At 38.1% G+C, this 63,522-nt stretch overlaps 3 protein-coding genes across 7 annotated transcripts; all 3 read right to left on the bottom strand.

Moving 5' to 3' along the window:
* Nucleotides 1–12,069: 12,069 nt before the first annotated feature.
* zgc:162952 (PKc_LIMK_like_unk domain-containing protein) lies at nucleotides 12,070–27,998 on the bottom strand. 2 transcript variants are annotated; one of them, XM_043240637.1, is made up of 10 exons: nucleotides 27,679–27,998; nucleotides 27,197–27,297; nucleotides 21,426–21,619; nucleotides 18,671–18,792; nucleotides 17,611–17,659; nucleotides 16,720–16,869; nucleotides 14,120–14,287; nucleotides 13,951–14,034; nucleotides 13,734–13,820; nucleotides 12,070–13,607 (listed from the first exon to the last, which is right to left on the bottom strand). In XM_043240637.1, exons 2-10 carry the CDS (start codon nucleotides 27,225–27,227, stop codon nucleotides 13,506–13,508), a joined length of 987 nt encoding a protein of 328 aa, XP_043096572.1. In that variant the 5' UTR covers nucleotides 27,228–27,297; nucleotides 27,679–27,998; the 3' UTR covers nucleotides 12,070–13,505. The 2 variants fall into 2 exon arrangements, with proteins under 2 accessions (XP_043096572.1, XP_043096573.1); XM_043240638.1 differs by lacking the exon at nucleotides 27,197–27,297 and having other exon boundaries at nucleotides 27,679–27,997.
* A 744-nt stretch (nucleotides 27,999–28,742) lies between these two features.
* On the bottom strand, nucleotides 28,743–30,447 carry b3galt8 (beta-1,3-galactosyltransferase 8). Its single transcript, XM_043238680.1, has one exon. It carries the CDS (start codon nucleotides 30,405–30,407, stop codon nucleotides 29,427–29,429), a length of 981 nt encoding a protein of 326 aa, XP_043094615.1. The 5' UTR covers nucleotides 30,408–30,447; the 3' UTR covers nucleotides 28,743–29,426.
* Nucleotides 30,448–31,080: 633 nt separating this feature from the next.
* Nucleotides 31,081–63,167, bottom strand: tncb (tenascin Cb). 4 transcript variants are annotated; one of them, XM_043240196.1, is made up of 23 exons: nucleotides 62,859–63,167; nucleotides 53,975–54,526; nucleotides 51,596–53,188; nucleotides 50,808–51,071; nucleotides 50,604–50,719; nucleotides 49,766–49,919; nucleotides 47,944–48,210; nucleotides 47,583–47,768; nucleotides 46,268–46,357; nucleotides 45,274–45,537; nucleotides 42,166–42,441; nucleotides 38,722–38,994; nucleotides 37,798–37,920; nucleotides 36,780–36,923; nucleotides 35,984–36,103; nucleotides 35,730–35,873; nucleotides 34,792–34,922; nucleotides 34,543–34,675; nucleotides 34,302–34,453; nucleotides 34,059–34,155; nucleotides 33,775–33,936; nucleotides 32,552–32,715; nucleotides 31,081–32,461 (listed from the first exon to the last, which is right to left on the bottom strand). In XM_043240196.1, the coding sequence occupies exons 2-23, from the start codon at nucleotides 54,447–54,449 to the stop codon at nucleotides 32,351–32,353; spliced, it is 5,439 nt and encodes a 1,812-aa protein (XP_043096131.1). In that variant the 5' UTR covers nucleotides 54,450–54,526; nucleotides 62,859–63,167; the 3' UTR covers nucleotides 31,081–32,350. The 4 variants fall into 4 exon arrangements, with proteins under 4 accessions (XP_043096131.1, XP_043096130.1, XP_043096132.1 ...); XM_043240195.1 differs by having other exon boundaries at nucleotides 51,596–53,191; nucleotides 62,859–63,166; XM_043240197.1 differs by lacking the exons at nucleotides 38,722–38,994; nucleotides 42,166–42,441 and having other exon boundaries at nucleotides 51,596–53,191; nucleotides 62,859–63,166.
* Between the last annotated feature and the right edge of the window lie 355 nt (nucleotides 63,168–63,522).

Below are 63,522 nucleotides of genomic sequence, written 5' to 3'. Positions count from 1 at the left end.
GCATTTATTGATCATGATGGAAAAGGAGTCTGAAAGTGTTTTTGAAATTAAAAAATGTCTGTGGCAATGCTTCTTTAAGTGCCTCAGATGTTATGCAAAACAAGTGAAAGCAAGGTCAAGTCAATACCAATCAACCTCTATTTATTCCACTCCAAGGGAATAATTTTGTAATTATTTTATATTCATTTTTCTTTTTTTTCGGTTTCCATTATATTAGTTTCCTCTGACTTAATCAAAATGCAGCAGACAGAAATTTCTAGAAACACACACTCAATCATAATAGTGACTCATGGGTAGAAAAAAAGTCAGCATTATACTTGGTTCAAACCAAAGTGCTGCTGTAATTTCCAAGTTAATCCCCCCAAATTTCCTTGGGTTCTCTAAAACCCTAGATCTCTATAATTATCAGAGTAAATGTTTAAAAATACCGTCTTTAGGTCTACAGGGCAAAGACAATATGTAAAGAAAATGAGTCGGCAACATTAGATTAATGAAGCATTCTGCTCTTAGTCTTATGTCCCTCTTAATATAACTCCCGCAGGCTATGAGCTATCCATTTCCAGCTCTGGCTCTGCAAGTGCAGTCCTCTGATGCTTAGATTAACCTTTCCTTGTCTGAATTTTCCCACACCCCATGCCTGCATTCATAAGGGTTCACTGAAAGTCTCAGCCGAAGGTTAATTGGATTGAACTGGATGAATTGATCACCCAGGCTCAGGCAGCAGCAGATGCAAGCAGAGCATTTGGGTGTACATGGAGGGCAGCTATGGGTTTTGTTGGGGTATGGCATTGACATGCTGCGGTGCAATGGAGTGTAACCTAATGCGCCAACGGCTGCAATAATAAAGTGACCGAATCCAAGCTGAGGAAAGCAAAGCTTCGTGACTTTTTTTTGCTGCATACTGCTTGACACTCACTCACAGAAGGGAGAGGCAACATTGCATCATCTATTTCTAGTTGGGTTATTAGGCGTGACTGGCTGGAGCATCTTGGTGTCTGAAGTGATTAGGGGAATGTGTGCTGATGGGAGAAGGGAGCTATCAGGTGCATTGCCCCAGTGCATCCATCATGATTATGCGGAACTAGAGAACGCTAGACCCCGCTCTGCTTCACTGAGTGATAATAATAATGCCGTGATGCCACAGGTGATCGAGGAGGCTGCTGTGTAGATAGAAGAGCTCCACTGAGATTTTTTTTATGTACTGCTGTTATGTAACATTTTGGTTCACATTTTATGACCATGGGGATGCTTGTGATGTCTGTGCACATTGATAATGAACCAATCTGATGCAGTTTTCAGGAAGAATCGCTCTCTGATTGTAGCTTTAATTTTAGAGAGAAATACGATTAATGGCTAGAACAAAGAATAAAATCTAGTGAAATTTACTGAATTTGGAAAAGAGGCATTTAAAGACTATTGATATTTACGTTCTTTTCACTTTAACATCCTGTCTAGATCGCATAATCTGCTTGTCTACTTTTCAGTGATTCTTTATGCCGTTTTGTTACACCAGTAGGTTGGCATCATTATATAATTAAATTCATCCAATTTATTTAAAAAATATCTGTCAACTGCATGTCATCAAGGCATCAAAGCAACTCTGATTCGTTCAGGAACGAAACAAGTCGCTCTTTGAATCATTCACCCGACTGATTTGTTCACGTTGTTGCTTGAGGATGCTATTTAAAGCTGAATTATCTTCGGAACACAAATCAAGTTATTTGTGATAAAATCCAAAAGATTTGGATCCTACGTAGACACCAACACAACTACCACGTTCAAGGCCCAGAAAGGTAGTAAAACACATTGTAAAAATAGTTTATGTGACATAAGTGGGTCAACCTTAAATTTATAAATATATGAGAATACTTTTTGTTGACACTGGCAAATGCTAAAAAGTAGGTTGACTTTACATTCTCTTTTCCCCAGACATATCTTCTTTTTGGACCTAAAAATTTCCATAATTTGGCTTTTGCCTTCTACAGTCGTATTTAATTTTCATCCTTGAGCAGGACTGTTTTCTTAAATCACACTCCCGATACATTTCTGACCATTACCGCCTGCTCAAGCAAACATTCTAATATTGAATATAATTTTCGTGCATCAGGGAGCCTCTATGAATATATTTCAAAATCAGTATTTAAATCACTTTGGATGCCGCTCGTGTTGGATGCAGGGTTGTCAAATCAGTTTTTTTTCTTGTGGGTTAAAGATTTAAAATATTGCATAAATTGCACTTGTCTGAAATGTTTGTATTAAAACATTTTGCGTTCTCCCTAAAATAAAACTGTAGTAGATGTTAAGTTTTGTGAAGGATGGCGACTGGTAGAAAACCTTTTAGCTGTGTTTAAAATTAGTCTGCAAAACGTTGACTGTAAAATATTTATTTTAATTATGAAAATTATGCATATTTAGTTTTGATATTGGATATAGGCATTACCCTACTTTGGGGGTTACTTCAACCCTAAGCTGTAAAATGACTTTGTTTTCAATCACGTCAGATGAAATAGGCCAGTCTATGAATTATACAAGTTTACCAAAAATTATTTACAGTCGTACCTCGGTTTAACTAGAGGGAAATGCACTCGCAATTGTATTATACAGCATGGAGCAATATTTGCACTGCAGTCTTCCTTTGAAAGTAAATCATTTGAAATGTTCATTGAAAGCGGTGTAAATGATTTGGCTCCTATAGTGGCAGCAAAAGAAATCGCAAAACCTTTTCCCACGGGCTACCCCAAACGTATACAGTCTTTTTTGACTGACAATCGCACGTAGGCTGCTGTCAGATTCTTTTATGCTGTTTACAGACTCAGGAGCTTCTGGCTGTCACTGAGACAGAGTGTTATTTCTCAGGACATCTGTGTCAATGATATTTGTCAGGCTGTAGTGACATTTTATGCACGATATTCCAAAATAATCACAGCTTCAGTTTAGTCCCAAACACCATTTGTGTTAAGATGTCTGCGTAGACAATTGTTTTGCTGTTTTCTTAATAATATGGATTACACAACAGTTATTAATCTAGTTCATTTGCAAGTCAGACTTCTATTTTACTCTTCCTCCTAGAGTTTGGTGGCTTATCCATGATGCGCTTCTTTTTCGTCATCAACCGATGCTATCATGCTACTGATTGGGCTAATTTAGCTAATCAGACTACAGTAATTGCTCTCAATTTGAAGAGGCTGTCTTCTCATTTATCTATGAATGGCGTCTCAACATCAAAGTGTCCTCAGCACGTAGATTTTCTCGGAGCATTTCAAATGTAGGTCTACAAACTCCATGAAAAAAGTGTTTTCAAGGCCTGCCGATTACTAGAGGTGAAAATACGTGCTGATGGCAACTATAGGAGTGAAGCATTAATGGATGAAAACTGCTGAACAGAAGCACACCTGTGGCATCAGCACGGTATGTTACATAAGTGGTATTTGAACTAAATAACATTGCTTGTACTATTTTGTTTTCCCGCAGCGCATGCACTTGTTTTTAAAACGGTTATTCGGCTCGTTCAGTAACACGTGTTTTGACGTGGCCTCGTGCTAAAACACGTGTATCAGCCTGAGAGAGAACACTGGAACTCTAGGTTTAACCAGCAGGGACGTCAGGTTTATTGTCATCGCTTTACACTCCTGCGTTTGCTCAGTGGGAGAGCCACGTCTCTCCGCATCAGGCCCTGAGCGAGTGTGAGCGACCCTGGAGGAGCAAATGCTGAGAGCGTTTTATTGTACAGCAGTTTTAACGCTGAGAATGGCTGTTATGTCAGTAGCTGACTGTCCAAAGATTAAAGTTTACTGAAACTCTTTTTAGTAAAAAAGAGTGTCGGGCAGCTTTTAGTAAAATGCTGAATATCTATTATTTAGACGTGGACATGTTCCAAGAAAACGCCATTATTTAAGCTTAGTTAGCTTTGCTTATTCAGGAATAAAAAACAGTCTTGTTATTTCGAAACACTTTACCGTAGCCACTTAGAGACTGTATTGTTTGGCATGTAATGATTTGCATGAAATAACAATTAAAGATCCAAATCTAAAGGTGTATATAAATATATATATATATATAAACAAAATGTTTTTAGGTACAGTATTTATAAAAAAAAACATTTTATGAAAAAAGCCTGTGTTCAGGAAGCTTTTTTAATGAAAACAGGTACAACAATAAAAGATTTTTCGTTCGAACTTTCTATTCATCAAAAAGTCCTGAAAAAAATAATAAGCAAGACTGTTTTCTGCAGTGATACTTAAAAAGACATTTTTCTTGGCATATTAGAGTGAATTGAATACAACAGATGATGGAAAGTCAGATTTGTCATCACGGGAATAAATTAAAATTTGAAACACTAACACGGAAAACTTGTATTTAAAATACTAATAATATTTCACAATGTTGCTCTTTTTTTAAGCTTGAGCATAAGGGGCTTGTTTCAAAAGCATGAAAAATATCTTACCACCCCGAACCTTTGAACAGTAAGATACAATATTAAACAAATGGGCATTTTCTTTCAAAAAATGCTTTACTACTGGCATCCTTTGTTCATAAAATGATTAATAGTCCTAAAAGGTAAGAATTCAAAACGGTGTGTATTATAATTACAGCTCAGCCGATCCACGTGATATTATACACTTTGCTTTTATGTCTAAAAGTGTAGCTGAACTGGTCTCAGTTGTGATTGCTAGTGGCAGGAGTTCCTCTGAATGTCAGGATGAGAGAGGCCTGGAGATCTGACCCAGACATGCCCTGTCAAAAAGGGTGAAAGCCTGCGCCTGTCTGTTCCAATACAAGTCCAATATTCACTCAGACGCCTTGCCCTTTCTCAAAAGGTAGCTCTACTCTTCCTATCTCTTTCTATCTCTCTATAGTTTCTCGTGCCTTTTTCAACATAATCTGCGCAGCTGACCTCTGTGGTGTTGATAAGACTTTTAAGCAATTAGAAGAGGATCCATATTTTTGTCAAAGCTGTCCAGCGGTAACGAATACTTGTTTTATTAGCGCATCAGATGTTTTTTTTTTCTCATAATATGATGAGTAAACTGATATCGGGCTCAAATTGCTTCAGATTTGAATTTACATTAAATGGGTTGTGACGTAGATGACCTCATTTTCATTTTTTACAGTCTCCTCGTACTAATTTGAGTCCTCAAGGAGCACGGCGTCAGGGGAGAAGACACAGCTTGCGCTCACATCTGTAGCAGCAGATTTCTTTTTTTTTTGCCACAGGTGACTGCAACGTCTACTCGAGCTGGATTGTCAAACTTTACGCTTTAATTAGCAGATATGAAGATGAGGGGCTTGGTGCTGACATAAAATCTGCAGTGTTCTATAGTGGTTCTATATAGTAGGGCTCTATTTTTTTTGATTATATTGGGACATTAATAAAGCATGACAGTGGCAGTAGTTATTTCAAAGATAATAGGACCCCAAGACAAAAACTCTCACGCATTTCTGCTGCGAAAGGTCACGGCACAGCATCGTAAAGACATTATGAAAAGGATGTCTGCACTTTATTTGCCGGCTGAGCTTCATGAGTCATTCGGTTTGTGACACATTGTTTCATTCCTTGGAGTGCTGCGAGCTTTTGGTGGCAGCTGGTATTTTATTTCAGAGATTTCATTTGAAGTGTAATGGAGCTGTGGGTAATCCCACACCGATTTCAGGGTTGCTTTCTCATGACGTAGTTCACTGAAGCTGTTTATTAGAGCACATGTATTCTTCACGGATGTGTGTCTTCTAATATACTCCATTCTCAGATTCCTCATTCTGTCCCATCTCTTTTGATATTGCTCTGTATTTTTTAACCTTTCTTTAAAGCAACTGTATGTAGCTTTGTCTATTTTTGCTACTTTGGAGCCCTCTATAGCTAAATGGGTGCAATTCACTGTCATAAAAATATCACCGGCGCAATTACAGTGAAAAGCACCTGCCCTTTTGGCCGTGCTGTAAAACTGCCATTTTTGTGAAGTAATATACCCGCTTTCCAAAATGCTATTTCTCATTTTATTTTATTTAGATTTTTTTCATTTGTTTTACATCTTTTTATTATTTTTATTTTTTTACTTATTTAATTTTATATAATTTTTTTTTTTTTTTCAGGGGCTACCAACCATAATATTCCCTCGTCTTCATTTTCTTTTGGCCTCCGTTTCTGTGTTGTTGCTTATGTTTTATAACTCGTGGCTGATAAAAAAGGCTCTCATATCTGTTCTGCTCGTTTATCTCTGAACACACACATCCACTCCAGCAAATACGGCCACTATTTATTCCACCTCCCTTTCTCTATCCACCTCATTACCCATCAATCTGTGTGCATGAGAGCTGAACGTATATCTCATGTTTCCTCAATCTTGTCTCTAATTTATCATCTTTGCATTGTTCTCATCTTCTCACATTTACTCCCTTGGTCATCCTTCACTTCATTTCTCACCCTCTTCCTGATCATAATCTTCTGCCCTGAGGTTGAATTTTTCCATCATCGCTTTTGTCGTTTACACCACTCCCTTCTATTTTCATTATCCATCCTCTCGCTTTCTTCTCACCGAGCAACAAAATTACCCACAAGCACACAGTATATAGTTACAGTTCTCAGCATACATCGCCATATTAGAATTCTTTATGCAGCTGGTTTAATTGCCTACGTTATTTTTCTTTTGATTACCCATTAGTTTCCTTTTTTTTTTTTTTTTGCGATAACAGTAGCAAAATATGAAAAATAACAGTATTTATAATGGGAAGGTGCATAAGTGCAAAACGCTGCAACTGACACATGAAAAATACTTTTCATTTTTGGTGAACATTAAGAATTTGGCATTAAACAGATCACCGAGCATTACATGTTATCAAGATTATGCTAAACTACATTAACAGAACATTAATATATTATGTAACATTAACATTAACATTAATATATATATCAATATTATTGTGTTACTATATTTTCAAACAACTTTCAAAATCATTGTAAAAATTGACCGCACAGTTAAATGGTAACGTTATATATAATGTATATTAAATGTATTAAAATTGCATGAATTTTCATTTTTGGGTGTACTATCCTTTTAAGAAGGAAAGAGAACTTACTAAAACTCATAGGTTTTGTAATCCAAAAAATAAATGTCACTCTTTAAATAGATTTCGGTGTTAGAAGCGTGACTGCGACAATGTTAGCCTTATCAGCGTTCTCCTGTGAGGCTTAGACTATCAATGCTAAAACAGATTACTGTCCCACTCTCTCTGGAGGGCAGCGCTTATTTTAGCACCAGCCTTGGCCTAATGTATCATCACCCTATAAACAAGAGCATGCAGTCAAAGAGTCTTGATTCTGTGTCGATCCATTTCTGCGTCCTTCATCTTGACCTGGCAGGTTTCTCCTCGTAAATGCCAGGGCTCCGCTCCGTTCCTGCGTCTCCGTCCATTTCCTTATCATTGACCCAGATTCCTGCTCTCTCTCTCACACTGCCGGATTAGTATCGATCACAGGGCTACAAATAACTGCCCCCAACTTGTTCAAAGCTTTTCTGGGACAAGATTGCGTTGCATAATCGGTGTTCGCGCATGTCGGGATGTCATTAAAAAGATGTATTTGATATGTAATTGGTGCTGTGTGTATCATTCTGAAATACACACCTGCTTATGTTTATTTCGAACCCTTTTGAGTCCGGTTACCTGTAGCCATCAGATCACCAACGGCTTTATCATTGAGACCAGCGTATTATCCCGTGACAGGCCAGCTTTCATCCAGCTATTGGCAAATCTATAAATTGTCTGTCATTTTAGCACTTCAGTTGCAGAAAACAACAATAATGCAGAGCCCCATTTACACCCACACGAAGCGCCAACCCTTTCCCGGAAAACAAATTACTGTTCACTGAGGTCCAGTGATGCACAGAGACCTTCACTTTATGTGGTCAGCAAATTAGAGGTCAGTTTTAAGTGAACAAATTAATCTTTTCCCATGGGCCTGAGAATACAAATTGCACAATTTAGGGATGATGCTTTCCGAACAGAAGACCATTGGAAAGCGAAACGTATTCCTAATGGAAACGGAAACTGGGTTATACTGATGCTGGCCTCGCTCGCCAGGATTCTGACTACAGAACGAGACCTCATCCATATGCAGCTTGTTCTGGCCAGCGTTGGCCCTCTTAGAGAGGATCTGATGTCACGTCGCCAAACTATTCTTTAATTTTGTTATCGTTTTACATATTTAAAATAAACCTGTTCCGAACATACTACATATGTGTCTCATAATAAACATGAAATAATTAAAATAATTATTATATTAACTAATATAAATGTGAGATGTTGCGGCGTTAACAGTTCTTCGGAAAAAATAACACAAATTAAATAAAAAATCTGAACATTGCTTTTTTGGTGAAATATGCGTTGTAATATGTGTATCACACCCTGGAGCACACAAACAGTCTTACGTCGCTGGGTATATTTGTAGCATTAGTCACTGTATGGGTCGAAATTATCGATTTTTCTTTTATGCCAAAAATCATTAGGATATTAGTAAAAAAAATCATGATCCATGAAGATATTTTGTTGATTTTCTACTGTAAATATATTATAAAAATATGTAACTTTTTTCTCTCAGTTTCGTAGATTCGTAGTTTCGTGTCTCAGCCAGATATTGTTCTGCTGTAACGAACCGTACCTCAACGCAAAGCTTATTTATTCGTGTTTCAGATGACGTATAAATCAGAATTTCCAAAAATTGACCCTTTTGACTGGCTTTGTGCTCCACGGTCGCATATGTAGTGAACAGTAATGCTGATCAATGATTTAATGTTTACTACACTTTATAGCTGCGGTAAACATGTCTCATAATGAAAAAAAATGGATTGCAAAATCCATAGGCTTATTAGCCTGATGGATTATACTTACTCATTTTTATTTGAATGTTTATATCTGAAGACATGTTTGGAAGGCCCAACTCCTCAAAGTTGTTGTTTCTTTGTGACCCGTCCTTTACTCACTTCCCTGTCCTAAATTTCACACTCCATTAACCATATAAATTCGTTTTATTCTGCTGAGAATATGCAGCTGCACCTTACTGAACAGTGATGCAATGGCACATGAAACCACTTCCGAGCACAATAAACCTTTTAACGGTAGGATATTAAAGTGTGTATTACTCATAACCCACAAACTATTCTCTGTGGTGCCTTAAAAAAAACATTTATACCATATGTTTGTGCGTTAGCGTGCTATGTTATGTTGCCTTATGCATGGTATGGCAGGAGCTCTGACATTTGAATGGTCTGCATCGATCATAACTCTCATAACAGGCTGTGGGAAGCAAGTGAACCCTACTGAGTATCCAGTGTCCTGTAGATGTGTTTGTTTAGGTGGGGGGTTGTAAGAAGGTCAGAGGCAGCAGGGCTGAACGAACATCAGACTGCTATCACTCCAGGTGGACACGCAACATTAAACTCATAGCAGATGAGCAGGGGAAGATGTCTCATAAAATGCTTGATTATTGCCTTCTGTTCTTCAAGGTCTTATGACATTTCTGAGTGTGTCCCATCTGAAAGATTTGTAGTTGCTGGAGCGCTGAGATTCATTAAGCCTTCTACTTGCGTGTAATATAGCTTAACGGTAACTCTGTTATTGGTAACTATATTAACTTTGCAGTGTACTAATTTTATAGAATTTTTTTTTTTGCAAAATATTTTAAAATGAAATCCGTGTGTCTAAATAAGATATGTTGCAAATTTGAAGTTGATGTAAAAAAATAGGTTTCTATAAAAAAATTTTTTCAGGGGCCAGTCAAACTGCATTTAATTTTCTTCATGCATTTTTCTGTCATAAATATAACATTTTCTATCACAAAATGACCAACAAAAATAGAATCCTGAGAATTTTTCTAACGTTACGTATTTTGTCAGGATTCTAAAAATTTGATTCTAAAAGACATTTTGTAATATGACATTGGACTCCGCCCACTAAGGGCAAAACATTTTAAAGTACCATTTCCACGGTAACACAATGTCCCATTTAAAAATGGTTTTCACACCTGTTAAGCTTTCAAATGATGAGTTCATGACGCTTAGGGGCACAGGCGGGTAAGTGAAACTTGAGGAGCCAAATATTTAGGCATATTTTATTTTTAATTTTAAATTTGTTTCTCATCAAAACCTGCAATATTATAAGAGATGTGATTTTACATTTGTTGCACCCCTACTCTCTTGATTTGTTATTTAAAGAAAAAAATACAGTCACTTTTCAGCCATGCTGCTTTGTCCACTGTGAAGTTCAGGCCATATTTTTTATTCGGGCTAATTCAATTCATTTTGGAAAGGTTAATAGGGATTTTGAAATCTTGCGAGCACTGATGCACAAACTGTTATTATTAAGAATAGTTGAATCGGTGCTAGATCTGTGCTGTTAACACTGTTTTCTCAGGTAAAGGTGACCCAGTAACCAGAGCGTTACACTGATCATACTCCTGCTTCTAGCATATTTAGCCCCCCAGGGACCCTACTGGAAGTGAATGCACTGTATGTGGAACAAAAAGATCTGCTACACCAGGCGTTTTCAAATTTTCTATTTCTATTTTACAGTAAGAAAATCATATAGTAATAAAAACAGCAAATGGAGCAAGGGTATAATACTCTGAACCATGTACACTACCTATCAAAACACACACACACACACACACACACACACATATTTAATATATTTATTTCAGCAGCCATTCTTTAGTGTCACATGATTGTTCAGAAAACATTTTTAATGCTATTTCAATATTGCAACTGAAACGAGTTTTAACACTGTAATACAAAGGTAACCTGTAACTGTGAATCATACGAGACACTGCCATCTAATGGACAATTTGCGTCACTGCTGTTTTCGGCAAAATGGTTTCAAAGCCCGATTCATAAATATGTATGCCGTTTTGAACAAATTTAGTGTTTTTTTTAAACTCTCTTTCTTCGTTTTTATGTATGATTCTGAACACTTTACAAAGGTCGTCTAATTACGCGCTGCACAAATAGTGCTTCAGTAGCTTAGATATTTTCCCCAGAGCTTGTTGCAGTGCATTATGGGATTGTGTTCTGCGTAAAAGGAACAGCATGTAGCTCTTTATCTGGACTCAGAGTTTTCTGGATGATGTTAAAGATGGTTCTGTGTGTAACGGTCACACAGTACTAGATTCAGCCAACAGAAACGGACACAAATGAACATGAGCTTGGCAGAAAAACCTGGCCCAGTTATGTAAGCATGACGGACATCCAAAGAACAACAACAACAATCATCCAAATATGATCTTGTATTGTTAATATTAATATTCCAGTTCCCTGTGACCACGCGCTGTGTTAAAAACATTAAATGGTGGACTTTTGCTCTCTAATTGCTAAAAAGCTTGATAAAAAAAAAAATGAAGCTAATAATACATCAGCCGCTCAACAAGTGGCTTTGATCTGTACAGCAACAGACTTGCTTTGCTTTATCAAAGCTCACCGCCAGAAACCAGCAGAAAAGCTAGTGTTTAATTATTCATTCACGTCTATTCAGTGTTTTGGTACAGCTGGAAACAAACAGGCTAAGAGCACCAGTTAAATGGTTCCATTTTGTTTTAAGGTCAAGCAAGGACAAAACAAATGTGTATAAAACTGACCCCTGAGAGAAAACAGGCGGTCATGTAACATTAAAACAGTGGTTTCTAAAGGAACTTAAGATGTGCAGAGACATTTGCATTATAAAGGCCGTTCAAACTTTACGTGATATAGGTAAGTACACTACAATTTTAAGATTCACTTTTCCACCGAGTTATTAATTCAGTAGCCCAGGATCACATAAAGAGAATAATCCCATAATACACTGATTGTCATTCATTATTATTCAAATCATTTGCATTGAGTGGTTTGATAACAGGCGCCGCAAAGAAGCCTGATTAGCAGTAGAAATCTTAAGAGTCCAGAGTAGACAAAGTTGCCAGGTAACCAGACATGAAAGTAAGCGCATTTTCACAAGATAGTTACATAAATAATTCTTATCATACGTCAACTATCTAGAGTTTATAAAATACTGATGTTAAAAGTGCTGTATTTTTTTCTAATACAACATTAGTAGATTTTTGATGGCTTTATTTGAAAAATACACAGCATTCACATACACTCCTTTTTCTTTTTTATACCGTATTACAAAAACACTACAAAACACGGGAAGATTCAGACTATACAGACATCAGGCTTGTTTCAGAGATATGAGGTTAGCAGGACATGGTTCTCACCAAAAGATCCCCAAGCTTCCTCTTTGAGGCACAGAATGTAGATTTTGTTAAAGTTAATTCGAACGATGTTCAACAGGCAATTCACTAGAGCGCGATGATTAAAAACCGAAATAACATCCAAGCAGAACTTATACAAATATTAAAAACAAATCAATAGTGACAAGTTACGCATTTGAAATTAGAAAAGAATATTGATTTCAGTTTTAATGAGAAGAGAGCACAGGTTTTCAGAATACTGCAGCAAGTAGCATGGTCGTGAAAATAATTTAGCATTTTTGATTCCATTACAGCCAATATCCAAACAAATAGTTTGGTGTCGCTGTTTATTGGAATAAGACTGATGCACATCTCACGCTTCTGATAAATACTGTATGTGTGAGTACTGAAAATCACAACCCGTGGCAAAACAAGTCGACTAAAATGGACAGAAAGTGTTAAAACATAAAACATTTAAGCTTCGAATGCTAAAAAGAAAAAACTGCTTTCACAAACACTCGGCACAATGCACAATGAAAACGCTGCAGCAGTAGCGCAGAGGCCCTGCAGGCAGGAAATGGGCCTCATCCTGCTGAGTCGTGTGGAGAAAGTCCAGAGATCAGCAGCTCAGCTCAGTGGAGGAAAAACGACAAGCGATGAGTTGAGTGCTTGCTCCTGTATAAATTGCTTTCCAAATAATGAAAAGTGCACTCGTTTTTCAAATATTTTTCTCAAAAAAAGTCAGCAATACAAATGCGCCGTTTTCCTATTTGGGCAGTTGGTACCAAAATAAATTACTTTCTTAAATCTAATCAAGTATCGATACACTGAAGCCTATGAAAATATTATTTGATTATTCAAAACTCGTTAGTGCTTTTATCGATGGGTTATCTAAAGCCTCAAAATCTATTTTAGGGTAGTTTTTCAATATAAAATGATTCATATACAAAACAAGAATAACAATAGGTTTGAAAATCTGTAGCTTTGAGAGAATGACAACAGCTAAACACTTTAGTCGGAACCCGATGCAATATTTCTCTTGGTATAGTATTATTATATATTGCACAGTATATATTATGTACAGCTGTGCGGAGTTGAACAGTAGGCCATATAGTTACTTGTAGAACGTTCATAATAAATAGCGACCTTTTCCTTGATTTGCTCTTTCAATGCAAACAGCCCAGAGAGAAATCTGCAGTTCTGCTGCATTCGTCACTGTGCTTTAGTCTATGTACAGAACTCCAGCTGCTTGTGTCCGTTCGCAGGGCTGATGGGAGACCAGAGGACGTGCCGCAGATCAGCCTGTGGTGAGATCATTGTGAGGAGCCTCCAAAGTCTCAGCGATTTCACCCAACTCGTCCTGAAGCTCTGTGAAAGAAGGTCTTCGGAAAGCCTCTATCTGCACGAGAACAGTCGATGGTGACACCTTATTTCCTTTTCCAGAGAGCTTGCAGGTTTTTAGGCATAACTGACAAAGGAAGCGAGTGTCCATCTGATATACACAAAAGGTAACAAGGTCACTTACCAGACAGCAGCTGGCTGCCAGCTCTAAAAGACGTTGAGGGCACTCAATGACCATTTTCCCAAATGCTGATACATCCAGGCCGTAATCCTGCGACACACACAATCATAAATGCATATGAGGACAGTAGGGGTTTTTTGTGTGCGTATTAAAAAAAATTATACTGGATGTTTTATTTTCTGGCATTTATAAGAGCGTCAATAATTCTATTTACAATCACCTGCGTTCTTGGAAGGATTTCTGGGTCTGCTGGGATCCTAGCCAGAATTTCACACAAAACAATTCCAAAAGAGAACACATCCACCTTACAGAAAGCGAAATCAGTTGGTGAGAACTAGAAAGTGCCAACATTTCTCATCTTGCTCCGGCATTTTTTTTTTAAGCATTACCTTGCGGTCGTAGGGCTCCCCGCGCAGCATCTCGGGGGCCATCCAGAAAGCAGAGCCCACAAGTGAAAGCTTTCTGTCTTTTGCAGGAAGTTCAACCACCTCTCGAGCCAAACCAAAATCAGTAACCAGAGCTTCTCTGCCTCTCGCCGTCACCCTTATTAGACAATTCTTCAGGAGATACAAACAAACACAAAAATGTTTTGATGAAAAATTATTATTTTTAGTCTCTTCGTACTATTACTAGTGGTTTATTCTGACTGTAAAATATGATATGAAGTAAATACAGTAATATTATTACAGCCATTCCTCGGTGTCACATGTCCTTTCAAAAAAATCGTTTCAATATTTGCAGATGAAGAAATATTTCTTAGTAGTAAAATGTTTTTGAGAAAACTATGATTTTTTTTTCAAGGGATTTAAAAATAATAATAAATGTCTTTACTGTAACATTTTAGCAAGTGAATCCCCCTTAGTAAATAAAATAATTAGGTTTCTTCAAAAATCTAATTGACCTCAAACTGTATATACACTTCATTTTCACTAATAAATATTTGCATGTTATGAATTATTCTTTTAAACATACCAGATACAGACATGCAAAACATGACTTTTTTTCACATTACGTTTCTTGGGTGACAAAATTGTTACAAGAATGTGCCATTCTTCTCTGCCAAAAGATGGCGCCAAAAACCAGCAGAAAGTTTCTAAACTCACTACAACTCCCACAAAAACCCTTACATAGCGTTTCCGAAATCTGAACATGTCTAGTACTAAATAACACCTCTATATGGCAGACATTTACATTACAGTTTCCAAATGAACAAACTTTTGAAGTTTGAAGCTGTGCTGACAACTGTTTGTGCACTTTTTGTGTGAATATAAATTATTAAGCATCTAAATGCAATAAGGAAAAAAGGCAAATACAATGCAAGCATAAACAAGAAGCGTGACTGCAATTTTGTGGTTTAGCATCTGCAGCATATTCTTCTACAGCAATGTGCTTTGCCGCTGAAGCAGAACTCCCAGGCTCAAATGAAAGCCGTTTCTCTTCATCACCATGTCCTTTTGATGAATTATTCAGCTGACCCTGTACCTCGCCAAAGGGTCTGGACCGCCTACAATTCCTCTCCTCCATCTCTATCACTCCAGGGGTACCGATATGCAATGTTATACCTCGCTTTCAGTTAGAATGGTCTCTAGCGACAATGTGTCACGGCTAGAAACATTACTGTGTAGTCTGAAAACTCAGTTTAAAGCCCAATGATTGAGAGCGTAATAAAAAATGGCCTGTTATTTTACAAGAAAGGCAAATGAGAAAACATTGAGGCTGACCAGAGCAGGGCCGATCCAGGTACAACCGAGACGTTACATAAGACCAGTGGGACTCTTGGAGAAGAAAGTGCTGATGGATACAACAGCGAGGTCTGCATCTGGGCTGAATTAGAAACCTCAGCTAAGCCTCCATCCCGAAAACTGACCTATGATTATAGGACTAAGAAAACTCCAAGCACAGCCCCGAGTCTAGAAGTCTCCAAATTTAGAACAGTAACTCATGCATATGCCAAGTGTTGCAACACCCTCTGGCTATGCTGCTAATGGGTAGGTTTAAAGAGAAGCACTGAGGTTGATTCAACAACAAAAATCAACGGGAAAAATTTATAATGATTTATGATCATTTAATTGCAGTAATTACTATAAAAAGGAAATAATGCAAAAAAAAAAAAAAAAAAATAATAATAATAATAATATATATATATATATATATATATATATATATATATATATATATATATATATATATATATATACAATATTGCTATATGTTTATCATTTTAACTATTACGGTATCTCAGCATCACTAAAATAATACAGTTATAAACATACCAGTGTGTATATTATATATGTATATACACACATTAAAAGTTTTATTTAGATTTTTAATTCTGTAATCCCCTTTACCCCCTTTCAATAAGTGTTTGAAATGCAAGTACTTCTATTTTAATAGCTTCTATTTTCTGACACAACTTCCCAGTCATACCCACTTCTGGCAACTTCCAGCGCAGTGGAAACCAATCGATGGTCCTACTAATCAGCGCGCCAGACGTCACGATTGTGTAAACTGTGTGGCTGGCATTTTTGTTTGCTCATTGTTCATCCGAATGGCCGACAAATAGGCAGTCGAGGCCTGGCTAAACACGAAAAAGGGGGAGGTATGGGATCTGCGAGCCTATACGCTGTTCGTGCATTTTGCATTTTCTAATGAGACGGGAACAGTTAGGGAGAGAGCGTGTATGTGTCGGCGAGAGAAAGACAGAGTGGCAGAGTTAATTACCATCACAATGGACTAGCCTTGTTGCCTCGTCCCTCACCGCGGGTTTGGTGAGTGCTTGTGTGAATCCTGGCAACCAATGACACTCCCACGCAAACATCTATGGCTGTATTTCTCAGGAGAGATTTCCATGTAAAGACTAGACAGGCATTCTCTAATATCTGATGATGATTACTCAGAGGAACTGTATATAAACCATTTCACGCTGCACTTCTCAATGCATTACTCAGCTGGTCCCTAAAGACGAGTGTTATTAAGAGTGCCGCTGTACCTTAGAGTTCAGATCTCTGTGGTAGATGTTCTTGTAGTGGAGGTAAATCATCCCTCTGGTGATATCAGAAGCCAGGTCTACTTTCTCTCTCCAGCATAGAGGCACATCTTTCCTGGCCAACAGTTCCTCTAAACATCCTCCACTAACATACTGTACAGACAAACAGTCCGTAAGGGAATGAAACACTTATACACTTTCACATTTATTTCTATTGTTATGTGCAGGGCTGAGCAATATGTCCAAAGAATAAGATATGAAACGCTTTAAAGTAAGCACCCACTTGTTAACATTAACAAAGATGAATAAATTTAATATATATCAATGCATTTGCTAATGTTACTGAACATCTGCTAGATCAAGTTAGTTCGCAGTGTATTAACTAATGTTAACTATAACTTTTGATTTTGGCTAAAATAAATTCTATAAAAGTATTATTTATTGTTAGATCATGTTAACTAAAGTTAACAAATGTAAACGTACTGTAAAATAAAATAAAATAAAACTGTATAGGAACATAAATGTTTACGCAGATGAAACAGAGCCGTTGCTGGCATCATTTTTAAATGTATTACTCATGTCTGCTACTGATTTTATGCAGCTGATTTCTTATATAATGTTGTGTTATGTAAATAATCATTTAATTCTGTATATCTATATAAAATATGCATTATAGGTAGTAAATATTTTATCTAAATATATATAATATATCTAAATATTTCTGAGACATAACAACATAAACTTTTATGCTTTTCTTTTACATTTTTTTGAGTCCATCAAGTGTATAGTTTCAAAGCTTGACATCTATGTGATATTTAAATAGTACAAAATAGCACAACCGAAGCATAAAATAAACACAAACTTTTTTTGATTTTGAAACTGCGGAAATCTCACCTCCAGAATTGGGTACAACTTGTCCTCTTTGACACAAATACCCAGATACCTGGAAAAAGAGGTGTGGGAGGTTATGCCTTGCTAAGTTTTGCCTAAATAGAGTCCAAAGCCCCTGTCATTTGTCGAAGGATTTAGCAGAAATTGAAAATTGTGTAAATTCGATGTTAATATGACGTTCAGGTTTTCACTTGTTTTGAGCAACATATTGGAGAACCATGAATTAGATAAGCAGCTAATGTAATAGGTCAGTGTGTCACCTCATGCGGTTTCTGCCATATTCAGCAGTTCTGTTAATGGGTTAACAGTGACTGTCATCCGTACCGGAAAGCTGTGATAATTTAACTCTGCACAGACACTTTTGAATATGGCTTTGCCTTCGCGCAACGCACTCTGGAAAAAGCCATTCTGAGATTGCTAAGACAAACACATGTCATAATGCAAGATTAACAGCAGTTTAAGAGCACTGTGCTGGGCAGAGATTAGTGAACTGTGACATTCTTGTATGCATCTAATATGTAGTTCTCTACAGGTGTTTTTAAACGCATTCTATTCATTCTTCGTTATTACTGTTTGCGTGTTTTACAATACTATCAAGGGCAGGAACCTCTGAAATAACACAAATGGAAGTTTTGAAATGACAAAAAAAAAAAAAAACTATCTTTTTAGGTTCTTCAAAGAAGCCTCTATTTGTTTAGATTGCAGCGCTGCACACTCTTCATGAGCTTCATCAGGTGCATCCTGGGATATATTTTAAACACTAGCAGACAATTCAGTGATCAAATTTATTCATTTGATCAAAACAAAACAAAAAATGCTAATTGCAACCCTTAAAGCAAAATGCCTTAGATAAGATGGAGTCAGTTGGGTGACGTAGCAACGCAGCATAAATATGAACCTTTACAAGAATGGAAAATATAAATAAGAGGCCTGTACATCTATTAGGCATTCATATAAGGGAGTTACATTAAAAACTGCAAATAATAATAATAATATATACGATACATAAAAAATTAGTTACAGTTTATGACAAGTTATTAATTAGCATTAATAAGTGACTTACCTCACTATGTTGGGGTGTGAGAGTTTTTGCAGAAGGCTGATTTCTCGTACAATGCTGTCTTGATCAACGTCATTCTTATAGATCTTTACTACCATCACCTTCCGTGTGGTATTGTGGATTACCTGAAAAGAAATAAGATCAAATTAAAAAAAAACAAACAAATCATATTGTGGTAATAAAACCTTTGTATTCACACTCGATTTTAAGGTTCAGTCTTCACTATTAACAAACCATTAACGTTCCCTCAGGCTCTCAATTTGCTGCTTATTAATAGCTGGTACGGTGGTTGTTAGGTTTATGTATTGAGTGGGATTAGGAATGTAGAATATGATCATGCAGAATGTTTTTTCTAAGTACTAATAAGCAGCCAATATGTTAATAACGGGCATGCTAATAACCAACTAGTTAATAGCGAGAATTGGTCCCTATGCTAAAGTGTTACCAAACATTCCTTTCTCTCTCAAGTACAACCACAGAGAAACACTTCCATGTTAATATACAGAAAGGGACAGAAATGCAGGGATGGCTGAGCTGTGCAATCTTTGGTTATGTAATTTACACAGCAGGGACTCATCAGGAACCCGTTAATGGGTGTAGTTGTACTCCAGCACGGGGGCACCTCAAACTGGGCTTAGCTCTAAAATATTTCCTAATTAGTAGGACTACAATACCGCACTGTATGAGTGGCATTAAGATACACACACACACACACACAACACACAATGGGAGACCTGCAGTACAATAGGATGAAGAAAGGCCATTTCCATTTAGACAGCATTTATCATTCTGCTTTGTTTTTTGCTATATGATGATTTCACTATAAACTTTTACGATATGTGTCCCTGGACCACAAAACCAGTCATAAAGGGTTAATTTGTTGAAATTGAGATGCATATATACATTACAAACCATTTGAATATCTGGAATCTGAGGTTGCAAAAAAATAATAAAAATCTGAAAGGATGAAAAAAAATAGGGGTGTGAATCAGCCTTGGTTTCACGATTCAGTTTGATTCAATTTATCATGTCAACGATTCCATTCGATATTCAATATTTATTTTGAGAATTTTTATTAAATTAAAAGGCTACTTTTTAAAATAGTAATGGTAAATTTATTATTATTATTATTGTTATTATTTTATTAATATATAATTAATTATTGTTAAGAATTCAAAAGTAGGCCTAAATATAGCTTCAAAACATACAAACTAATATAAATGTAATAAGGGTGTTACAAGTGACAAAGAGAAAGCACTTTCATTATCTGGGAGTGCTAAGTATCAAACGTCACAGCTATGGGTTTTTAATCAGCATTATTGCCATTTGATTACTACAAATGAGATCATAGACAGTGGCAGCTTTAATAGACTGCACAGTCAATGTACAGATCTATTTACTCATATCAGATGTTTTGTCCTATTCTGTTTCCACTAGGTAAAAATAGCTTTTTTTTTTTATTTTTCTGGGCTACTTTTTAATAGTTAAATTAAATGTTATATTTTCAGCCTTAGAATTTGTTAGCAATAAAACATATGTTAGCATGTTTAATTATTTGAACACATAAAAACAAATTTGATTTATTCTTACAATATCTCCCTCAGGAATTCTGTGTTGTGTATTTATTTTTAGGGCATAAAACATATTTTTGGAAAATAAATGTAACTTAATATTACACTTAAAATATTAAAGCAATGCTGTATGCTTATTCCTTAAAAATAATATTTTTTGTAGTAGTCTATTATGTACATTCTACTGAAAAATATTAATATATTTCTGTCGCAATGTCAAGTTAAACCGAACTTTTATTTTGACGGGTTGCCGTAAATACAGTTCTGTGTGTACATGATACGAAGGATAGATTTACTCAAATGAAAATTTGTTAAATGCTCATGAAGTATGCTCACGGAGCAGTTCTGGAGATGTTATTCATGTACGGTATTTATGTCCTCATTTATCGAGACAGCAGACGTTAATATTACCGTAAGGGCGTCTCGCGCTTCAGTATGAGTAGTAAACAAAACCGCGCGTTTGCACCATACACTAACACAGAGACGCGCAGTGTTCATATTTACATAGCCGTTTGAGTTTTAAAATGGAAAAATACTAGAGGGAGCGGGAGCGTGCGCGCACGTTTGTGTGTGTGTACGCGCGCATTGGGGCGGAACTGCGCTGCTGCGCGATACAGAGAGAGCCATGTAGACAAAAGTCGTAAATTAAATAAATAACTATTATAAAGGCTATTTAGTTTATTTAATAAAAAAGTTTGTTTAATGAAACAACGGGACGAATAACGGGGCTATAAAAGCGATGCAACGATTAATTTTGACACCCCTAGAAGAAAAAAAAAAACATTTAAAATTGTCCAAATAAAGTTCTTAGCAGTGCATATTACTAATCAAAACTTATGTTTTTATATATATTTACAGCAGAAAATTTACTTTATCTTTACTTAATATCTTAATGATTTTTGGCATGAAAGAAACATCAATAATTTTGGCGCATATAATGTATTTTTGGCTATTGCTACAAATATATGGTTTTGTAGTCCAGGGTATAATTATGCAACATATTATTTGATAAAATAAATGCACATATGAAGTCAACATTTTACACTGCTTTATTTCTTGCGAGAACATTTCTCAAAAAAAAAAAAAAAAAAAATCACACAAAATCCTTAGAATTTGCTGTACATCTGTTATCTACAGCAGATTTAAATATCATCATGTACAGACTTCAAGATATGTTTAACCGTTACCTTGTAAACCTTTGAGAAGAAGCCACTGCCGATCAGCTCGTGTGTGAAGTTCTCCCAGAATTCTAGCTTGCGGACGGCAGTGCGTAGTTTCTGCCAGCGGTCCACATGGCAGTACGTATCAGAAGACTCTGTGTACAGCGTCGGGCTGCTGGGCTCAGACGAAACATCCACCTCGCACATCCTGGAGATCTCCGCTGAGAACACAACACACAAACACAGTGTTGAGAAATACACAAAATTATTTGTCAAGCACAAAGCTTTAAAAATCAGCAGCTTAACAGCGTTTATAGATGAAAGTGAAGCTCCGGTTTGAAGCTCACAAGTACTCGATTAGCTCAATGAGTAGGAAGCTCTCATCTGCCACGGCAGGGTATAAAAGATGTCTTAAAATAGTCGTGGACAGCATGCAGAGGAAGACACATTCAACTGTTCTTGATCGAAACACAAATGAGACATCAACAACTTTTAAACCATTAAGACAAAGATGAAGACTGCAGTTTACTGTTGGGTTTAATGAGGAACACTGTATAGATGTAATTAAAAAGTTAAGTTGTCAAGTTATTAAGTAAATGAATTTATCGTTTACCTTGATTTCACTCCAAACACATGACTTTCTTTTTTTCAGTGGGGCAGGAAAGGAAACATTTTTAAGAATACAAAGTCTGATCTTTTCCACAGAGTAAAAGTGTATACCACAGACAAATGGGATCTATTTATATGGTGTTATGTAATTTTTTGAGTTTAATAGCTTATGGACATTTGCTATGAAAGGTCATTGTTACTGTTAAACTTATCATGTATATGTAATAAATTGATCAAAGGTTAAATACATAATATGTATTTTTCAAATTAAATGCTTTGGGTTTTCTATTCTTCACAAAATCCTGAAAAATGTACCACAAATATATGTTCCTTGTTATATATTCATATTTAAATATTGAGCACTCTTTATGTAAATATTTATGTTAATCTTATCCAATATGTGATATCAGTAGTATTCTCCAGGAATATGAATGTTCTACTCACATGTAATATGGGGCTGGAAAATATATCCTTTACTGGTGTTTTTTGGACATCTTTCAACTACTAAAGTTTCTCTAAATTAATCAGTAACGCTACTAGATGTTCTTTTCCAGAAACTGTTTTTGTACTTCAATATATGATATTTCAAAGTGCTTGTTTTGCTGTATTTGTTCTAAAGGTGAACACCACACCTACTTAACTACAACATTTGACTGGTCACCATGACCTAGCCTGATCTGCCCTATAGTCGTTACAACAACATATGATATAATGAATAAGTCTCTTTGAAACAAAAACCACATATACATATATGTTTTGTGTGTGAATCTTTCAATGATGTTTCCCTCTCTTTGCATTCTTACTTTTTTTGGCATTTTCTTCTGATAAATCACTATTTTATCCCTTATAATAATTTTGGAATGATTTGGTATGGATCTCAGTTTTGACATCACAATTCGGTATGAATTCGGTAGAGCAGATTTGAGTATTTAGTACTTCACAAAATGCTCTTCTCTTAATTTCTGTAGTGATCTAATGAGCTGAGGATACTGGATGACTTGCCTAAAGTAAATTAAATAAAAGTGAAGTGCTTTATCTGTTAAGTACCGAATCTAAAGTTTCAGTACGGATACATGTATTGTTTAGAGTTACATTTTTTTATTGTACAAATGCTTTTAATTTAATTAATGTGCTATTGCTTCTAAAATTAATCTCTTACATAATATTTTACTTGAATGCCTGGATCTCATTTCCACCAATGAATTATGAATTATCAGTAATGAATTCGGAAGTGTCTTGTGACACCAAGTAAATTACATTCTAAAATATATTCTAAAAGGTTATTTTAAATTGTAATATTTCACAATATGGAATTTTTACAATATTGTATTATATGCTGTATTTTTGAACAAACGAGCATGAGACTTCTTTCAAAAAGATTTAAAAAGATCTCACCAACGAATAACGTTTCAACAGTAGTGGACTTGTGTATAAGGTGGGTGTCTGACATCTAAACCCACACAGGATATTTGCAACATGGAATCAACATTATGACACATCCCTGTGGTTTTCTTGTGAGGCTGAGCCGCAAGTTGAAAAACTGCATAAGTTCAGCCTCTGGAAACCCCCCCCCCAAAAAAAAAAAAAAAAAACAGACCTACATAGATAATAAAACTGCAATCTTTAACTTTATGGGCTCTGTGTCATCACGGTGTAATATCTGATTACAAACTATCTATTGTGTATATAGAGTTTACACTTGCAGGATTTGCAGTCTAGACCTGTGTTCGCAATAAATTGCATCAGTATTTCCATGTCGGGGAGACACTGAGAATAAAGCAGGGCGTTGAAGTCAATGGGGACTGTCTTCACAGGCCACTGATGCTGCCGGGGAACAGCACAGAGTGGCACGCTTACACAACCCACGGGAACCATCTAGCAGTATTCATCATGGGTAGAGCGCACACATGTGGTCTTTGTGTTCTCAGCAGCAGATGCACAATCACAGCCCTTTCAGTTTTACAACCTCACTAAAAACAAAAATGCTTAGAGTGCAATCAGGCGGCCTTCACGCAAAGTCTTTTTCATCTGGTGTTTTCTGCTCATTTACAGAACCGAGAGAGAGTTTTTGTGCACGATTACATAACTTTCAAAACAACATTTCACCTCTGGCATGTTCCCGTTATTGCACCAAGGTGCAAAAAGGGCCACCGTCCTAAGACATGCTGATTTATGAGGAAAACAATACACGCTACAGATCAAGCATGCAAGCTGATTTAGTTTTACACAAAACCACAAGTTAACGCTGTAGTGTTAAAATTCACCAAAGTGGATTCAACCTCCTGGCTCTCTTAGTGGCAGCTGACGTCTGGCATGGTGGAGGAGACTCAGGGTTTGTGAAATATGCGGGTCAAAGGTAGACGATGGCTAAAGTTGACACAGTGCACAGCACGTCAGAGGATGCCGTCACAACCCGACTTCACATGCACACTAGAGGAAATTAACCCTCACTTTTTACAGGAAGACTGATGCTTCATCGTGGACAACTAAGTTAAGTAGAAGCTATTTACTTTAATTACAGTAAAACTGACTATGCTACACATAAATTATTTTTTGGTAAAACATTTAACAACCAAAAAAACCCAACAACATTAACCTAGTTAATAAATCGCAATATCACAGCTTCGGGTCTTGTCTAAGCACAAATCTGATAATAATTTTTTTTACCTAAAATGAATGATAATGCAGCAGGCGGCTACAGAGAGTTCATTAGCATTATTTATTAGTCTAATGACTCTCCTCCGCAAGGGTCACAGATCTGCTCTTCGCATCACGTAAACACTACATAGTTGATATGATTCGCTGATTAACACCAGAACAGGAAGCGTGTGGCATGTTTACAGCCTTCAAAGGGCAGAAAAGTCCAGATTTCGATATTTTTAAATACAATATCTTACGCAAAATGATAAGAGAAACATTTTTGGTATATAGAGTAGGTTCAGATCCAGCAGAGCACTATATTATCACATTTCCAGTATAACTGTATGTCGGTATGACTGTACCATATTATATTTACATTAAACAACCGAGTAGGATTGTAACAGCAAAAGATATTCTTCCTTAGGAGACAGTAGCGAGAGGAATCTGTGTTGGACTTTTTCAAGTCTAGGCCAGAACGGAGATGAGATACTGACTGCATTTTCAAGTCATGAAACCACTTGCACTATAATAAGCATCTATGCATGCCTTGCATTTGGGTTTTTTTGCATTCTTTTTATCCACATCATGACAAGTTCTCTCTTTCTCTCTCCACACACGGTTTCTCATGTGGCTGATGGGATTGGTGTGAACTGCAGGGGCAGAAGCTGTAATATGTTCCAGGCTGGTTCTGTTGGAGAAGAGAGAGCTTTGGCATCGCTCCAGAGATCTCCCCCTCACATTCTCTCCCACTCTCTTTCTCTACACAAAACAACATTCAGCACAGTGGCATACCAAACATCAAAAATGTCAGAAGCCTCGCTGATGTCTTTCTCGCTTCCATCTCTCGCACTGGTTTGCGCAAACTGAACTGATCAAACTCACATGTGTGCATGCACAAACTCAATTTTTTAAGCAATTTAGGGGTGATGGCTAGTTGTAATGAGTTTGTTAAGACCGGAGCCCACCTGTCTGGGAAAAACCGATCAAAGGAACAGCAGGAGAAATCTAGTTTCCTAACAATGACTCTGAATAAAGACTGCTTTGTCGTAACGATGTGCTGCTTAAAAAGCTGCTGTTGCAAACGGTGACAACATAACCGTGATCCAGTAAAATGTATTTTTGCTGAACTCTTATGCCAGTGATATGTCATGTCAAAGCTAAAGCAGGGAAAGACTGAAATAAACATGTTGTGGGAAGAATAATGTGCTTCTTTGCAAAACAGACACTAACTATATAGTTAGTTAAACTAACTGAATCCTTGTTTTTTTTTATTTTAAAATGCAATTTATTCCTATGAAAAAAGCTACATTTTCAGCACATATTACTTCCAGTGTTACATTATTCTTCAAAATCAATTCTCATATGCTAATCTGGTGCTCAAGAGTTAATTGTTAATGTTGAAAACAGTTTTGCTGATTAATATTTTTGAGAAAACCATTTACTTTAGTATTCGCTGATCAATAAAAAGCACCTTTAATTCCGAACAAAAATATCATTAAAAAAATACATTAATATATATATATATATATATATATATATATATATATATATATATATATATATATATATATATATATATATATATATATATATATATATATATATATGTGTGTGTGTGTGTGTGTATTTAATTGCTGCTGTGGCATTTTAGAATCAACCATCACAGATCCGGGTTATGCATAAGCACTGCTTTTTTAAAAGAAGATATCAGTCACTGTCTTGCATGAAAATCTCAAGGTTTTAAGCAAATCTCAAGGTTTGATCAACATAAACATCAGGCACTTCCTCAGATCATTTTATTTTCTAAGGTTTGCTTTTTTAAAATATACCCTCAGCTTATTACATTTTGTGCTACACAAGTCTGTGCTCAATATGCATCAACATATTTAATAAGACATTACATGTGGATTGAAAAGTAATTTTGAGGTTATAACTTTTAGAACCTCTCTAAGTCCTGTGAAGTTTCATATGAGAGCGACAGGACTGGGCAGTGTACTTTTGGATGTGGACGGAGGAGGAAAACTATGTTTTCCTGTCTCACACCAAAGAACAGGGAGGATTTCAGCCACGTCAACACAAGGGCACAGACTGAACGATATACACCCTCAGGAACAAAAAAATAGTGGAATAATATGCATCAAAGACAACACGACACTAGAAACAATAATTAAATGGACTCTGCATGGGATGGACTAAAAAATACTCTATTTTTCCATATTTATATGTTTGAGACAACATCAAAACAGTGACTAATACGACCCTGAGCCTCGCCACCAGATCAAGGGTGTTGGAGCAAACCGTTAGAAGATCCATGAGCATGCATTCTCCATGACCTTCTCAATGCGAATCCATTAACTTTTCCAAGCCATACTGAGAAGAGAAATGTCAAGTGCAGATTACAAAACCCCTCTAATGAGTTAGACATCTCAGTCAATTCATTAAGCAGAGCAAAAAAAAACGCCTGCACAACAGCATGGAAGCTTTATGGAAGGCTCGCTGTTTCATGGAGATACAAAAACATTGATTAATTCCTAAGCGTTGTTACTTACTGCACTGGTTTAATAAGCTATTCATGTGCATCTTGAAGTGGGTGGAGGGGCGGTCCGCCTGAGCTCACAACACAGACAGGCTGGGAAGAGCCTGACAGAAGCTACGAGGGAAAAGGACACACATAGAAGCAACCATGAACACAGACACGAACACAGAACTGCAACAAACACTTAAAAACAACACACCGAACCGACACGAAAAATCATAACAACACGATAAAAGTGTAACAGTTACAGAGCTAGGGCTTTGAAACGGTTTATATACGAAGCACGGCATATTATCTGTCAAAACTGTAAATGAGAACACGAAAATGACAGACGGGTGAGTGGGTGGATGGATGGATGGAGCGAGATGCTGTTAGTAAGCAGAAATGTTTTAAACATTACATTTGCATGCTTCAAACAAACACAAAAAGTATTAGAAAACCATCACCTACCACCCGATTTAAAAAAATCAATCAATCAATCAATCGTTTACTCACAGCAGAAAGCACCCCGGCGTCTTCACCTCCGCTGCTGCTGATTGATTGCTCACCGATCAAATAAAATCGACTGCAAATCCCCAAATAAGTTCTAGACGGAGACAACCCGGTGGCATCGCTTCTACCGCGCTTCTTGGAAGGACCCCATTTACTGTCAATCACTCCAACCCACAATCCTCGCGCGTGACCAAACCGCCCTCTCCAGACCGTCAGCTCCTCTCTGCAGGTTTAAAAGCAAGCGGTATAGCCTAGACGGGAAATACATATTTAATGTGCCGTGTGTAGTGGGAGCCAGTTGCCATGACGTCACAACAGTTAAGTTCAGCCCCGCCCACCTGTGGATCCACGGCTGCGCTTCGAACGCGGCGAGCTGCTTATTCAGAATCAGCGGTGGAGATTTCGATTCAGTGACTCGATTCGTTCGAGTCTTTAATCAAATGCTTTGATTTGGTTGCCGTTTGCGTGCATGCAAACTAAAAGCGAGACGCTGATTTGCTCAGAGATTCGTTTAAAGAAAGATACCGGCGAATAATACAAACTTGAATAGGTTGAATCCGTTCGCTCAGTAGATTTGTTCAAAACCTCAGAGGCTTTGAAACAAGGCTATGATGCTTAATCACGCTGGTTGGCATTAAAACTCACTGCAACTTTGTAAATCTGCCAACCTACTGTTACACAATAGCATAACAGCCACAAACATAATCCAGCGCGTAATTATCACCCAATATAATTAAACAGCCTGAATTTACTTTTCAATGGTGTGTTAAATGCTTTGTTTGTTGTTATGTTCGTGCAGCTGATTTACAAGCACAAACTGCACCACGGGCTGTAAATGAAAAAGAAAGTGATGACAGCGCTAATCACTTCTGCTACATTATACAAGCAAACTCACAAATAGTGCTGTGCACTGAGCAGTACATTTACTGGACGTGTCTTTATAGTAGTTGGATTGTAAATGGATAAATATTAATTATTTATTTTTTAAATACATATTTTCATCCACATAACCTCCACAGAGCTATTTCTAATGTAACTGCGCCCCCTTCTGTTTAAAGTACGCACCTGCATCTCAAAACGTAGTACACAAGAAATATAAATACATAATATTTTTATTGTTTACAGTTCATACTTGGGTGGTAAAGCACTTTTATAATGATATGTGCAACTTCAGTACAGAAAGAAAATCTCAAGCTTCAAATAGCACAATACGGATAATAAACTGCTCATATATATCTGCAAGCTATGATTTCTAAATTGAAAGATACAGAGATTGCTATTTATACAGACTCACACAAAAAAGAAAAATCTTGGACGTATTACAGCAGCATCTCCTCTTCTTAAGGACTCCAATAAGTGACCTCTCGTTCCCAATGCAAAGTGTATGTATTTTTCCAAATGGCAGAAGTATAAAAACACTATGAAATAGGTGAGGGATCATTTATAATACCTGAGGTCTGTGGCCCGTAGCCAGCATTAAATAAAAAATCTTTGAAATATATCTAAAAATTATTTTTACATAACCTCTTACACTTCCACATCTCCTATTTATTTATTTACCTTCCTCCTACTCTATATAGATTTTTTTTTTTCTCTTATATGTCATTGTTTTCTACATACCGCACCTCAACAGCTATCTTTTTCCTGGCCTGAACTTTGCTAAAGGAACAGTACTAGCAAATTGTTATAAATACAAATAAATGTAGCAGCTTCAAGGTACTTCAAATACAATTTTAGTTATTTAAAATATATCAACATGTAAAATAAGACTTCTGAAAGTCATGCCAAATGTGGAGAAGATTCTGTGGGTTAAAGCCGTTCACTATAATGCGCTTGGCAAAGGTGCACCTTTCATACTTAAGTCGGCGCACCTCAAAAAGATTTCTAAATCCCCACATTTGTGTTGCATAAACTGGTTTTACACCCAGAATCTGCAGGCACAGCCCCACGTAGACATCTTCAAGCGGAATCGGTCTCACAAATCTAGAGGCAGAGGATATTTTTCTGGCCAAGTCAGTAGAAAAGACATACGCAGCTCCAGACACGTATGGAGGATACCAGGAGTCTGGGTAAAGCTCCTCTGAGATGTACCATTTGTTGAAGCTGTCCCTGTGAGGAACGGCATCTGAGATGACCGATCCAGTGATGTAGTCTTTCCTCGAGGACTCGCTTCGGTCATGCAAGTAGTCCACCAGGTAACGTACATTGAGAAAGATATCTGCATCGATCTTCATGGCGTACCAGGCAGCCTGGCAGTGAGTGGCTATCCAGTTCATGATCATCATCGTCTTGATGGTGAGATTACGGTAGCTGTCCACAAAGTCCATTTGAATGATGTCGCCGAATTCCTCGCTCTCCCTCTCAAGGCGCTCCTGCCGTACCGGGTCACTTTGAGCTGGCCGACCAATGACAAACAAATGCAAAATGGTCACACCGGGAACCGAGCCATCTTGACCCCATGTCCTTCTAATAGCAGTCCTGGCCTCCGTGTCCTTGAGAGTCACCGGGATCATAAGGACCAGGAAAGGACTCTTCTTCTCACACACTTCTGGCTGGTTCAGGATGAAGTTATAGGTTGATGGTGAGATCACCTCATAGAGCTCCCGAGGTACTGGAGTCCTCTTCGGTGGAAACGGCAGTATATTGCTGGTAAAAACGAGGATAACCACAAGTGCGATTAATGCAGCTACAGCAAAGTATTTCAAAAGTTTATATTGCGATCTTTTTCGCATGTTTAAACTAAATAAAACCGAGGTACATAGCTGAGGAGCCTAAACTTACAAAACGCGAATGTCAGGTTCGAGCACGTTGCTAGACGAGTTTGTTTTGGTGGAAGTGCCCTACCCCTCAGGAGAGATCTTGAATGGCTTTCATGAGTCATTTTAGCTGTAAACCAGCGGCTACCTGCTTGTAAAGTAAAGCGATGTTCAATTTCAATTCGATTACGAGCGGGCTTTATGCAAAACGCAATCCAGGTGAGCTATAAAGGTTAGTTATTCATAATAATTGCAACGTATAGTACCTCGGGGGAGTGTTTTGTTCAGAGTTGCCAGGTGACTCTGGGATATTCTGAAGCAAATGGGTTCATTTAGTGATCGAGCGAGGAAGAATTTTTGCTGTAGGTAAGTTCCGCTGTTAAATAATGGAATTTGTTCATTTTTAAACGGTCAAGACACCCACCCAAATCGGCAGAAATGTCTAAATGTTCACCGCGCATTTTCGCGCAATCTGGCAACACAACCTATAGGTAGGTATATATGTGATTTGTTTGTTAAATGTTTAGAACGCAACGAGGCAAGTGCATTTTGCAAAGTAAAAAAAAAAAAGAAATTCACAAGAAAGGACATTCCTGTTTTGAATAGCCTCGTTTTGAATATCCAAAACAAACGCACATGGCAAACGTAATTTATTAAACAAAATCTGTTTTTATTGTAAGAGGGGTTACAAAGAAACACCTGTTGTACACCCATTTAATAAACAAACAAACAAACAAAAATATTCAAATACCAAAACGAGACATAATTTACACAGGTATTGTATAGGGTCAGTGGTTTAGTCGATAGCAGGGTAGGGGCGAACACGAAGACTTATTCTGTATATTAATTCTTTTTTCTTTTTTTTTTTGCCAACAGAACTTTCATATGAGGCTATGTTTACAATAATTCCAATCACCTGGCTATTACTTTTACCTTTCCTGAATTTTGAACATTATACAAGCTCATAACTGGCGAACACATTATCACTTAAACAAAAGACTGAACATAGGTCCTGCCTTAACTTTTGTTTCGTTTAAATCTTTTTTTAGAGGATAGAAATCAGCAAATCAAGATTCTTATGCTCTGTGACCGAATGCCAATATAGTTATAGGGTACAGGAAACACGACAAAAGGTGCATATAAATGAACACTTAGCAGTACTGTGTATGTACCGGTTCCAGAAATGTGCCACTTCTGAACTGATAAATGCATGAGTTGTGGGAGAGAGAAAACAGAGAGCATGGGTACTTAGATTTGTCACAGACTAAAGAGATGAAAAAAAAAATAAAAATAAAAAATCTCTGAGCCTCCCCACTAGATGTTTTTTATGCAGTCCTGCATATTAAATGCCGAGTTTTTATCATGTGCCATTAACCTTCTCGCCCTAATAGAGAAGTTAAAGGATAAATAGTTCTGGAGGCTATTTCACAGTCTAGGGAAGAGGCTCTGAAGCAAAAATACCACACACAAACATTCAACTCTTCCCACTGTAACTGTATGGGATATACAGAAAGAATAATATCATTATTTTTTAAACTGGAAAGCACCGAGCCAAACTCAAAATCTCCTCTCCGTAGGCATTGTATCATATAGATGTTACTGGAGTGTCTGTCTTTGGTGTGCATATGATGTACAGGCACAGTGTGTAATGTTAAACACTTCACTATGAGTCTATTGGTTTTCTGTCAGATTGACTTGCACAGAAGTGGTACACACACAACTGTGTATTGGCTGTAGCTTTGAATGGGAGGGTGAAAACTTTTTTTGTACTTGTTCTCCGTGAATAGGAGAGCGTGAAGAGCTGGCTGGGCTCCTGGCAGTGACTTTGGTAGATGAAGGGGATGAGATGATGCAGGAGAAACGAGGGGCGAATGGTCAGCAGTGGAGGGTTGCTTGGGTCTGGGTTGGAGCTCACTGGTTTACGATCGCTTTCTCCTTCCCTCGAAATTCCTGAAGTTAGCAGGCCTGATCTTCATCTCTGCAAACTCAATGGAGTGCTCGTGACCCTTCCAGTGGAACCAGTTTACACCCTGGAGATGAAAGAGTTTAAAACAATCTAAATCTGTCTCTGCAGTGTATTATCATACACACAGGTGAGCAAGCACACATTAAATATTTACCTTGCTATGACTGTTATCGCCGTATCGTCCCATTATATTCACTCGATGACAGTTTTTATACCAGAAAGCTCCCTTGTAAGACAGAGCACAGTTGGTGACGGCTATATCGTGGTCATTATCGTAGGTCGAGAATGGACGGCCGTGGTGATACGTCATTGAGTCACCTTTAAAAGAGAATTACAAAATTGTTACATATTATATTGTTACAATTAATTTAGTTACAAGTCATAAACACTACTTTTGAAAAGTTGCCAGCAAGTTTATTTATTAATAAAAAAATTAATACTGTTCATTTGAACTTACTATTTATTATCAAGGGAATCTGAGAAAACAATTTTAAGTAGCTGTTGTATTAGGGTTAAAGTACATTTATATATATATATATATATATATATATATATATATATATATATATATATATATATATATATATATTTTATATATATATATATAATATACATTTTTTTAAAATATATCTTTTAAAATATATTTGATGTATTTTTGATCAAACTATCCTATTGAACTCAAAACATTTGAACACTAGTATGAAACGTATTAGACAAAATGTAATTAGTTAATTATTAATATAAAATATACAAATATAATATATACAATATACATTTAAAATATTACTTTAATATGCATAAAATATAAATATTAAACTAGACATAAAATAACAGTACAATAAAAATGTGTGTGTGTGTGTGTGTGTGTGTGTGTATGGAGTGTCTATTTACAAATAGCCTGCCTTGTTGGCAGAGAATATTTACACTAACTTCGCCCACCAACGTGTGATTGGCTAGTCAATATTAAAAAGACAGTGGTCATATTGGTCATATAGTCATATAAACACACACACACATATATATATATATATATATATATATATAGTTTCTTTCAAATGTTTATTCATGATTAATCACAGATTTTTTATAATATGAATGAAGGTCTTACAGGTTTGGAACACTATAAGGGTAAGTAATTATTGACAATTTTCATTTTGGGGTGAACTATCCTTTAAATACTGAACAAATATAAACTGTATGTGTGTGCATTTATATATACATAGAAAATATAAACAGTTCACATATATTACAAAAATACAAAATTTTTGGATGCAATTAATCATGATTAAAATGTTATATTGTAATATATATATATATACACACACACACACAATCAGACAACTATATGTTAGGGAACTAGAGAGAGATCCTGCAGACCTGCAGTGCCGCTGTATCCGCCAACATGTACTTTGTAGCGACTGCGTGGTTCTGAGACTGAAAACTTGTCATACTGCGCATATGCAGACTCTCCCTTATCACTGAGGTCCACACGCAACTCATACTGCCCAGAGGAGGTGATCTTATGGAGGTTAGAGAGACCTGCAGACACACAGAATGAGATTTGTACACCAACATGCTCAAAATTACTACATATCACAATGCCTTAGGGCTTCCAAGGGCAATATTAGCAGTTTGATATGTGTGCACAGATGTAAACATACCCAACCAGAATTCATCATTCAGGTCACCGAAGCCTGCAGTGTAGTTCTTCCAGTTTCTGAAAAACTCCACTTTACCGCTCTGCCGTCTCACAAACACCTGTATGGAGGTACCACTTGTGTTTAATTTAACATAAAAGTACATAAAAGTGCATTTTTGTGAGAACTATCACTCTAAATACCTCCTGTGGGATCAGAACAGTCAATCTCTCTATCCTGCATGTTATTTGAAGAAGAATTACTCACAATCCAGCCTCCTCCATCAGTGGTCATATCACAGTAGACCTGCAGAGGCTGACTCTCATCTCCACGAAGGTAAATAGTGTACAGGCCCGAGGTTGCTTCTCCGTTTAACAGAGTCTGCGAGCAGTCTTTAGGATGCTTGTATAGCACTCCAACTGTGATGAAGAAAAAAAAGAGTTTGACCAGAGGCTAGTTTATTTTGTTCAGAGTTTGTGATCATTGTGCTTTCAGGTTATTGGCTCACTGGTGGTGAAGACTGTGGAGATGATTCTGCTTCTCTTCGGCCCAGCGATGGCCTGCAGTCTGACTGTGTATTCTGTGGAGGAAGTCAGCTGAGACATGCTGTAAAATGTTGCCGTGGGGCTAAGGACAACATCCTAGCCAAGAGAAGAAAACCAGGAACATTTCAGTACAGCACAGAATCAGCATGTAACAATCACTGTAGACCAAACCTAAATTAAGCGTGTAAATCATGTTTAAAGTTTACACTTACCTTCACGATGCCATCAGCAGACTCAAAGCTGAGGATATACCCACTGATGTCTGCTCTTGGTGGTTTCCATGTCAACATGGCGCTCTCTGTTTGAATATTACTGGCAGCCAGATTCTGAGGGGCATCAACATCTGCAGTAGAGGGTATCCTTTCATTATTCATAGGCATTCAGAATTCTTAAGGTGAGACATTATAGGCAAAAACACTGACAAGTCCAAAATACACTTTTAAGTGTTCCTTAATAGCACTAACTGTCTGCATCTATAGATTTTAATTACAATACATATCGTTAAAGGCCATTTTGATGTTTCTCCTGCACTGAGCCAAATATCTCCTATTCAGTAATACTCACACACACACACACACACACACACACACACACACACACACACACACATATATATATATATATATATATATATATATATATATATATATATATATATATATATATATATACATATGTTTTATCCTTTTCCCAGACCCAGACCCATTACTAAACTATAAAAAAAACATATATGAACATATATGAACAAATATGAATGAATACATTTAAAACCATGATCAGTGGTTACTGTGTAAAAATGTCCAAGTTTGAATTGTGATAAATGGGAAATAATTGTATGAAGGGATTTGTATGAGTTGATTGTGTAAAAAGCGTGAAAAAGCATTTATTTGCATGATTAATAAAACAATCTCTTTGTGATTTATTTATTTTTTTTATCTGTTGCACATGAAGGACCACTGACAATTTAGTAGCGGACAAACTAACCGAGTGAAAGTGTGAAAACATTTTATTTTCAGGTCAAAGGTGTCCTTGTATTTTTGCTGAGAAGACACAGATGTCAAAAGGCTGCTATTTATCTCTACAGCAATAAATATTTCTTCTGTATGAGCATCCAGATGTCTGCGTACGGGTGAGTGAGTGTTCACCTTACCTGTGGTGAACTCTGTGGTGGTTGCGGCGCTCTTGGCTGCCTCTCTGACAGCATAGACTTTAACAGTGTATAAGGTGGCAGGTGTGAGGGAGCTCATCTCAAACTCCACAGTGTTCCCAGACACCCGTTCCATCACTGGAGCCACTGATAAAAGACCAAAACGCACAACTGAGACTCGCTGCTTTATTGTTTTAGTCTGTAGCGTCTGAAACAGTCTTCCTTCAAGAATAATTAACGACAGTCTGGGTTGTTACCACTGTCTGCGCTGTAAGTGATGACATATCCATCCACAGTAGCAATGGACGGCTGCCACAGCAGCAGAGCTTCAGTGTCAGTGATGTTGACTGCTGTCAGACCTCTCGGCTTATCCAGGGCTGAGGGCCAACAGATACAACAGAGAGACAAAAGAGAAGCAAAATCACTGTGAGACAGCTTGGAGTCGATTACTAGGCTTCTGGCAGGAAAGACAGGAAAGCAAAAAGTCATACTCTACTGAATGATACAGAATCTAGGAATTTGAGGCTAATAAATACAATATAATAATTACAATTTATGAATACATAATTATAATATTATTCAAGAATATCTTTTCACTCTTGCTGATTTTGGTGAGAGCTTTCCTATCCAATAAACTATATGTGTGAGTACAGTCAATGTTGTGTAAGTCACTCAAAATTAGTAATGCACTACAAACTACTTATTACTTCTTTAAAATGCTTTAATTAATTTAATTTATTAATAAGATATTTGAAAAAGAAATGAACTATTTTTATGTGACTTTCCCTCTCAACAAACTGAAATTAATGTCTTGCTGGTTCATCATCGAGTAAAAGTTATGCATTCAGCACCAAACATTTCTCCCTCGGATAATACATTCTATTATAGATCTTGCTCAATAAATATTATTAAGGCCATTCAATAATGAGATTACACAGAATCTAAAATGTAATCAAGTTACACTCCTTTTTGACTAAAAAGTCATTCTTTTACATCAGTTACCTTGTACTTGCATTACACCCAACACTGATTATTTTTTAGAATAAGTCGTACCTGTCGTGACTCTCTCAGATCCTGGTTCGCTCTCGTCCAAGCCCTTCACAGCGATGACAGTGACCTGGTAGGTCACTCCAGGGGTCAGATTAGGCAGCATGGCTTGGGATTCTCCTCCATCTACTCTCAGTGTCATAGGGCTGCCTGCAGGGGGAAACAGAACACCGAGATAAACTACATTTAACGTTTATCACTAGAGGGCAGCACTGTCTGTGATTGATATGGTGATACGCAAGAATGCTGTGCTGATGGATAAAACAGTGTGGTTTGATTTATGATATGCACTAATAGATCCGCATAACTTAAGATGGGCCTGATCTAAAAACCTGCACTGATCACGGAGAGGCCAAAAGGACACTATGAGACTTCAGGGGGACATCTCTTGAATTCAATCAACTTATTATGCCAAAACGGCAGTCTAAGAAAATTTCCTCCGCAACTTATGCAATATATTACATAACATATAATTTATGACAAATCATAAACTCAGGAAGTACAAATAATACTATGATTTTCCAACAGGCAACCATCCAAATGCATAGAAAACCACACGGTAAAACTTCACTTTCTTAAGATGGACTGTGTGCCAACTTGGAGGGAAGAAGGCTTTGCTTTCATTTCCCAGAACAAAAGATTCAAATGTGCTATAAATAGCACTAATATATGTACTTTTCTATTCAAACGTTTGGTGTATGAAAGTTCTTTTTTCAAAAGAAATGGATATTTTTATTCAGAAAGGGCACATTAAATTGATCAAGTAGTAAAGACATTTATTATGGCTGTATTTCTTATAAATGCTGTTGTTTGGACTTTCTATCATTCAATAAATAAACACATTGAAGTATTCTTCATGCGACACTAAAGATTGGGGGAAATAATGTTAACAATTCGGTTTTCTTGTAAGAATAAATAACATTTTAAAATACAAAAAAGTCAAGTAATTTCTATTAGTTTTAATATATACTTAAAAGCAAACTTTTGAACTGTAATGTATTTAAACCATGACCACATCACTTACCACCCTGAATGGGCACATAGGTGACCCGGTAGCTGTCTACATGGGTTTGAGGCAAAGTCCAGTGAACAGTAGCCGATGTATCCGTCACATCAGAAAAGCGTATCCCCTTGGGTGTTCCCAAACCTTGATAAGAATATAACACAAAGAAGAAACAAATAAAAATATACAGTTAAAAATGTGTGTTTCAGCATCCGACAAATAGGAGTTAAAAACCTCTCCCCAGAAACAAGTAATTTCAGACTGTAAGAGAAACAAAAATACAGTTGGTGTAAAGACACTTCTTTGAACTGCCCCATTTATTGTGCTGCAACAAATAGTGGCATCAAAGTAAACATTCAGGACATGATGATGACCAACTGTGCGACTACAGAGAAAAGACACGCAGACAAAGGCCCTGGCCTTAAAGCTATTTCTCATCGCTGGACCTCTGAATCTTGCGTGACAGATGCAAGAAGATTAACTTGCCCCCCAGTACAGAGACACAATAGTGTGACATGCCAACATCAGACACAAGTGGAAAGTGAAGTTCGCTGATATAAAGGAAGATTGCCAGAGACAAGCACGCAATCAGGACAAATACACAAAATAGTTGGTCCTGCTTTTGTAAATAAAACCCTCAATCACACAGTGGATAGAGACGGAGAAAGTAAAACTGGTGAGAGAAGACTTGGATGCAACCGTTGTTGTTAATGAGAGACTCTTGAAATACTCTGCGGACACAATAAGGAAAAAGAATGCAATGAGCGATGTTGTAATATTGTTAAAAAATGGAAAAAGGAACAAATGGATGAATAAAAAGGCTTCGTTTTTCATGGCATGTGTTTTGACCAAACCTGGTAGCTGACAGAAACATTAAAACATTGAAAATGAAGAAAGAATAGAGTTAGTGGTTCCTCCACAAGCTTCTCTTAAAAATCCAAATACCTGTTCGAGCTACAGCCAAAATGGGCTGGAATTTCCTTCCCATAATGATCCCAAAGAGCTCGATTTCATACTCCATATCTTCTTTGAGACCTGTCACCACTTCTGTTCGCTCGACTCCAAAAACACTGATCTGGAGAGGTTGGCCCAGGCCATTAGAATCGACGATTTTGAGAGTGAATGTATCAAAGACGCCTTCTGGTGCCGTCCATGTCAGTTTAAAGCTGTGCGGGGTGATGTCCGAGACCATAAGATGCTCCACTTCAGGTTCAGTTTCTGATGACAAAATAATAAAGTTGTTCTTCCTCTGTAAACTCTGTGGAATGCACTTAGAAGAGGTTAAATGGCCAAGAACAGCGAATGTGGTTCCCAATTTTCCGCTATTTGTGGTGTTAAAGTTATATAAATTTGAGAAGGGGAAGATGCTGCAGTATGAGAGACAATTGGGCAATTATGTTACTCATGCATGAAAATAGGCTTTTTTTAAATCAATTGTTCAGTCATCTATCAGTTGTTCCTATATCTGTGGCAGGTGATGCTGAAATCAGTGAGCCAGTAAATTTAATTTACATATTTGGATTAGAATATGGAATGAGATCTGTTGGTTAGTAGAAAAAAAAATTGACATTGATGAATTTTCCACCATTATATTAGGTTCCACCATCATAATTGTATCGTCATATAATAGCAGTCAGGCAGGGTTCAAAACAGAGCTTTTCTGGGACCATAACATATCCATAATAATTATATTGACAGTTGGGTCCATCCTGGAAATGCATTTTTGTCTCTTTTTTTAGCTGATCTTGCAAGAAGGCCAATGACAATGAAAGATATGAATTCTGAGAGGGATGTCTCTCAAGAGGCAATCGTTGTGGTAAGGATATGTAAAACTGAAAACCTTAAGCCTCAAGGGATGTTTTGACCACATGAGCAAATGCATTGTATTTTCAACAATAGCCTTGTATGTGCCAGAATATTAATATGCTGTGGTTTGCTCTTCATCTTCATGCACCAAGAACCAGTTACTGCCTACTAACATTTCAAACCATTAAATTTTTTTTTCTGAAGTATAAAGGAAAGGGAAGAACAAATTGAATTATAATAACTTGACTTAATTTGACCTTTCTATTTCCCTTTCTATTATTTCTAAATTTCTGTTATGTCTAATTTCTAAAGATTTGTCAAAAATCAGACGTATAACAATCCAGCTGCCACACTCTACATTTTGTCATTTTTAAATGCCATTTTAAAAAATACCACTTTCTAAGTAATACATATAGTTAATTAACATCTTATATGCAATATAGTTTATATTTTTAAATTCTGGATTAATCGTGTCAATAGAAAAAAATGGTAATAGGACACTGGATATACAAAGAAGGCAATCAACAAATTCTAGAAACTGAATTGATTATACTGAGATCAAATATGTACAAAAATTGACAATGCCTTGTTGTCCTAAACTAAACTTTTAAAAGAAAAGGGGGAAAAACACCCTTGACCAGACTGAACCTCTTCTTCTTCTAAAGCTCTGGATGATGTGAAACAGAAAAGACATTTGTTGAATGTGGAAAAGTGTTGGAAATGAAAACCAGCGAGGACAAATCCCGTGGAGCTGTCCCTCTTCATTAGCACTGTTCACTTGTTTAAGAGTGTCAGCAGTGTTTGAGGCATTTCAAGAGTACTAACATGTGCTCTCCAAGGATCACTTTCATCTGACTGGCTTCTAAGTCTCTCCGGTTTGACAAAGAGGCATCTGTTTGTGGAGGTGGAAAAGGCGCCAGCTAACCTACAGAAGCAAGGTCTGGAAGCAGTAATTCTACAGCAGGCAGCTAAAACCTCTGAGGGGGATATCTGTGTTGACACAGCTAAATGCTGCAGCGGGGATACGCAAACCAACCAGAGCAAGAAAAGTACCGAAGTTTCTGTAAACATTGTACACTTTTCTGGTTTTAAAAGCTTGTATTACTCAGACCGTAGCGAGGCAAGGGTTCATGGGTCATGTGACATGAATAGAGAGGAGGTTAACAGAAATCCAATCAGTTCCCCTTCTCCTCTGCCTATTTGCATGCAGACTTGAGAGACTGCTACAACTGTGGCCCCTGCAGCCACTGGCTGATAAACGCCAAGAAAATGTGTGAAAGTGAGGCATAAGAATGAGAAGTAGCGCAGGGTCAGAAAACTGGGCGTGCATACTGAAAAGATCCTTCACAAGAAGCCACAAAAACTCCTCAGGATCACTTCCATGGCAGTACACCCCAACCCAGTCACCCGCTCTATTCGCTGACTCTCTGAGGAGGGGCAAAACGCTGGTATGTGCCCAATAAATGTATGTTTGCTACAATACAACTTGTCTGGTTTGCTGGTAGACTATAAATGCCACAAACTAAATGATTTAAATTGACTCACCGACAATGTGAGCTGAATGCCGCAGTCAATTAGAATGAAAAAGGCATCATTAGTCTAACTTTGTTTTGCCTGTTAAACACAAATGTAGCAGCGATGACAGGCAGAGGTCATTTACTGCACCTGGAGGCTGTGCTGGTGATTATGCAGACGTGAATGTGTAGGGAGGCATTATGATGCAGTGCAGGTGTGCTGTGAATGTCAGTGTTACTTCAACATTAAATTCAGCAGACGACAGAATCTGTCGCTGACTTCAAAGGGTCTTGGTTTGTAAGCGCATCGCACATTTGAGAGATTATCTGCGTATGAAATCATGTACTGTCAGAGTATTACTGCATTTGATTATGAACTCACTTGTCGGGCATTAATGAATACTCTTTGTTCTACAAGTATGCATATGATTTAGTATAAATCTTATTTTATGAAAACTGTTTATTCTGACATATTTGACATATTGCTTTTCGTATACTATATATAGGAATAGACTTATTCTGGTACTGGGATTTATTTTGGATTCAGTCAGGATGGATGAGGCTGCATTAAATTACTATTTAAATTGTTTAAAATATTTTTAAACTCTTTTAACACCATGGCTATAATTACAGTAATGTTGAACAATGCATACAAGCACATTTGATGGATGCATGCATGCTGAATAAAAGTACTAATTCATTGGGAATTCCTCTGAAACCATATTGGATCATATATTATCATATATCATATATATATCCAATCATATATAAGTCATATGAGATGTGGTTGCTTTCTTGAAAATGCCAAATATTTTCTTTACCTTCTATATTAATAGTGGAAAATCAGTACTAGATGATTGTAGATGAAGAAATGAATACATTGTGAGGACTACAAAAACTGGATTAAATAATACAAATGTGTTAGTTTAATTTCACCATGTGATGTGATGAACTGCACATTATAAGAGAAAAGAGGTTAGTCAGTTTTGCTGCTTGAGGGACAGCATTTGATCCAAAGAAAACTGGAAAAGAAGACCAAGCTGGTCCAAGATTGGGCAAGAATTGATACCTGTGATGGCTTCAGCAAAGACAGGATCTAAGAGCTCTCCCTTGTACAGCCCATACAGTGTGACCCTGTAGAAAGTACTAGGGGAGAGGTCAGAGACAGCCAGGCTGAACTCCTGGCTGGATAGAGTATGGTTCTGGCCATCAGATAAACCATCTGGGTCAGATACTTCAACCAGAAAGCCCTCAACCTCTCCTCTGTCCAGCTCCCAGGACACACTGAAGCTGTCCCAGGACACATCAGAGATGGTGATGTTGCCCACCTGAGGCTTCTCTTCATCTGGATGACAAACAAATAAGAAGATATTTAATTTGGCAAGAAAAAATACATATAGGAGAAGAACACTGTGACTGAACAGGTTTGGCTGATTTCTTAAGACATTCTCTCTTTAAGATGATGGTCAATTTTATTGCTTGGAGATGAATGAATTGAAGTAGAAGAAAACAGTTTCACATTATTCAAAACAATGCAAAGCATTTTTAAAATTAGAGGAAAGGTCCATGTAATGAACAACAACTTTTAATGTGTTACTCCTAACAAATTAATCTCCATCTGTTCTAAACAGAACAGGAACATTTGCCCATGCAGATCCCCACCCCACCCCAGTGATAACAGAGTAATAACTTTCAAAAAGTTGTAGTGACAAACAAACTAATTTGCAGTCTTTTCTCTTGCAACCTATTAACATCCAAGCACCAGCTTGCTGAGACAGCTTTAGTATTAATGGCCCTGAGAAAAGCCATTAATTTTTGAAGGTTCTGCCTAGCCTGCCTGAGCAGAGGTACGCTGAACACTTCAAATAAGGAAAGCAACCATGCAGCGCGGTGCATTGCAACCTATAATTGAACATCATTGTGCATTGTCAGCATTCACAGGCAAAGAGGGGGCAGATAGCTCTGAGATGCACGGTGGGCTAACCATTATCCTGTCTATGCACATTCAAGAGGGCAGAAACGTGGCGTGAAAATAGGGTGAGAGACAATGGGGAAGAAGTGAATGACCTTCCCAGGCATAAGGGCCGGTTGTAGCTTTTGAAACCTGGAGATGAAACAATACGAAGCTGTCAAACAGCAAAACAACTCATTGATCATCTCGAGCCATTCATGGGAACTGAAATTTGGGGAAATTGATTCATTTTGCACACTTATCCAATAGAGTTCCCGCCACTTAAAGCAGCCCATTTATGTCTGAGGAACGACCTTCACTGCATGCAGATGGCAATAGAATAAAAGAATGGCTTTATCGCTGTGAGATCCTCAGGCCACAGACACCTTAAAGAGATAGTTTACCCAAAAAGGAAAATTTGAAATGTTTATCTGTTTAGCCCCAGGGTATTCAAGATTTAGGTGACTTTGTTTCTTCAGTAGAACACAAACAAATATTTTGAAGTCTAACAGCTGCAGACTGTCAGTCAAATAATGTAAAAAAAACATACACTGACAAATCCAAATTAAATACTGTAGCTTGTGGCAAAAAGTGATTGTTTCTATGGTCCGCAATACTTGGATCTATGTATATATATCTATGTGCCAGAGTATGTTGATGGGGCACATGTTGGACATTGTGGTGCATCAGAAGTAAAAAAAAATTATAAATACTGTTCAGTTTCTTGCACAAACTGATCTTAGGAAATCAATGTATCATCACAAGCAGCAGGGTTTGATTTGGATTTATGAGTGTTTTAAGTGTTTTAAGCAGATAAACATCAAATTTTAATGTTTGGGTGAACTATCCCTTTAAAGGATAAAGCCTTTGTTGTATGCATGCACAAGCCATAAAGGTGTGGTCACAATTATCACTGCGTGTGAATTTTCGCAGGCAAATTTCATAGGGTATTCATGTGGGAATTTTGTGTGAGGGTGAATGATTTCCCCACAGCAATTTCAAAATGGGTTCAAATTGGTCACAAAAGAAAGCTTCTTGGTTTAAAAGTGACTTTTGTGTAAGCTTTAATTCATAAATAGCTATACTGCTGACAATAAACCTTCTTTGCTGACAAAAAGTTGCTGAAAATTCACCATACCTTAATGTGACCATACCTTAAGTCACCATAATAAAACTTTGTGCATGCAATTGTGACTGGTTGCTCTCTCCTTTTTGGCCTGGTTTTGTCCTCATATGCTTCCTTTGAGGTGATCATCGGGTCTCCATGTTACAAGCTGAATCTCTCATAATCATGCCAGAGAGGCATTCAGTGAACAGAAGAAAGCCCAGACCTAAAGTTCTCCCAGCCCCCCACCTTCCCATTTCCATCGGGTCTGAGGGAAGTGTATGCCCATGTTTGTGTGCCGTGTCTAAGGCCGATAATGGCTGCTGAAATAAATGCATTGGGATTATAGTGCTGGTGATTTCAGAGACAACATTTTAACAGGCGGCTCAGCATGTGTCCTATTTATCAGTCCGCCCCACAGTTCATTGTGGTCAAATCACGCAAATCCAAAAGGGGAGTGGGCTCACTCCGACAATTATCACATGAATGAGCTTTCTGTGTGTGTGTGTGTGTGTGTGTGTTTGGGATCTTGAGAAACACTATATCTGTTGTCTTGCCTTGGCGACCAAAGCAAACAACTGATGTTATATTCTACAGTTCCTTGGTATTAGTTAATGATTATTTTGTTATAAAAGCAAGAATTCTGCAAATTAAGTGGCATCTTGTCCGCAGAAACTTGGGCTTTCATTGGTTTCTCTTTAAAAGAAAAATAAACCCACATGCTATTAACGAGGCCAGAGAATAGAGATATTAAGCTCCGGTTTTCAGTATATGGTGGCATTTTGAGACCTTTATAGAAGTTTTCTCATGATAAAAAGCTACAAAATGTTTAATTCAAATTTACAGAACAAGGACTGCAGTATCTTCGAACTCCAAAACAAATATTGGCACTTAAGGGAGGAAAATAGTCAAGATAATGAATTCCAGAGTTGCCTTTAGATCCTCAGTGGCCTGCTGAATAAATATATTTATGGGGTGAAAAATATATTCAAATTATATTTTTGAAAGCTTCTTTTATGTTCCAAACCAATATTGCTTTTGTCACTCTAGAGGTAGAAGAAATGGGAAATGTGAAGATGCATTCTTCATATCTAAATGAAAATGTAATGATGCATACTAACCTGTGGATGCTGACAGAGTGGCTGGTGCGCTCATCTTTCTTCCTCTCTTGGCAGTCAGGCTGATGGTGTACAGCATGCCGGGGGACAGGTCACTGAGGATGTAGGTATTGGCAGCACCAGGTATCTCGTGTTCAGCTTCAGTTCCATCCTCAGATGTAAACGCTAGCGTATAGGTGTCGATTTTGGCGACCGGTCTCCTCCAAACCAGTGCCAATGTGGTCTCTGTGGTCTCACTTACTTCAAAGTCTTTGGGAGCATCAATATCTAAGAAGACAAGGGAGTTCCATTTAAGAATTAGTACATGTCTAAAAATGACAACTCATCATTTACTCATCATATTGTCCCAACCTTTAATACAACAGGAAAAACTTGTTGTTGTTGTTGTTGTTGTTGTTGTTGTTTTTTCATGTAATTACAATGAATGGAAAATGGAGCACCACAAACAAGTAATATTCAAGCATCTTCAAGGTGCTGTTAATCACTGCAACCAGATCACTGAGTCAGTGAGCTGAACTTGAGAACTAAACAAATCATTTAGACCCATTTTGTAAAATGGACCAAACATTTATTAAAATTATTTATTTAAAAAGAATGAATCATTTACAAATCCAACCTGAGTTACAAACCAAAAAGAGTTACAGTGGACAGTGGAGTTACACTATTTTCAGAAAATAATTATTTACATTAATAGGCTGTTTGTCACAGAAAGGATTTAGATGATTTGGATTATGGCAGAGGAGTCATGTGGACTATTTTTATGATACCTGAACACTTTGATATGATGCTTTTTGTCATTTTGGTACTTGACAGCCCCAGTCATCATTCAATTTTGACAAAAGTGTGAATTATTAGTTTTTCCTATTCTTTTCAGATTTAACAATACATAACCACAAGTGGGTTTATTACGACATAAGAACTCACATGCACTTTTAACTCTGATAATAAGAATAGAAAATGGGTAAAAAAAAAAAAACATAAAAATGTTAAGCCTTACCAGTCACAGCATTAGTCGTTGCAGGCAAACTCTCACGCTCTTCCTTGATTGACGTCACGCCCATTCCATACTCCGTCCCGGGCCTAAGGCCTAAGAAAGAGCCCAGCAGATTCAGTCCTCTCAAATCATCAGACAAAATGAAACCATTAATCTCTCACATTAGTTGTTTTTGGAGCCTCCGTAGTAGGCAATTGTTTTTGTTCTTGCCACAACGCGGTTTCGATTTCATCTGCACGCCATATCAATCTAATGCCTTTCAGTGGCTGCATCAAAGACCTTCTCCACAGGCCAGAAACAATATTTACCATCATACAAGAGATTCTCAGATCCCCACAGCCCCCATTCATAAGAGCCCTTAGCCCAAATCCCACACTTTACCCCTTTAAATGCCTGTATTGGCTCCTGCAGAGGTCACTGTGAGGGAGTCCTCCAGCATGAAATTACGCCTAATGCAGAGGAAGCTCATTATCAATAAAATCACAGGCGTGACGGCAATTACAGATAATAACTGTGTGAAAGAGACAACTAGTGAGATGTGTGAGAGAGAGAGAGAGACTCTGCGTTATTAGTCGAACAGATCGTCGGCCTTATTTACAGGGAACAGGCCTCCCAAGGACAAAGGAGCAAACCAGACAAAGAATCTATTATCCATTTTGAATATATTTTTCTCCCAGCCATGATAATCCCTGCTTACGGTAACACATGGTTGTAGAGAATAAGAATTAGCGCAGGAGATTGCCTCAAAGCACAAGTGTATAATAGAAGTGCTGCTGCGACGAAGAAAGCCTCCGTTTTCCCTTTTTGACTGGGATTTTCACATTGAAGCACCAGTGTTACTTCATTTAAGACATGAATAAGGCATTACCAACAAAAGGGATAGCATCTCATTCGCTTTTAGTCATGTAAACACTTCACGTTACTAAAACAAAGGAGCTCATTTAGAAATAAAGTGCTGAAAAGTACAAGTACGATAAAAAGCCACTTTAAAGGTTAATATTGCAGGAACATTTTGAATTGGCCTATTTCTATTCAGACCTACAGTGAGATCCCAATTGTTTTAAATTCTTTTTGAGGAGGTTTTCCAAAAACAACTTCACACCTCAACACCTGAGAACTACATTTCTAATTTCAGTAGGTTACAAACTGCTTGCATGTGCAGATGGGTCATTTCTACTGAAAACTACTCTAGTGCGTACTGCAGCTGAGCCTAAATTTATTTCAGTTTTCAAACATAGTTCTGTATGGTCTGTTTGCAACTGATGCTGTTTGTGATCTCTGGAGAGGAATTATTGTGTAATTCAAATTGGCCTCTCACCAGTGATTTTAGCCTGAGTGGTATCCTTAGGGCCGCTGGGGAAGACCAGCTCTCCATGCTCCCCTCCAGAAATTGGGCCGTATTTGACGCGGTAAATGAAGACATTGGCCTCGCTGTTTTCCCACTCCAGAGTTATGCTCTCATCTGTCTGTTCAACCGCCCTGAGGTTTTTGGGGGCATCAAGGTCTAAAACACGCAAACATGTGGATGAAAGAAAATACTTCCTGTACGGTTATCCTCCAGGACAAGACAAAGAAAATTGCTTCAAAATGGTCTAAGTACAACACAATTATCAGTAGACTTGCTGAAGCAGACTGAATTTTCACTTTAAGTTCTGAAATGATTTCTCGAGAGTTTTCACCTGTGGTGAAGCGCTCATCGACCGGAAAGCTGGTCATCTCTCCCCTGCGAGCCATGAGAGAGACCTCATACTCTGTGTCAGGGTACAGCTCAGCCAGATGATACTGGGTATCTATGGAGGAAAGCTCTATTGTTGTTTTGTCTAAATTTGTGATAGGGCGATAGGACAGAGAGATCCCGTCCACCTGAGCGACAGGCTGAAGCCAGGTGATAAGGGCTGTGGTGTCTGTCACATCACGCACATCCACTTGGCTGGGAGCATCAATCACTGTGGATGAGAAGAGAGGTTTGTGACAGCTGGGGAAAAAGCAACAAAATGGGAACATTTATGCAAGCAGATGAGTCAAAAATAGCTGCTATACAGCTTTTGACAAAGAACTTCAAACATGATGATTAAATGGTATACATTTTAAATTAAAAGACACATTTATACTATGTATTTTACACATTGTCAGTGTGCTTAATAAAAAATAAATGATTAAACTAGTAAATATTGCATAAAATAAATCAATTAAAACATTGCAAGAATTATAAATAGAATAGTTGACAAATAATTGACAATTTTGTAAATGTTTTCCCCCCTGAAATTAGAATACTACAGTTGGAGAGTATTGTTTGAAAAAACCCACTATTTGCTAATATAAATGCATTCATATCTATATAACATTTTTTGGCAATAAGAGCAAAGAATTGTATATGCACACCTGCTTCTCCAAGACTAAAAAGAGTACAAGTAAAATAGCTAGGTCCTTATTTTCATGGTTAAATCAGTTTGTTAGATTAGGAACTGTACTGAGAGCTCATACTCATGTGAGCGTAAGATAATATACAGGAACTGCATGCGGCTTAGAGCAGATTTGTGCATGTGAGATGCTCCAATGCGCTAGTTATCTCACGGGAGGACAGCCTCTCATGTTGCTGAGTGGTGCCTCCCACACACAGAGAGTGAGGGAGAGAACTCACTTTGAGCAATTAGTCCCCCTTTAATGCAAATCCTATGTGGCACAAGCCGAAGAAATGGAGTAGATGGAGCGTTAGAGGCATGCTGGGAGATTTTTTTAGACATTTGTAAGACAGCAAAAACAGCCTGTCATGAAGAAAAACTCTGGTAACTTGCACTGACAGCATAAGAGGCCAATGTTATAATGACACATCTCTTTCCAATATAATCTTTAAAATGTTCTAAAAGAAGGAAATGATAAAAGTGAAAGGATTTTTGGGAAATGTCACAATGGTAAAAGGTTCTTCAGCAACCCAAAAGCTATTTGAAGTATAAAATTTGAGGGTAAACCCTTATCCTTAAATCATATCATATATAGTTGAAGAGGATGATGAGCTAGAAATTCTCTATTATATAGGTGTTACTGAGAAAAAGTGGCATATTACAAAAATGTTAATAATATTTAGAATAATATTCACTTTTGTTTCATAATGACATAGGAAGATGACAGACCCGTATGTGCAATATATCCCAATCAAATTATCAAATAAACGTACAGTATATTATTTATTATTTAAGACCTTACATTATATAAAGACTAACTAGATGTGTTAAAGTAATATTGTAAAATATTGTTACTAAAAATTAAAAATGTAATTTTAAAGCTGAATTTTCAGCATCCATTTTCCCAATCTGAAACTAACACTTACTCAAAATAATTTGAAATGCACAGCAACTCACTGCACTGCAAATAACTGCCAATTATCATAAACGGCCAACTTTCTAATTTCAGGTAAGACATCCTGTCTTTTTAAAAAAAAAAAAAAAGTCCTGAAAATTCGTGGTCATGGCTGCCAGTTAATTGCTGTTGACAGCTGCTTACTTGTGACAACGTTCTTGCTGGCTGGGGGTCCGCGGGTGTTGTTCTTTACAACCTCAAGCTTGACTTCATATTCTTGTCCAGGTCCAAGACCAGACTGCTCAAAGGTGGTCTCAGGAGGGGTGAGAGAGTTCAAAATCTCTCCATCCTCTTCTTTCTGCCATTCAAAAACAGATTTTTTTTGTTGGTGAACTGAATTGGTGAATATATTAAATCTAATAACAGATTGCTGGTCAAAGGTTCTGCTGGTTAATAAAAGAGCACCACAAAGCATCAAAGAAGCAACCTCAAGAAAACTAAGTCAAGCTCTCATGAACCACGGGGTAATGAGAGAGTGTCCTAAGAGTAAACACTTTGGTCTATTAGCTGATTCTACTTGGATGAGCGTTTTAATTCATAGTGAGAATTATTTTGGCATTGACATCCCTAAACTTGATGCGTGAATGAAACTGCCAAGCTGTGTTTTGAAAGAGGATGTAGGGGAGGTTTGCATGTTCTAATGGTGGTGTTTTCTGGAGTTTGCATAAGCCCTTGAGAAAGAAAATAAAGCATTACAGAGACAATAAGAGTTCTGTGGCACATGGTCACGCATGCTGTTGCCAGGAGCTTCTTAGAGGGTTTTGTCTTGCAAAACCGCAGACTTCTCGACAGTAGCTTTTTGCTTAGTGGCACCACTCAGCTATTTTCCACTGGGCGCCTTTTGAGCTTCTCATTTTATACTATTACTTGCAAACAGAACGGTTCTTTTATATTACATCTTTTAGGAGAAAATATGAGGGCAACGATACTCTTTTGGACCACAGCCACCCTAGAGACTTAGGGAGCATGCCAGGACACTCACTGTGTTTCTGAAGATGAGGTTCCAGCCATCAAACGGGATGTTCAAGGGGTCCCACTCAACCTCCACTGAGGTCTCTCTAACCGATTTGAATTTCAGGCCCTCGGGTTCAGGAAGATCTAATTGTAGGATGTAAATCAGTTTCTCAGAATGTACTCAGGGCAAAATAACAAATAATTTTCCCAAGCATGTTGATGGGTGACTTACGTGTGGCTATTCTGGCACTGACAGGGACACTCATCTTGCTGTTCAGGACAGCAAAGACACTTATTAGGTACTCTATGCCAGGCTCAAGCTCCCTAATAGTGGCCATCTTCTTTTCACCAGTAACTCTCATTTCCATCTCCAAACCGCCAGGAGCCGTAGGCACATAAGTGATAAGATACTCCGTCACAAGCATCTCATTGACCCAGGCAACGTCCACCGTTTCTGGATCGACCTCAGTCACAGTCAAGTCTCTGGGTGGGGAGACTGTGGATTGAAAAATGTCAGATAATTAACAATTTTAGAAGAATCTCTGAATTAACAGAGAAATGTTAAGATAAATACTAAATTCTATGCTAAACACTTCACTCTAAACTAAATAAACCATTCATAGATTGCTATCCTAATACAATGTGGCTCTATGGTGTTGCAGTATAACACTCAACCAATAACATGATTTTAGGGTGGGACTATTTTTTAGTCTGACCAGTGGCAGTGGCCTTTAAAGTTGTCCAAAGGTCCTTAGTCTTTAGCAAGGCATATTCATAGTAGTACATTTACAAAACCTCTATATTGAACATAATCTTTATATAATCTAATATAATAATGTAATAAATGCATAAACTATAATAAATTTTCTTTAGCAGCATATTACTTGATTAGCTCATATTGGGGTTCTACAAAAATCATAAGACATGCTTTTCATTAGAGGAAGTATAACAGCCAAAAGAGTTAGTATAACCTATACATATGAGGTGTTATATATTTCAGTGGAAAATATAGTGACTTACTTTCAGAGCAGTCGTCGCCAGTGAAGCCTAAATCACATATGCACATTCCATTCAGACATTGGCCTTGGTCATTGCAGTTTGCTGGGCAGGTCAAAACAGAGCAGTCCTCACCGGTGTAGCCCTCAGAGCAGACACACTTTCCATCTTCACAGTAGCCACGGTCCAGGCAGTTGTTGGGACATGTCTTTGTACTACAGTCCTCCCCAGAGAACCCGATGTTACACACACATTGGCCATTTACACAAAGTCCTCGGTTATGGCAGTCATTGGGGCAAGTCAACTCACTACAGTCATGGCCTGTAAAGCCAGCATGACAAACGCACTTGCCGTCCACACACTGTCCACGGTCATGACAATTATTGGGACAGGTTTTGATGCTGCAGTCTTCTCCAGCAAAACCATCATGGCAAATGCACTTGCCGTCCACGCACTTTCCACGCCCATGACAGTCATTGGGACAGGTTTTGATGCTGCAATCGTCTCCAGTAAAGCCATGGTGGCAAATGCACTTGCCATCCACACACTGTCCATGTCCATGGCAGTGACTGGGACAGGTCTTGATGCTGCAATCTTCTCCGGCAAAGCCATGGTGGCAAACACACTTGCCGTCCACACACTGTCCCCGTCCATGGCAATGATGGGGGCAGGTCTTGATGCCACAGTGTTCTCCAGCAAAGCCATCATGGCAAACGCATTTGCCGTCAACACACTCTCCGCGTCCATGGCAGTCATGGGGACAGGTCTTAATGCTGCAATCTTCTCCAGCAAAGCCTACTTTGCAAATGCACTTCCCGTTGACGCATCGGCCCCGATCGTGACAGTTATTGGGGCAAGAGAGCTCGGAGCAGTCATCACCTTCATATCCATCATCGCAAATACACTCACCATTGACACACTGTCCCCTATCATTGCAGTTGTCAGGGCAGGAAAGAATGCCGCAGTCCTCACCCTCAAACCCAGGATCGCATATGCACTTCCCATTGAAGCAGTGCCCTCTCTGATTGCAGTCATTGAGGCAGGTTAGCTTGGAGCAGTCATCTCCGCTGTAGCCAATGTTGCAGACGCACTGTCCATTGACGCACCTGCCACGGTGATTGCAGTTTTTGGGGCAGGTAAGCTCCCCGCAGTCCTCCCCAGTAAAGCCCTCTTCACAATAGCAGGTTCCATTGTCACAGCGGCCACGGTCGTAGCAGTCATTGGGACAGATGAGCTCGGAGCAGTCAAAGCCTGTCCAAGGCTCATCACACACACATTCGTCATCCACACAGCGCCCCCTGCCCAGGCAGTTGTTCAGGCAGTTGGTCATACTGCAATCCTCACCGATGAAGCCCTCAGCGCAGATGCAAGCCCCGTCGATGCACTCTCCATTCTCACCGCAATCCACTGGGCACAGCTCGACGCTGCAGTCCTCACCGCCGAAGCCCTCGAAGCAGACGCACTTGCCATCTTCACAGCGGCCTTGATCTTGGCAAAAGTTGGGGCATTCTGGCTCAGAGCAGTTGACTCCCTTCCAACCGGGCTCGCACACACAGCTGCAGGTGTCGGTGCTGTAGTTTCCGCGGCCACTGCAGTAGGGTTTGGTTGTGACTTCACCTGCTAAAGAGGTTTTTAGTCATTTTTGGCATGTGCTGAGAAACACTTTCATGCTGGTTTAGACAAGAATGGGAATTGTTCAGAAATTAGCGATTCTTAATGGGTTCATTAACATTTTGTTTAGCATGTTTAAAGAATAAATACTCAAAGAATACATTTTTCTTTCATTTTTCTTTTCAATAATAATAACAATACAGTTATTATTAAATACATTTGTAAATAAATGCAATCCAATAACTGACATTTGACTTTAAATCCCTAGCAAAAATATGGCAAGTCATTTATATTTGTACAACATTACAGACAAATCACACACGTTTTAACTACATGCATTGATTTAATTTGCATAGTTAGCTGAAAGCTGTATATGTTTGATTCACTAAAAAGAACCCATTAAAAGAATCAGTCAGTTTAAGCACACCGGTTGTGCTGCACGTTTATGATACACAATGATACACTTCTTTTTTTATTTTTAATGATACTACCAGTTTAGACAGGTTTGTATGGAAACCACAATGAAATTCTAATAATCTAAGTAATGACCCGAGCTGTTTGTGAGGATGAAATTAATTAAAATGTCTTTATCAATGCAATGACAGACAGAGAGAGAATTTTTAGGAAGGCTGATATGTAAATTCATATTGTTTGAACCACTGAAACTTTGCACCTGAAAAAACTGGCTTGAATGGTTACAGTATCTCTGACCATGACTGATTATGTATACATTTGCCTATATAGGCAGTAAATGAAGGAAGTATCTACACAGTATGTATTATTTGGCCTTACCTGACACCTGAGCACTACAACAGCCTGTTCCACTGGTGCACTGCTCTCTTAGACTGGATACCTCCGCCTCCAGCATTTCCAGCCTGTTCAGAAGATCCTTCAGGTCAGGCATGTGGTTATCACAACCGCAAGCTTGCTTGGGAATGTTAATCCTATGCGTAAAAACAATCTGATTCTCTCCATCCGTGGTGTGTTCTATGTGCTGGTCAGACTGAAGATTGGCCGGTTTTGGCTTCACTGGTGTTGTTCCAGGTGAATCCAAGTCCACAGAGCACAGGGAGCCAGAGGGAACGTTGATGTTGTATACATGGTTAAAAACCACAGGCTGATCAGGACTTGGGAGGGTCAAGTTCTCAGTGGTCGGTGACAGTGATTCTCTTCTGTGTCTAATTACTCTTTTCACCAGGCCAGCACTAGAGAGATGAACTAACATGGCTACTGCCACACAGGCCAGAAGCAGGCCTCGCATCCCCATGATGATTTGCTCCTTGCCTCTTCTTACTGGCGTGATTGTTTAAACTGTTTTAAGATACCAAAGATTTGGATTTGATCCTGCAAAATGGAATTAGAACAGTCACTCAGATTGCTTTTTTACACTTTTCATTCTAATGCATGTTCAGTGTGAATGAAGTGTCGAATTGCACTTGCAAAATGGAAAATGAAATTAACATTACATAATTAAAAATCAATGTAAAACCCCCCCTGACAATTCTAATACTTCAGCAATATTTCTTAAAGTTGGCATCAAATCAAAATTAACTATATTAATTTTGTTAGCTCACATTGCTATTTTTTGTGATGAACAACATCCTTAGAAGTCATCCTTAAAGATCTGCTTTTGTAATCTTCGACCCAAATCAGAAAATGCTCTTCCATTATAAAATGACGGGCCTTTTCTGATGACATCAGTTTGATGGCTTGGACATGAGCATGACATCCTTAAGCAGTGTTATTTCTGAATGAAATGCCTACTTTACTACATCCAATCAATTTGCAGTGGAAAAAACAAGCCACACCCTCTATTTTCTTCATTCAATATTCTGTTTCTCTCAGAAGTCACAATACAGAAGTAAAATTAGTCGCACACTTCTGGTTCACAAGAACTTTAGGCATAATTTAAAGCAACAGACAAAATTAATGTTAATGTAAATAAATCATTACTTTTTAAATATCAATTTTAAACCAATACTCAAAATATTATAATATGAAAACATTTAAGGTATGTAGTAGGGTATTTGTATCATAGGCTTAGCAAATCATTATAACAGACATAAGAAAAAGGAAAATGAAATGTTTCAATCCTCGACTCGTGTTTCCTTTCCAACCAGAATGAATTATATTCAACTAAAGCAACCCATATCACATTAGGGAGTGTTTATATTCAGAATAACATTTCCAGCCAAAACACACACACACACACACACACACACAATTACACATAGATGCCAGTCAGCAACACTGCAGGATAGACAGACACTAAGTACAACTCAGGTTATGGTTGCCTTGGCTTCCACAAAGATCAGCTCTGGCCAATGAAAGCAAGGCAAACTTCAGCTCAGGAGTGAGGGCTCCAGCAGCGTTTCCTATGACAGGCTGCCATGACACACAGCAGGCAACACCTGAATCTGAGGAGCGTACTCTCCTCTCTGACGCTCTGCCCACAGCCCATGCTGACAGATTAATACTCGCGCAGAGGAGACCATCTGCAGCGCTTCCGCTAGCGTGGGTGTTCAGAGTTCACGCTTCTCATAAAAGTTAGCATTCTTTGACCATTCTCCAGACAGCAGCAGAGTTATGTATTAAAACACAACACTTTCCTCATTAAAAGAAGTTAGAAGTATAGTTTTTGCAGGGCTCGGGAGGCTTGTCACCTCACTAAGTGCAATGGTCTGTTACAAATTTAATTAAAATAAAATGCCTGTAATACCTAATAATGTGCTGCATTATGGAGTATAACAGGGACATTGAGGATGTCTGTGTTTAAAGATTCCTGATGCACATGTCATATGGTCACATTCTTGGCAACTAGAAGATTGTAGATTTAGTTTTCCGTATAGCTTTTTTCCTGAATGTTATGAAAACCAAATGGGACCCATTTAGGATGGAAATAACCACCTTCTCAAAGTGCTGACACACTGACTTTTCAATACCATAAAACACCTAATATTTATGTCAAATTAAGTACACTTATGTGTGCATTATTCAGCTTGCACCTTGCCTAGCTATTCAAGTACATTTAACCCCTTAAAATGTAAAGTAGTACAGTACTGAATTTGCAAAAAAAGATTTAAGATTTACTCAATTTAAAATTCTTTAATCATTTTGAAAATACTTTTAAGAATGCTTTTGTGCATTACATGAAAGTCACCTTTGGACCCCATTCACCGTAGAAATAAAATAAAATAAAATAAAATAAAATAAAATAAAATAAAATAAAATAAAATAAAATAAAATATCTTTATTTTTCACAGAATAAAGAGTGTCATACAGGTTTGGAATGCTCAGCATCAAAACGATGAATTTTCATTTTTTGGTGGACTATCCCTTTAAGAAAAACCTTCTATAGTCCTTTAGTAACAAAGAGCAATACAAAGTGGTTACACAGATCATAATTTCGTCACGGCTGCAGGGGGCTGACCCAAAGCCACAGCTTCCAAGGTCAACAGCAGGTAATATCTTTTTAGGATCTGTTTAGTAAGTGGAGAGCTCGCTTTGACATGTGATTAACAGGACTGACAGATGAGCTCCAGCGAGAGGGATCCCACGCTGCTGCCGCCCATCCGTGATTAGACAGACAGGGATGAGCGCCTCTGTGATGGAGCGCTTAAGGGGGGTTTGATGATGGGAGACTCCCGATCTGGACCCTTGGGGGTGAAGGGGACCTACTCTGCTTCTTGTTCCTCACATCTAAACCCTGGGATTAAATCAGCAAAATAGGCAGAAAATTGCTTTGAGTCGCTTTGCGGTTTTAGTTCTGGATGGGTAGCTGGCTTTTTCACTTTGAAACCTGGCTTGTCGCCACAAGAATCGAAGAAAGAAAATGACTTTGAAGGACCAAGCTGGTCTTTGTGTGAGCACTGGCCCTTAACCCCTGGCAAAGGTAGACTGTAAATGAATGAAACATGAAATATGAAACATAATGAGGACAGCTTGGTCTCATGGCAGTGATGATGGATATGCTTGGCTATGAAAGAATTAGCAGTTATTAACATTAGATTGGAAAGATTTCTTCATTTTGTGCACTTTCAACAGCGAGAAATAGACAAAGCCAGTCTCTTTTATTAGAGCTCCATCAATACAGTGCTGAGCTCAGAGCAGTATGCTAATGCTGCTGCTTACTGGCACTTTCAGATAAACCAGACACAATGTGACTGCTGCTTTCTCATGCCAGGTCTAGTTTTTATACATTGTTGCTTTCTCAGACTCTGGCTGGGCCAGTTGGCTTCCGTGTTTCTAATGTGAGAAGAATTTCAATGGGGGGTGAACCTGCTGGCACACATATTTAGTGCCAGTGATCTAAATTGGTCCTGCGTTGTGCTAAGTGCTGAATGCTGACTAGAGCGTTTGAAAGGCAGAATACCTCACACAGAGACCAGATGAATACTTTTGTAAGTCATAAATTATACTGACAGTTAAAACGTTCTTCCACCACACCAGCGTGCCACAAACAAATTAGCTTACTTGCTATTTGTTAAATTAGAACTTTGCAGCTACTCACATAATTGAGCAATTAGCAAGTTAGCGTTTTGGGACCGTAACATAATTAGCTGTGATCTGATGTATACCACATAGACATAAAACATAAAAGGAATATGTCAAAAACCAGATCAAAGTGCTAAACAAATTATTATTGTACAGTAGATGAGAATTGGTAACACATTTTATTGCTAAATAATAAAATAAAATAAAATAAAATGAAATAAAATAAAGAGGACTAATGAAGTGGTAAATTATCTGTTAAATAGCTGCTTATTGAACTGTAAAAAATGCTGTGGTTGCTTTAACAGATGATGGCTCATTTTTCATATTCAATGATTAGAGATGACATTCATCCACAGTCTGTTGAACAAAGGAAGCACAAGAAGCACAACTCTTCCACAGTTTATTCCTATGAAATCATCAAGCAGACTCAGTTTTGTAGGTCACCCATGACAGAAAGCACTTGCCTTTACTGGAACGCAGCCTTAATATGGGTCACCCGCAGTAGTGACTGAATTGGTATTGTCTAGACTCTATTCACCTTAATAGATGTCATAAAATGCCCTGACAGTTTGTTTAATACTGGGAAGGAGTCAATGATGAAAAAAATATTTCTCCCAGAGGTATACCGTACACACTGTATCATTCGTTGCAGGTCAAACTTCATTAAATATCAATACGATGAAATAAATACTTCTTAATCCAGTCCGCAAAGCAGTAAACCTGCTGAAGGGTGTCTGATCCGTGGTGACGAGCCAAAAATTGCAGATAAATCCTTATTAAAAACATATGAGTATGCAACCATTGAGAAGTGGATGAGTATCGACAGTATGGTTTTCCAAGGTCATAATCAGAGGTCTGCTGAAACCAGCACCATGAAGCAGCTCATAATCATCCAACACGGAGATGGATTTCCAGACCAGCTCATAACGCCGCTCAATGGTGTGTGCTCTCAGATCGATGGCAAGGCATATAGCCACTGTTATTGTTTCATAAATGGATTTGTAAGTCATCGCCTTCCTGAGCGATGCTCATTTAGGAGGAGTGGTTCAGTTGACCATTAGATTTTATTCCGTTCTTTCTTTCTACAGTTCTGCAGTTCTTCTTCTCTCTTACAGATATTTTTCATCTGTCCGACATCCAGTCACTTTTAGGCTGTGATGTGAATGCGGAATGTCCACCGTGACTGTCCACTGGCCACAAACGAGCTGATGATAGTCTATACCTCGCTACTCTATTTTCCTTGGCTCGCCTGTGCTTCAAAAGGAAGTCAGTCATGGCTTGCACCGGCTTCACCGAGCAGATTCAAACAAATGAATATGTCTGGCAATCATAAACACGCAGACGTGCTGTCTCACTGCTGTGTGTGCAATGTGAGCTTAAAAGGTCTCTCAAATGCCATATAAAGTGATCTCTCACCCGACGCATTCTCCTGGCATTTCTCCCATCGGTGGATTGACAGCAAGGTGTGAAACCAGAACCTAAGAACATACGCCACCGTGTATTATATTTCCAGCTATGCCAATCTCATAATAATGAGATTAAGTAATTGTTAATCTTGCAGAGTTTAAGGGTATTTCTTCGTTAATTCAATTTTAAACTGTTTTTTATTACTGATCATTCCATTCCTGTGGGCTATTTTTATCTATATATAATAGAGGCATAAGATTACATGCAGAATGATAAGTGAAAGGCACTGCAGGTTGTTTTCACAATGAAAAAGCTGGGTTTCATGACAGTCGAGCCCCATTTACAGAGCTCTAATGATGCTGGGAGATCTGATTGCACCGATAGGGGTGTGTGTGTGTGTGTGTGTAAGTCAGCGATAAGCCGGGCTGGTGTATGGGCAGAGATAGAGGTGTTTGCACTGAATGGACCTGTGGTTCGCTGACATCGCTGCACTTTCACCAAAGAAGCATTCAATGCGGACACGATAGAGCTAGGATGTCCTTGCCAAAGGTGAACTCCATCATGCTGATTAAGGAGAAATGGAAAGTTTAGGACATGTCAGTCAACATCTGAGACCAGAGACACTAGAGAAGTCTACTGGGAATGAAGTTGAATAATTCCTGACTTCAGCTCCCATGTGTGCTTTCTCTTAAAGTCCAGATGGAAGGAATGAAGGAGAACATTTGTTACTTGCTGTCTCATTTTACATTTCCAGCACCGGTGACCTCGTGTTTATTAGCTTAACCCCTGTTACAGCCAAAAAAGCAGCCTCATATGTTCAGACCTTAAAAGCACAAACTCCTGCTATTTCTGACTCCCGTTTGTCGCAACTAAATTCACACACCATGCAGACAATGCCTCACATATTGGTCTTAGAAAGATAAATTTGTTTTTGTTTTCTAAAGGATATATTGTGGTCTGGCAGGAACTGCAAAGAATAAAAGACCACATTTTAATCCAGATGTCAATTTGCTACAGAGTAAAAAGACTTATTTGAACATGGAGGTCTTTTTTTTATATAGGCACAAAGCAATCCCTTCCCAAAATGGAAAGCTATTGATCATTCTTTTTTGTTCCAGAAAAAAACAGCTAGTATGTTTTGTGTTTGTCTGTAACAGGAAATTGCTTTTTCTCCAACACCAAGAAATTTAGTTTTTCCTCCTGCTGACTTAAAAAGATAAGCCATGATCAAGTGTGATTTAGCATGGCGGTTCTCTGAAAAAAGACCTACTGTATAAATTGCATGCTGCCAGATCCAATTACTTACACTACATACCTACAGTAATTAGCTTCATCACAGTATGATCCTCTGGGACTGAGCAACAAGCTCTTTCAACTTATTGACCCTATTGAACGTTCTAGAAAGAAAAAGAAGTGTTTTCCCACGTTGAAATATTGAATGGGAGATTAAGAAATCTATTTTCACTGTTCATACTGGATGCGGACCTGTCATTGACTCTGATTCTCTTTTACAACATCCCAAGCTCTTCTGCTCACTGAAAACTTTCCTATTTCCGGGTTTGTAGGGACAATTGCATTCTAGCATGCAAGGTCACTGACAAATAACCAGATTTCTTCACTTCTGAGGAAGAAACGTTGGCTCATCTCGTTGGCCGCCACAGATAGGGACACTGTCTGTGCTTTGAGCTCATGGTTTCCTAGCCATGTTACATTAGCATCAGAGAGCCATTAAAACCATCTGGGGCTGTGACACTTTAACACACTGAAGTCTACTGAGGAAATCTTTGTTCACTGATGCCGACAAATCATTCTGAATGCCTCTGTGGTTAATTTTAAATGTGTGGAAGAAAAGAATCCTTCTTTACGGAGCATTTTTCAAAGAGACTGACAGACAGACAGAGAGAAGATAGATAGATAGATAGATAGATAGATAGATAGATAGATAGATAGATAGATAGATAGATAGATAGATAGATTAAAAAGCAATGAAAAATACTTTTTTACAAATTTTAACTTTACATAGCATCATAAAAACGCTTAGTAACTTTCTATTTTTCTTTAGCTTACAAAATAAAATAATGAATTTTAATTATCATTTGTTAGTTTTCCTTAGCAAAGTATTTATGTATGTGATTAATTGTGATTAGCTTATTTGTGACTAATTTATCAGCATTTCATGTAATGAATTAAATTAAAATATTTGAAATATGACCTACAATAGACTAATAAATTGATACAGAGATGGAAAGATAGACAGACAGACTGACAGACAGACAACCACAGGAGAACACAGAGGGTCCAATAGCCGCTCCAAGTGCATTGCCAGGCCAGGAGCAGAGCTGACAGCTGTTCAAACAAAGGCTAGTTTCCCACTCAGCTTTGTTCTGAGTGGCACTGTCAATGAATACACTGCACATAGCATCATAAAACATTTAAACACTCCGTCTAGGCAACAACCATGTGTGGTTGGCACTTCTAATGTCTTCAAGATAATGATGGCACGGAGCGCAGAGAAGATTTGAAGAACCCAGGAGGCATTGACATCACACAACAAAACAAATCAAATATTAGGGCTTTTATGAAACAGGAATGTTTCAAGTTTTCAGTCGAATTTAGTCGCATCACATTTCTTTTTCTCAAAAAAGAACTTTGAGGGAGGTAAACTTAACCAAGAATCCTTTATGCAGTCATAAGTTTTGCCCTTCAACGCTAACGACCAAGTTTCCTTCATTCCCAGAAGAACCTCCCTCCCATTTAGGACCCTTGGATCCAGGGGGTCTCTGTCATTGACCCCCACCTCCTTCACTACACGCACTCATAAGGCGTCTCTCAGCCCCTGCATTTCCCAGCCTAGACCCCTCCCCCTACTGCCACACACACGCACATCTTCTCATCACCTCAGTTTCTCCATTCTCCTAAACGGATACAACCCATCAGTAAGGACAGCGCACTGATCCGAGAACCGCTCAATCCCCCCCCACCGCGGATGAGGCAAGAGAAAAGAGCTGGCAGCTGACAGCGGAGCTACACGAGGAGCAGCAGACTACAGAGAGAAGCCCTAACACAAACCAGCTGCTGCTCTCCCTGGCTGGAGAGAGGACAGAGATCCTGGAAAGGGATAACACCGTCTGCCAGGTAACGGACACCGACTGACCCGCAGCTGCAGACGAGCCCACCACGTGTAGAGTTACGCCAAACTATCAGAGCTACTGTATTCTCCCCTTCAAGTGGAGCTGGAATAATTGCTGAGCTTAAAACAAATGTGGACCACTTCCCCTATAAACCATAATGAGCAGCCTAAAGCAAGCCAATGCATCAGCCTTAGAAGTCCCTAGCTAACAATTATACTGTCAGAAAACACGTACAAATCCTGTACCTTTAGGGTTACAATAGCTTGTCAATGGGGCAGTACTTTTAAAGGTACATATTTGTACTACATTTACCCAGAAAAGGTACACGGTAGAATCTTAAGAATGCATATTACTACATTTACAAATATGCACCATTTAGGGGTAGATAAAGTGCAAAGTTGTCATTTTGAGTATACTGCTTTAGTGATAAGCTGTTGTACAACTAAAAATAACATTTTTGCACAGTATACAATATGATTCTTGTCACAAAACAGTATTGCAAAGTGCCACAACATCCTTTAAACCTTAAAAAAAAGATTCAGATTTAGCATTTAATTACACTCATAAAGAGCACACAGTCATTTAACATGCAAATCTGTCACACTAACAGGTAGATGGAAATGACTTGAAGCATCACAGCTTACCTTAGTGAGACCAATCCTCCTCTACAAGCTCAGAGACGTGCCTCCGTCTAGGGAACTGCGACGTGTTGCCAAACGGAGGTTAAAAACATCAGGAACTCTTGAAGTGCTTTTTAATTTTCTTTAGACAGATGACAGTCCTGTCATTTCCTCCTGTCTCTCTGCTCTCAGTGAGAGTGCTCCATCCAGCCAGTGTATGTCTGCTGATGCTGAGAGAGGGAATGAGTGAAAGAGAGAGAGAGAGGGAGAGAGTGAGAGAGAGAGGGAGGGAGAAGTCCCTTTCTTTTAAACAGTAGACACTTTGCGGTCAGACCCCACTCCCACCTACCACTCTCTTATATACACCCCCCTCCCCTTTCTCCCTCTGACTGGAAGCTGAGGAGCTGAAACGGGATGCCTCAAGGCTGAGTCGCAAACTCATACACACACACACACACACACACACACACACATACACATACACACACTGAGAAGAGAGGAGGAGAAAGAGAAAAAGAGAGAGACCATTTACTATAAACTGGAGCAGCCAATGATTGGATGAAAGGGATGTATCCCAAACTGCATTAACATACATTTCAGATTAGAATTAACAGGGAGGATAAAGGAGGAAGGACCTTGTGTGTTTGATGACGAGCATGACACGGCGGATGATGGGATTATGTACGGT

This window comes from Puntigrus tetrazona, chromosome 5 (genome assembly GCF_018831695.1).
Source record: "Puntigrus tetrazona isolate hp1 chromosome 5, ASM1883169v1, whole genome shotgun sequence".
Classification (NCBI taxonomy): Eukaryota; Metazoa; Chordata; class Actinopteri; order Cypriniformes; family Cyprinidae; genus Puntigrus; species Puntigrus tetrazona.
This window is presented reverse-complemented; position numbering and strand designations above follow the sequence as displayed.

Excerpts from the sequence above, each read along its gene's own strand:
- zgc:162952 (XM_043240637.1), bottom strand. The coding sequence starts at position 27,227 with ATGCACATGAATAGCTTATTAAACCAGTGCA. Across the intron at positions 18,793-21,425 it reads TCTTCTCAAAGGTTTACAAG|GTAATCCACAATACCACACG; the intron begins GTAACGGTTAAA and ends ATTTCTTTTCAG. Across the intron at positions 14,035-14,119 it reads GGGAGCCCTACGACCGCAAG|GTGGATGTGTTCTCTTTTGG; the intron begins GTAATGCTTAAA and ends GCTTTCTGTAAG.
- b3galt8 (XM_043238680.1), bottom strand. The coding sequence starts at position 30,407 with ATGCGAAAAAGATCGCAATATAAACTTTTGAAATACTTTGCTGTAGCT.
- tncb (XM_043240195.1), bottom strand. The coding sequence starts at position 54,449 with ATGGGGATGCGAGGCCTGCTTCTGGCCTGTGTGGCAGTAGCCATGTTA. Across the intron at positions 46,358-47,582 it reads CACTCAGGCTAAAATCACTG|GCCTTAGGCCCGGGACGGAG; the intron begins GTGAGAGGCCAA and ends GCTCTTTCTTAG. Across the intron at positions 32,716-33,774 it reads CGGATACAGCGGCACTGCAG|GTGACTCAATGACGTATCAC; the intron begins GTCTGCAGGATC and ends TCTCTTTTAAAG.